At 40.5% G+C, this 72089-nt stretch overlaps 1 protein-coding gene across 2 annotated transcripts; it reads right to left on the reverse strand.

Moving 5' to 3' along the window:
• Nucleotides 1-15741: 15741 nt before the first annotated feature.
• On the reverse strand, nucleotides 15742-40048 carry EMP2 (epithelial membrane protein 2). Of its 2 annotated transcripts, none has more exons than XM_061358303.1 (5): nucleotides 39757-40048; nucleotides 23269-23369; nucleotides 20583-20676; nucleotides 19027-19173; nucleotides 15742-18452 (listed from the first exon to the last, which is right to left on the reverse strand). In XM_061358303.1, the coding sequence occupies exons 2-5, from the start codon at nucleotides 23344-23346 to the stop codon at nucleotides 18268-18270; spliced, it is 504 nt and encodes a 167-aa protein (XP_061214287.1). In that variant the 5' UTR covers nucleotides 23347-23369; nucleotides 39757-40048; the 3' UTR covers nucleotides 15742-18267. The 2 variants fall into 2 exon arrangements, with proteins under 2 accessions (XP_061214287.1, XP_061214285.1); XM_061358301.1 differs by lacking the exon at nucleotides 39757-40048 and adding an exon at nucleotides 39336-39647 and having other exon boundaries at nucleotides 23269-23380.
• Between the last annotated feature and the right edge of the window lie 32041 nt (nucleotides 40049-72089).

Raw genomic sequence — 72089 nt, forward strand, 5'->3', positions numbered from 1 at the left:
AATAGCAACAGAGAATAATTCAGACTGGAATGGCTACAGAAGGTCATCTAGTCCAACATCCTCATAACCTCTCAGCATGGAACACTGATGCCTTCTGATGCATTGACTCCACCTTGCCCTTTCTGTGAGACCTGATCTGTAAGTGGATTCCAGAAATGTGTAATTACAGAAATGTGACCCTTTCTGTAAGCGGACTGGTATTTCCCCAAAACACACTCCATGGTATCTAGAAAAGAGCTCAATCAACTTGTTTTGCAGTGTAGGTATGGTCTGGTTCAGAATCTGCTAGCTCTGAGGCCAAATGCCAACCCATTTTAGTTGTCTGAGGAGGCTGGGATTGCTACTTTTGTGCAACTTGCAGAAGCAGTGTGGGTATAGTGTTTAATGGAACATCAGAAAACTAGAGAAAATAGAGGAAATTCTTCAATCTTTTTTCAGTGTGCTGATACCTTTCACACTGTGTACACTGCATTCCAAGAGGATGCACTCCAAGTGGCACACATCCAGAAGAGAAAAATCAGATTATTTAGAAGTGTCTGGAAAATGTGATCTATAAGAAAATACCAACTAAATAGAAAAATGGAAGACTGTATGAAACATTAATCTCCAGTTATATAAGGAGGCTTCTTTGCAGATGGAGGGAATGACCTAATGGTCCTGAAGGATAGGACGAGAAGTAACAGGCTTAAATTGCCAGTTACTTGTGAAGACTGAAACGCGTGTTAGGGTGGTTGTGGAATTTCCACTGGTGTTGAGACTTTTGAGAAATGCTTGCCAGGTATAATGCAGGTATTGTTTATCATACTGTGGGGTGGGTAATGAGAAGGTGACTTAGTGAACATTAAGCAGCTCTGAATGCTTATTTTTGTCTTCTTAACTTCTCAGTCATTTTGTGTTGAATCTCATGAAAAATAGGATTGAATCTAGCTGGACCACAGAGATAGGGGCTTCAGAAGATGAGAATCGGGTGCCATCTTACCTCTGAAAGTGAGATCATAGATGAACCCTGTTAAGAGTATTTTTAACTCGCTGAAGTTTAGTGGAAACAGTGGAACCGGTAGAGCTGTAAGTTTCTATGAATCGTGTCTATCTTTACTATGAACAACAAAGGTTTTCCTGCACAACTAGAAAGTGTTTTATGCTGTCCTGAGATTGAGTGAGAAGTCTGGAAAACCAGCATTGGGCACTCGTTGCGTTTGGCTTAGGTCTAATGAAGGGTATGCGCTTACTTTGTTAGGGATGACAACTTGATAGCAGTGCTTTCCTGCTCTGAAACAGGAAGAGATATTTAAAATAGGATTTAGTAAACTGCCATAGTAAATGTTTTACAAGATACTGCACATTTTCTAAACTGTAAAAAGTAAAGACTTCAGATACTGTTACTCCATGTATTTGGTTGTAAAATCCAGTTCTTTGTTGTAGGGCTTTGAAGATGGAGTATTTGCATAAATGTTTTAGAGCAAAAAAATCCATGGCTCTAAGCAATCAAAAGCAAATAGAAAAGCTGAATACAGTAAATACTTCAATAGTGGAGAAGATTTTATATGGCTTGCAAACTAAAGATCATTCTCTTCAGACAGGTACCTTAGATATAATCTGCAAAAGTAAGGATAATATTAACAGAAAAATGTTTTCTGAATCAAATGTGCTTCCAATGCTAACTGAAGAATACCACTAGTGTTCTGACCAACAGAACAGTGGCTAACACAGAATGTTCTTTTGGTGTAAATGCTGATCAAAATACTACTCAACAAGAGTGTCAAAACCCTAAGCCTGAGATAATTTGCAACGAAATTTCAGATGCAATACAACTTTTAAATGTCAGACGTTTAAAATTTGTGTTTCCTAAAAGTTGTAATGACATAAACACACCACGAGCAGCACCAGCTGAAGCGTAGTTTTGCTCAAGTCTGAGGAAAACTTCACTGGCTTAGTTGCTCCTAGAAATACTATAAGATACAGAAAGGGGGAGGGGGGATGTTTTAACATGGGTGTTGGGTGGAAGTTAGAGGTCAGATATTTTGGAAAATGCTGAAATGATGGTGCTGGATACAATGTGCGAGTCTAAGAACAACTCAAGAAAAATACAGTTATAAACTCTTTCCAGAATTATTATCTCATGTTGGTTTTCCCCCCAATCCCCAGAGAAATATGAGATTAGAAAGTCTGCTTTTCCAAAAATATGCCCTTTAAGGAGAGACTTTCTCTACTGAAGAAATTATTATATTTTATTATTTGAAATTCTTTGCCCTTTATCTAACCTTTGCTGTGGGAATATTTGTAACATTTTGTTAATAATAATTTTACCTAACATTATGAAATATCTTGACCTATTCTGAATTCACAGGTCAGCATAAATTGTGTTCAAGCATCAGCAACTAACTTACCAAGTCAGGTTAGGGTTTCCTGGGCAGAAAGAGTTGTTGGATTTTGGACTTGAAGTTATAAGGACTGCATTGAATTGGTACATTTATTCTTCTCTGTGATAGGGCATTAACCCTAAGACAGCTTAACAGGTATTTCGTATCTTCGATTGTTAAAACCTTTAGGTAAAATACTTCAAATCTGAAACAAGAGACTACTGAATAAGGTGGTTACATCTTAGTTTGGAGGATTGAGGTAAAACCAAAGCATTTTTCTCAACTTTGCTTTTGTTTTATATTGCAACTGGATGTAAGCTTTGTTTCCAATTTTTGTTTCAATAATACTGTGTTTATGCATAAGGGAAAATGTAAAACACCTCTTTTCAAACATGCCAGTGATGACTTTGGTCTCGTTCAAAAAGCTTAATAGCTTTAAAAAAAAGGTTTGATAGTAACTTTAAATTTCGAATTAATACTAGTTCCTTGAAAACATTGTTGTGAATGATGGCATTAAAATGCGTATTATTAGGAAATTACAGGTGGAGAGTTATTTCATTCACCATTAGGATAAAAGCCAACTACTGGGGGAAGGAGGGAGGAAGGGCAGGTGTTGAAGACCAAATGCCTAAATACTCATCCATTCATTTCCCTACCCCTGGGGGGAGAAAAAATAACAGTTTTTGTTAAAACTGATTCCTGCAGTTGTTCTGGCTTATGCACATCTCTAGCTCCTAACTAGGGTAAATGCTTAAAAATTAACCATGATTTATGCTTAGCTATGAACCAAGTAGCTTAGCAGGGGAATTGTTGTTCGAGGATCGAGAAAATTACTAACTGAAATAATGGTGTTACTTGTAGAACGTGTGGAAGCATCCTTAATTCTGAAGTTGCTGGATGCTTACAGTTAGGAAGAAGAGTATTCATTTTTCTTGTTCAGGGTTAAAAGTAGAGAGACTCTCTCCTGTCTTGTCTAGACAAGAACGTTTTTCTGCACACTGCCTAAAATAAGCGACAATTAAAAGTAAGTATCAGTGTAAAAGGCAGTCATGCAAGCCTAGCTCTTAGAGGTAGAACAGGCAAGGTTTTCTTGGTCTTTTTGGAGTGGGGAAAAGGGAAGTGGTTTCAAACCACTGCTGGCCTACAGCATGAAAATATTCTTAATAATTGCTTTGTTTAAATTTCACATGGTATTGGTAGCCCAGTTACATTTTTAAATGAGTCAAAATACAGCCTTTCTTGGAGGCCAATGTCCTTACTAGCCTGTTCTTCCTCAGCATATTGGATTTTACATTGTCCAAGAGTGGGGAGTTGGTCCCAGCCCTACCAGTTATTTCAATAACTGCATCTACAGCTGGTGCTGCTGCTTGAGTGATTATCAGTGGAGGGAACCAGAAATACCCTTTTGTCCTTGGTTGTAGTGCAAAACACCTGTTGTACAGTCATGAAATACTTGTTATATTTGCATAGCATCACAATCAAGTAGTGAGTCAGAAATACTGTTCTTGGCAAGTACAATCTTTAGGTTGCAGGTGCAAGATTCTTCCTTCTTACTACCTCAACACATCCCCTAGAGAATAATTTCCTCTGTCATTTTTCATTTTAATAAAAAGAGGGCTAGGAGAAGAGGCATTTCATTTGCTGGTAGTAAGAGTGTATCTAAAATGATGATGGTTCTGACATGCCTCTCAGGCCATCTTGTCAGCTCACAAAGCAGAAAGAATCCCTAATATCAGGAAGGGGCTTTCAAAATGCAGGGTATGTAAAAAACGTCTTTGTAAAAGAGTGATGAGAGGCACTGGCCCACAATAGGATAGGGAAAGCCTTTAGGCATCGCAGTGGTATTTCAGCAGAAAAAGACATTGTCTTGTATTTGCTTATCTGAAGGTAGAGAGCATGTTATCACTGGAAAAAAAAAAAAAAAAAAAGGAGGAGGGTAAAGTGGGTCTCAATAAGTAACTCTAACAAAATTTAGTAATAAGAAAATTCATAGCAGCACCTTGATCCTGTTTCTGTCCCCCTCTTCCCTCTCTCCCTGCTTGATGCCTGAGTATTTGGTTTCTTGTTGGTTGGTTGGGTTTGTTTAGTTTTTTGTTGTTTTTTTTTTTTTCTTCACAAAATACTGCACCTCAACTCTCAAGATCAAACTGCTGCAGTATATTTAAAGAAGCACATCACTAATTTGAATGATACAATTCCTCCCTCCATTGCCCTCAGCTGTAATTAGTTATATTGTAATGTAGACAGAAGTTTGAAAGGTTAAGGGTGGCTTTTTGTTCCTCAGGGAGCACTGAAAGAAAGAGGGTAAGCTCAGTAACTGAAGAAAATACCCCATGCAAATGTATTAAGATTGCTGATGAAATCAAGCAAAAGCCTATTTGCACAGACTCAAAAAATGAAGAAAGTCTTTTGGGAAAGGTAACGTGCAATGATTTGAATGTTTGAATTGTTGAATTATATGTGTTTTGAGATATATGGGATCACCCTGTTTATGACTTAAGGTATATTTGTAGGGAGTACCAATGATTTAGATTAACAGTGTTGGTAACTGCATCTTTTTAGGGAGACTATAAATGGGTGTTTGGAGAGGAGAAAATACTGAAGTTAGTTTGAATTCTCTGCTTACCCAAAATTTTAAATATTTTGATTGCTACATAAGACAAAATTTACATATGAATGCACCCACTTCTTGCATAGTTTAGGTAAAGTAAAACTTACTTTGTGAGTTGGATCTGACTACCACTTTTTGAAAGTACATCAGACTGCTTCTTCCAGAAGATAGAGACAGGCGGAATTACTCTGAGAGATAATGATTTCCATTTGTGGGGAATATCTGAAAATTCCCCTTTAGTACCTTTCCATGTTAAGGGAATATTTCTTTATCAGCTGCTACTGTTTAAGACCTAGAATAAGGACCCTAGTGTCCAAGATGGATTGGAGAACTCTGAACTCTTTATGCAGCTTCAGTGAAGGGAGAAAGTCAAAGGACGAACACCTTAACACTGATCAGCTGTCTAGAAATTGCTGTAATACTCCCACTGCTTTCTGTGGGAAGCATGATTTTATCAGTTTCTGGGGATTTTCTGAAATGTATTGTCACCAGGAAAAGGATTATAACATGTGACTTGAACTCGTATAGTTCAACCATGTTATCACTGCTGTATGGCACTGAAGCACTGGATGCCAGAAGTCCTTGTGAAAAGGAGAATTTAAATTATACTTAGCTCTTCATTTGACAGAAATTTCTGCTAGTACAAAGCTCCCTCCTGTCTGCATTGGAATTGGAGAGGAAAGACTGACAAATAGAGAAGGATATGTGAAGGAGTGAAAAGGGTGAGAATGAACAGCTGAATTAGAAAGCAGTAGCTGGTTCTCAACTTATGGCTGTAGTGAATGACCAGAAAAATCTGGTCCTGTGAGCATCCTCAATATAAGTGCCTGTGATATCTATCTGTGTTGTAGCATATCAATATGTATTCATCTATATCTGTCTTGGAGACAGATTTATTTATCTTTCAAACTGGGACCAAGACAATGCTTTGTTCAAGGCATTAAGAGTATTTTAAAAGCCTCAAAATTTTAGCAATTATTAGGTATAATAGGAAATATTTTAATTAAGAGAATTAAAGAAGCTAAATACTTTGTTCTTTTGCTTTTTGTAAAGGAGAGATAGCTATTGAATTGTTGCAACACAGCAGAAGCAATTCAGTAAAGTCATTGAACGAAAGGAATCAGTTTAGCAATTTCTTTTTTATCAGAGGCAGAAAGCAAGTACTTCATGTAGAGAAGAATCAGGAATTTATATATTTTTTTAATGGAAACTTTTTTTCCCCCCAGGAAATCCACTACTTGATTATAAAAGTCTTTATTTTCTTGACATTAAGATACTCTCAGTCCTGTTTATATGGTTATTTTTTCATTGTAGTTGGTATCAAGGATACCTATCCTGATGTGTTTGATCAACAAATAATTTTAATATAAAGAATTAATATTATTTATAATGTATTGAAATGTAAATATTTGTTTTTATATAGTCCTTAAGAATATTTTATTTCTCAGAATATCAAGCTGCACTTTCTCATAAGTACTCTCTGCTTGGGAGCAGATATCTTGCCTCTCAACAATTTGTGATCATCAGTCCTGTAGAAAGTAAAATCCTAAATTCTGTACATAGAGAAATTATGCACATTTTAAAATCTGTTTAAAGCTGTTCCAGTGTAGTGGTGGTGATGAATATACCATCCTGATTTTACCTCTCAAGTTTAGAAGGTAAGTAAGTTTTCACACTTCCTTTATGTAAGGTGAGTTAAATCCAATGAAGCGTGACAAGGTACATCTTTACCTGCCAGAAACGCCCTATAAACAATAGAAAGCAATGACCGTACTTTCCTAAACTTTAGATTTTAAGTTCAGTACTGGTTTTGTGTAGTTGTTTCAATGTTTTTTGATTTCAGATTTGAAATACAGTTTTTCTTTATTATAAATTAATCTTGTGATTGGTGAGCAGATGAATATTTGAAATTATTTCTTTAATCAAAAACTAGAAAGTTTAAGCAGAAGAGTTGAAGAAGTCCAATGCAAAGAAACCTTTGAAGAAAGAGCCTTATCATTCCTAGTAAGTGTCTTTGCATCGCTGTATGAATATTTTGCATGTGTACCACATAAGACTATTACAGTACCTGGTATACTCCCTGAGAAGGACCCCAAAAGTATGATGCAGGTGTTAATACAGGTATTAATGCCCCACTGTAAACTAACAGATGACTGTGGATGTTACACTGAAACTGATGACTTTTGACAGCTACATTGCTGTTGCTTACCATCAGAACAGAAAAAAAAAAAAAATCCATGTGGAGCTCTTAAATTGGTTGATCTTTTGAGAATTTGTTTTCCATTTTGGACTACAACGTAGTTCTTTTCAGTCATCATAATTAAATAAACTCAGCACTGGGTGTAGACAGTACATGTGTTGACAACTTTTGCTTTGATGGTGTCCTATTGGAGAGCCATTGGAATTTTTGTAGTGAATGGTCAGCCCTCTTTATTACAAGTTAAAGGTTCTTACAGTATACTTGCCTCTTTGAGTTACCTTTTCTCAGCCATTCAGCTATAGGCCACCAGTTGTATAGGGGCCATGAACTGCTAGTTGAAAACCACTTTCTCAGGCAGTGAATTTGAAAATATGATGGAGTAAATGAAAATGTTAATAATAGCTATTAATATATGAACATTTTTCATGGGAGGTACTAGTACATTAGTACTGAAAATATAAGATTAAAAAGCATTTTTTTTTTGGTGGAACATTTGATTCTCATGACGAACAGGAATTTCTCATGTCCTTAGCATGATTGTATTTTATTGTGCTGAAGTTCTTGTAGCTAATATTAAGGCAGAAGTAGCTCTGTGAACTGTCAGCCTCCAGTTTCATGCTGACTGTATATTTCATGGAAGAATCTCTTTTTACAGAAATACGCTTGTTTGGAGTCTTCGGAGTCTAAATCTTTTTGTTCTTTCACATTTTAAAGTATAAAGGAATTGCATGTAACAAACATGGATCTTGTCTTTTTGTTAAAGGCTTTCACACGTTTTACAAAATTAGTTTCATATTTTCTTGGCCTTTTCCCAGAAACTTTAAACAAACCATGAAACAGGGTAAGGAGAAGGAAGATGCTTACAAGCCTCAAAATTTAAATAAGTGTTTGGGGTTTTTAAGAACAAGTTCAGCTTCAACGGAAAAATAAAAGTTGCTTTGGTGTCGCTGGGTTTTTCTTTTGTTGTTGTGTTTGAGTACACCTCAGTTACTTTAGCACTTCTTGCAGATATGACCAGATTTATCCTGTAAGTCTTATTACAACAAAGTGTTTCCTTCTTTGTCAGACACTGCTTCCAAGTGTATACTATCCAAATACAGTAGTAAACCAGCTTGGATCTTCTGCTTTCTGTCCTAATACACCAACAAATACATTTTTGTTATCACCTTACACCAATTTCCCTTCAATACACGTTTCAGAATATACAAGGTATGTATCTAGAGCTGAATAGCAAAATGTAGTTAATGTCCTTATATTGCTTTAAAGCATTTATGAGAAAATTTCTCTCAACTTCTTTATTAGCAGTTAAATTCTAATAGCTAGATTTCAACACAGGTGTTGTTAGGTGTCCAGCACTGTTGCTGATATCTCCAGTCTATCCATTACAGCTGAAGCTAGGTGATCAGTTCTTCAAGTGTTTCAGGGTCCAATAGTGTGCCAATTTCTTACTGAATGACAACTTACTTTGGCTTCTGTATAGACAAACCCAAAATACTTTGGTTTATAACAGAAATGTTATTTACTGTGCATAGATTATTTTTATTTACTTAAACAGGTATTATATGTACTGCCTTGGGGTTTTTTTATATTTTCCACTTATCCTGTAATACCGAGAGAGATTTGCTTAGACCCTCAGTTACTGTTGTTCTGATCCTACAATAGCTGCAAGATAATGTAAAACAAAGATGTTATTAATATGGAAAAAAATGAGAAAGTTATCACAGAACTTGTTTCCTGAGGAAATTTTGTAAGCAAACAGAAATCAGGTCTACTCAGATCTTTCTGTGTCTGGATTTTCCTACAATTTATCAAATACTTTTCATTCCAAAACTCTCTTTTTTTTTTTAATAGTGCACAAGCAGGGTGAGTACTGAAAAAAATACTTTGCAAGTTGCAGGAATCCTTGTTTAGCTGGAATCTGGCTTTCAAGCCTGGGAAGAAGCCACTTGTCAGCTCCATGATGTTTTGTTCCTTTATTTAATGTTGATGAATACATTCTGTGCAACCGCAGTAGTGTGGAATCTGATTTAGGATTGCAGTCCATCTGCAGTTCTTAATTTAACTGTCCCTTCTCATGGTAGTTTCAAGTTTTATTGCATGTTTGCAGAAAGTATGGCCTGTGCACAGGTCTCACTCATGACTGATAAGCATGTAAGAGGTTTAGTAGGATTCATGAATAGAAGGGATTGTGTGTGTTATTGCATGTAACCTGCCAATTCTTTGTCTGCTATTTGCAAAAAAAATGATGTATGAATGTGCAACTGAGGAGTATGGGGATGGGAAAACATGACAGTATGGCCAGTATGTCCAGAGGCTGGGTTAGATACCTTTTAGCACAGGACCACACATGGCTGGCATTTGCATGGCTGACACCAAGTTTGTATCTTTGGCCTTTGGGTTTTATTGTAAAGTAAAATTTATGTTGCTTAAAGCACGCACGAGGTTTCTTAGCCTGTTCTGGGAGGTGGCAGTCAGCAGCGGTGTTCGGTAAAATGTATTAATTTGTTTTTTACTTTCTGAATATCTAAATCTTTGCTTATAGCAAAACTGAAATCAGCAAAGAAAGTTTGTTGGCTGATAATTGAATAAGTTCCAATTTGACCCAGCTCAGTTAGTTTGATTATAAGTTTCTTAGCCATAAACAGTAGTCAACAGGCAATCCAGAGGAAAGAAGTTAAGACCTGGCATTTGTGTGGTTGCAACTATCACAGAATGTGGCCAGGATTCCCTTGTTTCTTTTTGGATAATATTCTACACTGAGGCTATTGTGTTAAATTGCTGTTCTTTTTGATCAAAACAGGTGCAGTAGATTTCATGCATCCTGGGGACTTAATATTTCCTCTCCTACATAATATCCTGATGGCAGGCACCAGGAAAGCCTTGACAAGCATATGGGCAGTGCCAGTGTCACAGATGTCCCCTTAGCTAATGTTATCTTTTTCTCTGAGCACAATTATGCTTCATTTGTTCCTAGTCTTTGTAATTTTAGACAGGTGTTTTACACATCAGGTCAACTGGAGTAGCTTACTTGTTAATACATATATGAAGTCTGTAGGAATTAATTTACCATGTACACTACAAAATTGACCTATCAGCAAGTAGGCATTTCAGTATGCCTAGTGATACCTATTGATATTTTTGAGCATTAAGTGACCCTGGATCTGAGATAATGTACCTCAGTAGATCTCAAAAGGTACCTCAATAATACCATATGCTATGCAGTCCAAGAGCATGAGATTTCCGGGGTTCGGGTAATGTGAGTAATTGATGGTTAAATTTTAGAGAGTACAGAAATGTAGGACAATTACTGTGTGCTCTTGTTTTTACCAAGCAAATAAAGTAACTGTTGTTTTACTAAAATGGAAGCCAAGAGGGTTTATTTCTATGAAAGATGTTTAGAATATGAATGTTCCTCCTGCATAGCACAGTCCATTCTTAACCAGTAAAATGTACTGGTAGTACAAGGTAGTACAAATGCACAAGGTAGTAAATTGAATGGATTTACTTTTTTAATCAGCGCCATAACTTAGTATGTGGTTTATTAAAGTTTGTTTACTGTGACATTATTTTGTTATTTTAATTAAGTCTTAATCGATGAATTAAGTTTTTAATGATTGATATATTTGTGTAGCTATTTTGAATGGTTTTGTTTTGAATTTCTTGTTTTATCAGTTCTGATGGACCCCTCCTATTCCCTGTGGAAACCTGAAATTCAGCAATTGCAGATAATTTAGGTATTTGAATGTTGAATCCATGCACACTGATGTAGTATGGAACATACAAAACAAAGCTGGAATATTGCCAGTTACTCCTGGCTTTTCTTTTTTACAATGTCACTAAAATTCAGTTGTGCTCTGAAATGCTTACAGATGTGCCAGATGTTCGTGTGTGTTTTAACTGAAGCATTAGCAAGCTTTCACTTTATCCAGATGTCTATCTGTAGGCTTCCATTGGTTTAGAAATGTTGAAATTAAGTCTAGTGTGTCAAAGGCTAGTATGAGGTGCACTAACAAAACTTTCATACATCCAACCCACTGTTTTATTATTACAACGGTCTTCTCAGGGAATAACATAGGAAGAGGAGGATTAACTTCATTTTTTTTAAATCCAATTACTGTAACTTAATAGATACCTTAAAACACTAAAAGCACTACATGCTTTTACCAAACATAGCTCTGCCATATAAATAAGTTAGTGACAAAGTGAGCAACCCTTCCTTAAAGGAAGTAAGTATCAGTGGTGAAGCACTGGAATGGGTTGCCCAGGAAAGTTGTGAATGCTCCGTCCCTGGTGGTATTCACAGCCAGGTTGGACAGAGCCTTGGGTGGCATGGTTTAGTGTGAGGTGTCCCTGCCCATGGCAGGGGGGTTGGACCTAGATGATCTTAAGGTCCTTTCCAACCCTAACAATTCTATGATTCTATGATTCTTCAATTCTTTTATCAAGAGTAATACATTTTGTCTTCTCTGCACACATGGGGTTTTTTCATTGTAATTGAACTGATTTACTAGGGAAGAACCTCCAGAGAAACGTCAGCTCACATCTTGAACAGCACCTCGGAATGCACACTTTCTCCCCCTGCTTCCTTACAAAGATGTCTGGTATTTAGAATCCCTCTAAAACTATACCAGGCAGGATGAGGTGACCTGCTGGATAGTTGCTTCTTAGAGGCAATACTGACAGCCTGTAATTTCTCGGACTATTGTCCCATGTGTTTTGGGAGAGGGGACTGGTAATATTCTGCTGCTCTGATAAGGATTAAAAGGTATTCTTGTCACAGTGTAAATTAAGCCTTTTAGATAAAACGTTTATATATTTTAAACTTCTGTGAAAATTGTGTTACAGCTATTCCAACAAATCAAATGTACACAGAAGCAGAAATGTCAGCAGCAGTTCAGGTAAAAAATAAACTCTGGATGTTTTTAATACTTTTTTTCAAACAAAACCATGGTTCAATATCCTGGGTTTTGAGTTTCTATTAGAGGGGCTTAGATTTCGAGCATAGGAACAGTATGTGGACTGTTATACATCTTGCTTTTATTGTCTTCTTAAAGGTGAACTCAGAGGGAAAAGAGTGATGTGAAAAGTGATGATGAGATGTCATGCTGCTTTTCCCCTTCAAAATGGAGATGTCTCCTCGATGGTTGTATTGCATGTAAAGCTACAGAAGCAATTAGGTTGCAGGGCACAGCAAATTGAGCAAATGAGAGGGGAAGAAATGTTGATCAATCTTGAACTATGTTAGTTTTGTAAGCACTTACTCAGCTTGATTTATTCTTCATTTTGGATAGAAGGTGAACATTTAAAGAATAAAAATAGGTCTGTTTCTCCCAGCATTGAAGCCTAGCCAAGCTTACTTGTGGATCCCTTGAACAAAACCAAGCTACCGGTTTCCCATTTGAAAGGACAGGTGTCTGTGTTCAAAATGCTTTTTGAGCTGTTTTGGTTCTGTGTAGTCCATCTCTGAAATGTTTGATTGTTTGGGAAAATAATAATAAATAATTGCAAAACTCCAAGTCCTGAGGAACACATGTCTTTCACCATGGGAATCTTCATGTCCTCAGAGAAATCTAGAGATCACGATGGGACTGAAGTGTTTTTCATAACCTCTTTCTTCCCAGTGTATGAAGTCAGTGCAGTTGTAGTTGTGACAGCAGCTCAGTCAGTGGGAAAAAGTAAACTATGGGGATTTTTTTCTTTTTTTTTTGATGGACTGCTACAAACCCGTTGTGTTTAATGTGCAGAATTTGGTGAGAAGTTAGACTTTTTCGAGACCTTTCCAAATGGATAGGAGTGTTTAAAGCTGGGCTTTGAGGGAGTAGGCTTCTCTTGCCACAGGGAGGCTCTGTTGTAACAGTATTGAGTGAAACATCATAGAAGTGATGACAGAGGTGTTGTCACTGGAAATAAACACTCAGAGCCCCTAACCCCAAAACCTGTTCCAGTCGTCCTTCCCCCTTTACCTTCTTTTTCCTTTTTTTCCTTCCTTTCTTTCCCTCCTCTTCCGAATTTGCCATGCCTGAAAGTATGTGAAAACACGATTTTCTAGCAAGACTTAAAACTTTCACCCTATGAGCTTTTAGGATCCAAACCAGTTTTAATTATTCAATATAGATAGTTTAAGTAGAAGTAAGATTTTTTTCTACTGAACGTATTTTACTATAAAGTAAATGAAAATATTTGAAGTAGTATTAAAAAAAAAACAACCCAAGCCTCTCAAGAAAAAATGGCACCTTTTTTACTTCTTGATGATAACATATTAAAAAGATTGAGTCTGTGAAGCAGTGCACTGCTACCACCTCCTTTGTAGCAATGTGTACATAGTTGGGTTTTGGCTAAACTGAAGTTTCTGAACTTTAGCATTTATGACAGCAACACAACTGGGTTTTTTTTTAGAAATAGTTTAACTTTTTTGTGGTTTTGTTTGTTTGTTTGTTTTGTGAAGAGAAATAGAACACAGGCTTTTTGCACCATGTGGTGCAGTTCAGTCATCATGAGTATTGGTTCCTGTCTGTTGAAATTTATTGTAGCAGTTGAGTTTCATGATGGCACCTGCAATTTTACTCAGCTGTGCAATGTACACCTGGTTTCAAACTAAGTACCTCCACAGGGTTGTGGCTTTTTGGTTAATTTATTGATGGGGAAAAAAACCCCACAACCACCACTCTGTTCCCTCTATAAATTCAGTGCAGTCATGACCAAAAGTAAATACCCCTCTAGACATAATGGGAAACTTTACAGCACTCCTACTGATAACATAAAAGTTGTCGTGCTAAGTGGTTATTACTATGGAGTAAAAAGTATTTTCTGTGTCAGTGACATGCCAAATACTAAGACGTAAACACCATGTAATCTGTGGCACTTCTGATGGTTTGGGAACTATACAGACAGTAACAATTCAGAAGTGAATGGATTTACATGAAGCTAAGCTAGTTATTAGTAAGAAGTAGTGTAGCTGGCTTATTTGTTGTTGTTGTTGTTCAAATAACAACCGGTTTTGTCTTGGTGCCAAGACTTTCAAGCAGTTCCCACATCCTTCTCCACTGCCAAGGATTCCTCTTTGTCCAGAGTTTACTGAAGAATTCCAAGACCCTCCTCGGAATCCTGAAACTAGAGGTGGCTTATTTGCCAAACCCAACGGCTACAGTGCTTACAGGAATTGAACTTTAGTGTGCTTCCTTCCCAGTTACCACTTGGATTTGTTCCATGAAAACCTTGGTAACAGTTCTGCATCACATGGGAGCAGGCAAAATAAGGGCTTTGCCACTGCCAGTGGCTTGCTGTTTATCACAGCTTATCACCCCCCACGAGCACTACTTTGTCATTCAATGCAAAGATGTATGTGGATGTTATAGACCATTGTGTCATATACAAGCTTACTTCAACTGCTTAAAAATCTCTTTAGGAGACACAGACTACCGTAACAAGTGGTCGCTATTCCACTATTAAGAACTATATTGTTACTTGCAGTAAGTTTCAAGTCAAAGCATTATTGCAGATAGTACTAATTTCCTTACGTTTCCTACTTATGGTCTGTTACAAACTTTATTCCATTAATTCTGTAAGATTGTTTTTAAAACTAATTTACTTCCACTTTTCACTTTCATCTTACTACATTAGAGGGGATTATTGCACATATGAAAGAAATAAAAAAGTAAGATTTCCAGCTTATTTTTTTTTCTGTGGCATTGATGAACCAAGGTTTTCGGGATCTTAGCTCTATTTAGTGTTTGTAAAGGTAGTGGCTCCTCTTACTCCTATATTTGTAGAAACTGTAAGAAGGATTCTCCTGTCTCCTTAGGTAAATGGCATCAGCTTCCACAATGCTGAAGATAAGCCAACAGTGCCACAGACCCTCCATTATTTTCAAGCCATTAAGAACCATAAAAAATTAACTGTTGATGTAGCTGGGCTAATAAAATAGTTCATGTTAAAGCAGTACAGTTCTAGCACCTACAGTGCTTTTTTTTTGTTTTTAAAGGTATCTCATGGAGAGGTAGTACAAAACTTCATTCAGAACTTCTCCTGGATCATACACATTTAAAATTTTTTTTTTTTAAAGTAATACATATATTGACATAAACATTTCAGATATGTTTTCCAAGATTGTTTCCTGTGCTTCCTTTCAGATCCTGGGTAAAAGAGGTCAGGGTAGTCACAGCTGCTAGTGAATCTTTTCATAGTTTGGATTTTTCCCTTTTGTTCACTGATTAGAAGGGGTGTGGGAAAGTTTCTGGGGATTTGGGGGGGGGTCTTGAATCAATCTGTACAAGCCCATCTGTGGTGTTACCATCTCAATGCCAACCTGATGCTTGGATATGGAAGTGACTGGCCTGTTTCTAGCATTACTTTCTCACAGGGTCCAGGTACTCAACCTGATGTTAAATACACAGCTGTCTCTGCAAATTATCAAGAACAACTCTCACAAGTAAACTCAGAGCACCTGTGGGTCTTGCATTACTTAGTAGGTATTCTTTTGACATGATGCACTTAAATGTGCAATCCACTAGTATTTTCTCTGCTTGCCCTGGAAGATCTTCGACAAAGGACAAAAATAATTAGCTTGTGGGTCTAGTACAGGCAGGAAGAATTTAATTTTACCTGTTCACACAAATACTCAACTGTTTCTCATCCAACATTGTGTAAATAGATCCCAAGCTTAAAGACAAAGTCAGACTGCTAAATGTATTGAGCTTGCCATTACAGTACAAGAATTTCTTTTATTTTCATGTACAGTTTCAGAATATATAGAGCATAGAAAATGGTAACCATTTTAAAGGTGTTATCAGGTAGAAAGAATATCCTAGAGGATGTTTGCCCTGCTAAAACTCTAGGTCACACTGGTTTGGCGTTTTTCTTGGTGTGCGTAACATTTCCCATTTTCTCTATGTGGCATCATGAGCATGCTGATGCTTGTATACCATGGTGTGCGTGCTTTTCACTTTAGTTAATGGTCAGTGCTCTCACCGTGGAATCAAGCTGTGTGTTCATGTATATATACATCCTTATTTTAAATATCTGCTCTATAGAAGACCTGAACATTATCGAGGCTAGAAACTGAAGCATCATCTCTTCAAGTCAGTGGTGTAACAGCTTAACTCAGAATTTTACAGGACTCTTCTAGATATAAGGTAGTTTGAATCCATAGTTGCTTAGGAATTTCCCTTACTGTTTCATGTCTGAATACAAGTAGCAAAACACCTGCTAATAGTCTGTCTACTTTCAACCTTAAACCTGCATGTGCTTGTTTTAAGACAAATTCTGCTTGCTAGCAGAATTCAGGTTTTGAATCTGAAATGTATTCAGCAAACTGTAGAAACACTTTTTTAAAAAGTAGGGTAGTAATTCTGGAAATTCAGAGTGTTCCCACTGTGAGAAAAAAAGCCCTGACAAAACACTAGCATCATGCTAGATTGGGGAGTCTTGCTCAGACAATGTGGGGGCTTTTACTATTATCTCCTAATCTGTTGTCCTCCATCTAATTTTTCAACAAACCTGTTGGGCTTTCTTTGCTCCCAAAAGACAACTAGTACAAGCCAAAGTATTTTAGGATGTTCACGGAATGGGGATGGAATTGTATGACTGTTACTCATGTTGATGACAGTTCCTACAGAGTTATGCAACTGAACTGTAATTTTCTGAGAAATCAAGGATCAGTTACCTGAAGGCATGGGTCAGACCATCAGCTGATGTATATATACTGCAGTAAGTATAGACTTCAGTAGAGCTATACTACTTTGTAGTAACCATTTTTTTCTACATTAAATGTAAGACCTCATTCAAAACCTACTTACTTTTTTACTGCCTGTATATTGGGCCAGCTCTAGTGAACATACTGAAGTAACTGGTTAGTGCTTTTACAAAGTCAAATCTATATTTAAGCGTCAAAGCTGTGACTAACCAGAAAAAGCCACTTCATTCACTCTCCACACTGATCTCCCAACTCCAAAATCACCAACAGCCAAAGCCAGCATTACACTGCTGAGCAGTTGAGCCTGCTATTACAGTATAGATTTATCTTGCAAAATGCCTGCAAAATAAAAATGCCCAAGTCTTGTAAAACTGGCCTGGAATTCATAGGCAAAGTAATCACATTCTGATTTATTTAGTAGGAGTGTTTGGTTCAAGTAAAATCCACAATGGAATCTAGAATGAACTTTTAAAGGCCAATTTCCTAATTGGCAGATTCAGGGAATGCTTTTATAAATGACACATTAGCCATGAAATTGCTATATAATCAAAGCCTGGTGTAATAGCCATGGTGAGTTTGGCTATAGAAACATGCATTTGGCTTTAACTGATTACCAATTTGCTTGGAAATTTGCAGAAGTAGGAAAGGTAATGTTTTTTATTTCCTTCCAGAGAGACTATGCACAATGTAAAAATAAAGAGGTACGGGACTTGAGTGGGGTGTTTCTTACTGCCCAGACTGTTCCGGTCCCAAGTTGTTCAGTGGATTTGCTGGTAAATTCTCCTGCCAAAGGCTCTGTGTGTTTCAATTAAATGTGAAAGAGAATCAAGAGAATAATTTGCTGGAGTACAAAAAAGGATTGTTTACTTTTGCAAAGCAAGTGGTTTTAATAAAAGCTTGATGACACTTGCTGCACATTGTAAAGAGCAGAACACGAGTCCTCTGCCAGGCACAGCGAGTGCAGCTTTGGCCTTCTGTAACTGTTTGCTTTCAGTGTGATCTGGGCCTCATTTTTTTCCTCCCCCTATATTTAACCTATTCCAAACGGAAATATCTGGTCCAGGAATACGGGTAGCATACTGCTTACAAATTAATTTACATGGGCTTTATTTGTAATCTTCTAGAGGCCAGGAATAAACTGTTAACATCTAGTTAAGGCAAAACTGTTTGTGATGATGAAATAGGTAAAAGAACCAGGGTGGCTCTGACCTGCTCAGCCCCTGACCTAGAGGTGCCAGGCACTCATTAAACCTGCCATTTTGTTTAATTCTGTTTCATATCAAGAACACAGTACATTTGTAGAGAAATGATACCTTTACTACAAAACCATGTAAATGATTATATACAAAATGGTTACTGGAATTTGGTTTTGTACTGCAGTGACAAATGACTAGCTGCTTGACATTTATTTACGCTTCCTTAATACTAGGTACATAACACCACTGGTCAGAGTAAAGGCAAATGCAATCCAAGCTAAGACAAAGGAATAGCCATACTGGCCTTTAGAAACTTCAATCCTATACTCATTGCTCTTGTGTAGCTCTTCATGCCTATCTGTATAAATGGAAGCTGCAATCATAACACACAGACCTGGGGGAAGAAGAAAATAATAAAGTTTAGCATCTTAAAATACTATAAATATGCATAATAACTATTTACTTGCTGTTACCCTTCTGTCAGCTGCTTCCATCAATGCCCTTTTTTGCAGACACTCATTTTCCATCTGCAGACTAAACCCAGAGTGTTTCAGGACACATTTTCAGTTTCTTTGGCATGGGTTAAATCTGAAGTGCTGTTCAGTGTTTATGTTCTTTGGAGTGCACACAAAATGATTCTAAACATCTGCGTAGTTTTAAAGGCTAGCAAAAAATAGAGTACCTGCCTGTAACAACTACAGAGTTGTTTAATTTGTCCATGAAAATCGGAATCTCAGATTCTTTCCCTTCAGTGTTTAAATGACTTTATTCTGAGCAGTCATGTCATCCATGTTTTAACTGCCTAAAAAGTACAGAATAAGGCAGTTCACTGTTTAAACAAGTACAAAGTATAAGCTATGGCCTCAAGAGTCCTCATGCAGCTCATTCTTTTTGGAACCTTTTTCCCCTTTCCTTTCCTACTCTTGTGTAAACATTATTAAAGTCACAAGTGTTGAAAAATTACTCACATGACAGGAGCTGGATAACAGAGGTTAACACAAATCTTTCTCCTTGCTTCAGACGGAAGAGTTGAAGAATGAAAACCAGAAATGCCACACAACAGAAAATAGTAGATAGGATCATAGTGGCCTGAACAGCTTGAACTGATTGATATTCTGCAAAGACAAAAGCAGTCATGGTTAAAAACACAGTTTCTCTCTTCACCTACTCCTGCAATTAGCAGAAAGCCAGAGCTATGCTCTGGAAGCAGTTCAGCAGCTACAGCAAACCAGTTGTGCATGCATTGTTCAGAGTGGTTCTTCTCTGCTTCCATGGTATTAAAACAGCCAGGGGGTTAAGGACTTCTAAAAGTTTTTCATAAAACTGCATAAAAATACTGAAGACACTGTTTCTCCCCACCACTTCCTTTACTACCATCAGCGTACTAAAGGCACAGCGAAACTGCCAGGGGTCCCAAATGACTTACAAACACAGACCTGGGCCTCTCACCAGCCTGGAGACAGATTTGTCCAGTGAGATGTTAACCAGACACGATATCCAGACTGCACAAAAGATTCCTTTGATTCAGGTTTTTGACCCTGTCTATTACTTCCCTATAACTAAGAGCTAAAGTAACCAAAAATACGTAACTACCCATAGCTTCGTTGTGTACCTTTGCTGGAACGATGCAGAGATCAGCTACACAGATGAGCTCCTCACAGCACCTCTCCTTTACCAAAGCTACACTAACAGTAGCTCTGGAACAGCAGATGCACCTCAGCTACTTACAACCTACCTAGTTTGGGTACCCAATAGCAACGAATGCATAGTAATATAGACATCAAATGCAAATGTGTTACATTTGTGTTAGCTCAAGAATGCCTGTGTGGAACAGACCACCTGCAGCACAGTATCATAGAATCATGGAATAGTTTGGGCTGGAAGGGACCTTCAAGGTCATCAAGTCCAACCACCCTGCCTTGGGCAGGGATACATATGCTGTAAGCCAAATTCATACTTGGAAGGTTATGGGTACATGGCTTTTCAAATCATCTACCTCTTCAATAGAGACAAAGATCAAAAGTGTAGAAATAATATAACATCTGAGAATTTTTCTGTTTGGTAAAGCAGGGTATTAGGCTGTGTTGTACATTAAGTTCTCTCTGTTACAACTGCACCCTGTGCTCTTGATTTTCTTTCACTTTTTCCCTCATTCCTGTACGCTGCCAGTATTTTTAAGTTCCACTGTGAAAGTTCAAATTCTGAGGCAAATTCTGTCACTTAAGTCACACTTTCAGATGGCTTCACTGATCCCTTTAGTTACAGAACCTTTTAGCACTCACTAGTATCTGCTCAATTCTCCTGCCCTGGGCTCTCAAGTGCACCTGACAGTTCCCTCAGTTTTCCTCTCACAGAAACAACTGGCTTTTCCAAAACGAAAAGCCAGTACTAAAGCTTTTAGAAAACCCAAGTAGTTAGAGCATACAGAATTTTGAACAAATAGATTATTGCTCCTACATACTTTGTAGTGATTTCACCAAATCTCCTGCTAAAGGACCTGAGACAGGCACAGTGAGACACTCACCTGTGAACTGATCGGTAATTGCCATACAGGTGCTAGTATTTGTGTCACACATACTCCAGACATCTGTAGAAAAATTATCTCCTACCCACCAGGCCTGCAAAATAAAAGTAAAGGGCTCTCACAGGGGAAAAACACCACAAAAATAAACAAACGAACAAAACCACCCACAACCAAAACCCACAAAGCTCAACAACCACCTACCCACCCCAAACTCCTTAGTTCTCCAAGTGTCTCCTGAGCAGACAAAATCATAGAATAGAATCACAGACTGGTTTGCACTGGAAGGAACCTTAAAGCTCATCCAGTTCCAACCTGCCACAGGCAGGGACACCTTCTACTAGACCAGGTTGCTCCAAGCCCTGTCCAACCTGGCTTTGAACACTGCCAGGGATGGGGCAGTCACAGCTTCTCTGGGCAACCTGTGCCAGCACCTCAGCACCCTCACAAGGAAGAACTTCTGCCTAAGAACTCACATTAAATCTCCCCTCTGTCAGGTTAAAGCCATTCCTCCTTGGCCAAAGTCCCTCTCCAGCTTTCCTGTCAGCCCCTTTAGGTACCGGAAGCAGCTCTAAGGTCTCCCTGGAGCCTTGTCCAGGCTGAACAACCCAGCTCCCTCAGTCTATATTCAACTGCAACAAATTTCTCTTCCGTTTTGATACTTAACTGCTCAAACTAAATTTGACATGTAATGGCATTTTGGAAGAAAGGGTGTATTATTAATCAAGTCATTTTCACTGAGACCTGAACAAATGGCAATCTTTAACATCCCAAAGCACAAGGGATTTTCCACTGTTCAAGAAGAAATTTTGGATAGTCAGTGGCTGCTCATTCCTTAAGGTACCTAGATATGATCTGCTTTCTTCCTCCAGACCCTATTTAGGATGCACAACTCTTTGAAGGCCCAGCACATTTTAATTCACAGGCAATAGCATGGAATGAAACAGAATCTATAGCACCTATGAAACAGAAGCCCTTTATTCATTTTCTGGTTCCTGACACTGGATTGAATTAATCTCAGCTCAGCATAGCTGTGCTGTTGGTATGAGAGTGCAGGATGTACACTGTGGTATTTGACTGGAAGTGGCTGGTGACAAATTAAGATCCTCCTGTGGTATTTGTACTTTGTTGTTTTAACAACACAAAATGGTGCTGCAGTGACTGAAGGGATTTGTACGGAAGCCTGGGAAATGCCAAGCACTCCACATGAGTGGCATTTCCCCAGGAAACCCATTCCTCTTCTGATAGCTACCCAGCCTTTGCTTTCAATACAGCTGAAAAAATACAACAATGACTCCTTGTGGCATCTGCTGCTTAAACAGACACTCCAGAAACCTCACAGCTTACTAAGCAGCTTTGAAAACAATACTGCAGTAAAAACTACAATGTATTATGATCATAGGCAGATGTGCAGAAATAACACTGTGTTTTAAGAAAGAACATTGCTTTGTCAGGATGCCATTCATTTGGATTTTGCAGTCCAAGCTCAATATATTGTTTTTCAGCTCTGAGCACTATATAATACTTTCAGAGTTATTCTCATGACTATGAAAAGCCTCTGGAAGATGACAAAATCTAAATAGGAGTTGCTTACACAGTTTAAGTTTGTAATTGTTTGAAAGTAGCAAATGGCACAGAGTGCATGTGGTTCTATTTCTATAATAATTTGATTTGGATATAGCAGATCTGAAATAAGAGTAAGCTCCTTTGTCCACTATCCCAACTTTGTACATGCTTAAAGGAGCAGGTTAAGACAACCTACTTTGTTTCTTAATTCATGACCCACTTTACTAGACAAATCAACCAGCTGGCTGAAAGATAACACGTGAGTTTGTACCACTCTGCCATAAAAAGTTGTGGGCAATTCATCATTTCTCTTGGAGCACAGTCTTGGAAAAAACTCTGGGATGTAAACCAGCATCACTGAGCCCAGTATTTTCAGCAGACAATATTTTTAATCCCATAAGCCTGTACATATATCAAACCTCTTAGAGAAAGCCAGACTCCAGTGCACAGTTACAAGTACCAGTCAGGCTGGCGGGCTGCTTTGGAAAGAGGAAAATTCTATTAAGAGCTGGATGTAAATACTGGAAAGTAAATTCTTTCTGGGTGCAAAAATAAAAAGAAAATTTGCAAAGAATGTAACATAAATGATTCTGAAACTTTGTGCTGAAAATGTTCAACTGAATGCAAACAGAAAAATTCATGGTGTCTCTTTCATGAATTAACTGAGCTTCTGAGGGAAAGCACAGCCTGGCTGAGATTATCACCATGCACTGACCATGAGCTATTTGACTGCATGTACTTGATCAAAAGGATGACAGACCTCCCCCATATCTAGCTGAAGCAAGAACCATAGCAGCTCCACCCTGCAAACATGGTAGTATTTCTAAAGATAGTCCCTGGCCAAGTATCTTAAAGGGAAGAAGATGAGCTGCACGACATGAGCTTAGAACATGACACCACACAAATGCACAGCAGGTATATGTATAGTCCTATCCCTGCACAGCAGAAACATGCATACTCCAGGCATTTCTTCTACAAAAAGATGCAAGGAGACCAGTGTGCCCAGCAAAGTTACATGCTTCCCATAGGCAAGTTGCAGACAACTAGAGAAAAATAACTTCATTTTTATGAAGCAAAGAAACACCAGTGTGTTTGGGAGGAAAAGAGAAGAAACGATACTTACATTGTCAATAGTTGAGATGAACAGCAGTGCTGCTGAGGTTATGTGAAACACAATAATGAACGCCAGAAGAATCAACATCCTTGATCTGTGGAGGCTTTAGTCTGAGATAAATCTGTTAAAATAAGAGCATATATGAACACCAGATTGACCAGTCACTATGCTGCTTCCCCGTGGCTGTGAGTAGTCAAGGCCAGTGTGACGGGATTTCAGAGTGAAGTGCTGCTCACCAGGAGCATCATATACAGTCTGAGCCCACAGCACACGTCCTGTCTCTAGAGAGAAAAGATTTCACTTAATCAGACTTTCCATCAGTGTAACAGTGTTCTGTTTGTTGTGCGTGATATGTAACTAGCATCCCTGGTGTTAAAGTGAACCACAACTTGAAATGAAGCCAAGAGGTGCATTTTACAACCTGCCAGGGGGATGGCTGCAGTGAGTAAACACATGGAGAAGCTTCTACATGCTTCTCCAGCAATAATAGAGCTCCTTCATGTTGACTTTCAGAGAAGTACTCTTCAAATTACAGCCTTGTTTGCATGTGGTGGTAGAATTTCCACTGGGTATAGTAAGGTCTCATTTCAACCATGCTTTCAAAGTAAGAAGAAACATGGATTTCCAAAGAATTCTTTTTGGAACAAAATTCAGTGCATCAAGAATTAATCTCCTAGATTTAGTAGCAGCTATGCCCTACCTTAGGGCTCATACAGGTTGTCCTTTGTTGATTTAGTTAAGTTTTATCCACTGATGAATGACTGAGGGCTACCATTTTCTCCAATATACCCCTCTGACTGTTAGGGCTGAAGAAATCCATTAGTCATGTAATCACCCAGTTAGCGATTTTATGTTCAGTCATTTGATACTCTCGCCAGTCTATTATTTTCATACCTTATCTAACTCATTTATTGCCATTTCACATCTCAAATGAAAAAATTAAATAAGAATTCTTATGTATAAAAGGAACAACAGCTTTATTTGGACTGGAATCCCCAAGAAATGTGTGGGCACATAACAAATACAATAGGGAAAACTCCTGTTACTCATACACAGAAATGTAAATTGCTTGGTGTATCTACTCTCTTTCCCTTGTTGTATGAAAATGCTCATTAATGTATGCTATGTTCTGTAAGGAATCAGCAAGTCTTGCAGATATTTTTTTCTGCATTTAATGTGCACTCTTCTGTAGCACTGTGCATGTTATCACTCATCCACACATTTCTCCACTTCCTTTGGACACATTCTCTTATCTCAAAGAATCCCATTCATACAGCAAATACCCAGAAGAAAAGGCAGTTATGATGTTTTTAGGACTTCCATGATTTTTCTCATGTCTAACCCTCTCTCCCCTCCTGCCATTTACCAGAATCATGAACCATGTGGAGAAATGAAATAAAAGGACTACGTTGACAGCACCTTCAAAGCAGCTCCACTGGCATTCTCACCAGGCCAAAATACAACCACTCTGCAAAATTTAAACAAAAAGATGATAGACAGCACATAAGCACATGCTGAATAGGGACTAGAAATCCAAGACTTATCCTTTATATGGCCTTTCACTGCAGCACAGCATCACAACAAACACAGAGCCAAACAGCATTAAAGTGCTTTTGGGCAAATGAGAATTGATCAGATAGATAACCTTCTATCCGTACCTGATTGGAATGACTGTATGGGACAGCTAAGTCAGATCTGAAAATAAGGAAAGGAGCTACTCAAGTTTTTATTCCTTACTATTTTCTCACTGTTAAACTTTGCTTTCTCCAACACAACTTCCTCCAATGAGCCAGTTGCATGGGATGACTCAAGATGCTCTCAATCTAGTTCTGCTTCTAGAAATGTCATTCATGACTCTTTATCAAGCTTTTCTTGAATGAAAGGAAGGAAGAAGGAAAAGAAGATATTTTGTGGTTTTGTATAACAGCACATCAAACTGTTTTCATTGTGAAATGTACCCATCTTCACCCAGCATTCTGTGGTCTTGCGGTTGGGGTTTTTCTGAGCTCCATTTGTTGCACTGATGGTATCTAAACAGACAATACTGCAACAAGCATCTGCCATGTAAGGAGAGAGAATCAAGCTTTATTCAGTGTTATTTTAAGAATAACAATACAATTTCATCTTATGACATGAAGCATCATAGAGAGACAGAAAAATGTAACCTAATGAAAACCAATCATGGAAATCAAGACTTGCCAACACAGAAATATTCACTTTGTCTTCAATCAAGTGGATGCTTTTGTTGTACTGCTTTCAGCCATAAACAGAAGTGTTTCTGACAGGACAGATAAATATGTATGAATGATGAGGAGAGGACATTTATGTTTTACCCAAATAAAGCCAAGATTGAATGAGCAACCTTTCTGTTTTGTCTTTTCAAGATCAAGGACAATAAGAATAGTTTGATGTTTCTGTTCTGAAGAATCTCCATAACAGCTGTTGTTAGGTACTTCCTCCTGACCCATTGTCATTGGCTCCCTTCATGAGCTGCTACAACTTCTGTGCACACAGTGCTACAACAGGTATGCACAGTTATGAGAAATAAGGACACTGGGGGAAAGGAAGGAGACAGATCAATTCCAAGTAATTAATACCAGGAAAAGACAACAAGAACTTGTCACCCAATCTGTCAGGCCTGAGCAGGGATCCCAGAGGTGCACAGAAAGATCTTTGGGCTATAATCACTACTAGCAGTTTCTTCTTCCCATGGAGACCAAGAGACAGACTCTGGCTTTTCACAGCCTGTGAATGGAGTAATGAGGGAAACTCAGCCAAACTCTGTGTAGTCTGTGCCCAGGACGCAAGAAACAGCACCCTACCTCCAAGATGCAGCCAGCAATGGTGCAGAAGCTACTGCCACAGTATCTGCTTCCCTCTTGAGGCAGAAATTCTGGACTTAATCTCTGAGGGGGGACTGTTAGCAACCAGTCCTCCTCCACCACAGACAATGCTGGAATTTAAAAGTTTGTTTTGGAGACTCAAGATCCTTCTACTCCTCCAGCAAGAAGCAATTCTTTCCCAGATCCTCTGAGGACAGTCTGCCTGGGTACCAATTCAGAAGCAGGCAGTTCCTTCCTTCTCTCCATGAACAAGGAAGGATACAGTTATATCTTCACATTGAGAATTTCTGAGAACACTCTTTGCATTAATGTTCAGAATTTTTACTTTCATAATTTATTACTAACCAAATGCTTTGGTAACATCATATTCTACATACTCACTGTGGTCTTCTATTTCTTATTCACAATGAGATGCTTCTCAAGACCTCTCTTCAGGTTCACGATTGTTCCTAGTTCTTTTCCAGCACCTAAACCCCAGCAGAAGCAGGGGTTGGCACACCAACAGCACAGCACCAGTCAGTGGCTTTGCCTCATGCTTTCGAAACAAGAGTACCTGTAAAAACAAAGAAGCCAGCACAGCTGTCTAACCTGGCTGAACGAATCCTGCTCAGGGGAGCAACCAGCAATTTGTGTTTGATTAAAATCCTATCATCTCTTACATTTAATTTGTGCAGCCACAAGAAAATGTTGCTTAAAAGGGGCTGTTCATAAGAAGAGGAGATGCATTTTAAAGTCATGTCAAGGAATCTAGCACTTTGTACTGCTGCACTGAATAAGAATCTGAAAACAACTATATGAAGAAGATGCAGAGACATGGTCAGACTCTTCAAGCAAAACTTTGGTATCAACATGCGATATGATCAGGGATGCTGCAGTACTTTTTCCACTGCTGTTTTGCAGCCCTTGGAAGCACAGCTAATACAGCTGCTATGAAAAGGCTTCTTGCTTTTACAGGACTCTTGCTCTTAAATGAACCATTGTTCAATTCTTCTCTTTTAGTCTTTTTATCTGGTAAGAGTATTTGTATGGCTCAAAACAAGCTTCCTGGGCAAAGTAGTTTTCTACTTTCTATCATTCACAGTAATATTCACCGATAGGCACCATGCTCTCAAGCCAAGGGATTTATGATTTTTAAGTTCACTGCCTTTAGGTTGTGGGATCTCCATTCTTGGACATCTTCATAACTTGACTGAAGCAAGGCCCGGAGCATTCTGAATGAACACTTGGGGCAGGAGCCCAGATGAGGGACCTCCTGAGATCCCTTCCATCTCTGCTCTCCTATCAATCTGTAATTGTTTCAGGAACCTCCCTGTAGTAATATCCAGCAAAACCCTGACAAAAGAGAACAAAAAATTTGACACAGCTCATCACATGTGACATCAAAATCAGATTTGGGGTTAAAGTAAGAATGACACTGGATGTCAACATGATGCTTCATTTGCAAGCCTCAGCATTTAATACCACTTCACAAAGTATGTTGTGAGGCAGAAATGTACAGGTACAGCTGAGTTAGAAGGGCAGACTGCCACTGAAACCAGGAAGAGTAAGTTGTGAGAATCCTACTGAACATATCCAGATTTGCTGTGATAATAAGATTTCCCACAAATGTCATTATACTGGAGAATACTTAAACGAAACACACTGAAAACAGAAGGGCCAATTATATTAACAACAAAGATTTTTCCAGTTAGTACAGAAGAATTGTTTCTGGGTAATACTCCAGTGCTACCTTATTTTACACAGAGAGCATAAATGCAGCAGTCACACTTATCTTTAATAGTTTCAGTAATGCAAACTACTGGAAGCAGTAATTTACACGTTGATTATGAGAGCCTGATGTGCTGTACAAGGGGTAGCTATGAGGGCCTTTGCTATGATCTTCTGGACTGCAAAGGCAACTGCCTCTTGGCAAGATAAATCAGTATGACAATGGCAGAACTGCACAGTACAAACAGTATCCAGTCCAGGGTCCCGATATTCCTGAACTGTAGTAAGCAAAACATAGCACAAATCTGGACTGACTCCATATGCCAAACTCCACACCCCTCTGCAAAAAAAGCCTGAACTTACTGTAAGAAAAAGTTTGTCCACCAGTATGAAGAGACATGCCAAATTGATTTTTTTCTATTTAGTACAGCAAGCAAGCAAAGAGGAAAACTCTGTCTTTCACAGTTTTTAGCAGAAGGTTCATCGCTACTTTCCAGTCCAGCTCCACAGCACAGGCTTTCATTTCTTCCCATGCAGTTATGTTCTGCTGCCAGGCTATTTCTCATGTTTGTTTTTTGCAACCAGAGAAACTTGTACGTAGTGCAGTGTGTTTATCCTGTGCTCATTTGCATTGAGAAGGCTAAAGCCTATCCTACATCATCTGCTGCCCTCACCTCCTATGATCAAGTCAGGTTTTTGTACCATCTTCAGCCGAGCCCATGTGTGAAAAACATCTCAGTGCAAACAATCACGGTTTATACTCCAGAAACAGGGTGCAAACACACAGACCAGCTCCTGCTCTGTGCAGACCAGGGCTGGAGCTGTGCAGGCTGCTCTCACCCACACCTTGTGTGCTGAAGACACACCCAACAGAAGGGACAGATGATCCTGCTGAACAAGTTACCATACCTGCAGCTCTGCACTGAGACTTCCTTGCAACTAGACCAGCAGGTCTTTGGGCCATCAGTAATAATTCCATTCAGCTGAGCTTTCTTGAAGTCACTGGTGTAAAACTGAATCAAAGTGCAGCCTTCTTAATCAATTCCTCTGCCCCTCAGTGCCGCAATTAAGGCTCTATACATGAAGTTAGAAGAAAAAGTTTGTATACTGGTGGCATGAGAAGTCTGTGATCTTGTGATGCATCGTAAGACATTTGGATATACATGATAACCACTTTGTTTTGCACAGCTTTCTTGTGCCACATCTCACAGTGTCTCATGACAGAGAACTCAGGAGTTGGCCCATATTTTGCCTGTACCAACATCTCTAAACTTGCAAAAAATTCCAAATTCCCTGGCTTATAAAGAACAGAGTGATACTGTTAACTTTTTCTTTTTTCCCTTTACCAGATATGAAGGGCTCTGTTTTTTATTTGTGATTCTCAGAGCTGGAACCAAAAGTGAACTAAGTTCAGCCACTGGAGTTTCTCCAAAGCTAACAAAAGCTTTGAGGATTCCAACAATCCCCTAATGCCTAAATATCAAACAACATAAAGGACAAGAAAATCAGAAAATGTAACACCAAGGAAATAATTATACCAGTTGAAACAATTTACTCCAATGTCATTAATCCTTCTGCATGAGTTAATCGAACAGTTGGGAACACCATCATCACAAGGTACATTTTACTGAGCGCTGTTCCTTAGAATGAGGCAGGTAATACCCAAACTCTTACACTTTCTTTCTACATTTGGCCCTGCCAGTGTTCTCCAAGGTGACTATTGCTCTGACCCTATCCACAGCCCGTGGTAGCTACACTGATCCATCATCCCAGATTTCCACTCAGTTTCAGCTAACCCATGTGTCATTTTTTGTGCTGCAGGGTTAACCTTGGCACGTACCTGAGCTGCAGGGCCAGCTTAACATGGGTGCCCAGTCCAGCAGCCCATCCTCACTGTCCTCTGTGTTTCTGCACACCCCTGTGTGATGCTGTGCATGTACCCCAGCTGTGACACCTATCTGGATCCTTTCCATGTCAGCTACAGAAGAATCCTATCACACAAGGAGAAGTCGGGAAAGGATATGCACATCCTTGTACCTTATTTTCTTATTTTTTCCCCGTGTCATCAATGCATATTGGAAATGGAAAGAGAATACAATTAAAGCAATCTAGTTCTATTTTACATGATGACTTGGCAACCTTACTTTAAGGAACCTGCCTTTAAGCATTTTATAGGACAGGAGTGACAAACTTGAAGCTAACATGTAGATTTATAACCAGCATGCGAAGGGTTTGCTGGCAGTAATCCCTGAAATTGACAGTTCCCTGGTGCATGAAGTGCTGCTACTGTTGGAATTCTCAGGTGCACACACTACACAGAAAATGAGTTTTCTTTTTTATTAAAGTCTTATTTCTAAGTGGAATTTGTTAGTTAATAACACGGATCTACCAACGGTTGTGGAAGTTTGTGTATTTGTGCTCACATATTCTCTGTTCTCAGGGGATCTATTGTATTGTAGAACTGGACCCTCAACAACCTATTCTCTGTATTCAGGTGTAGATTCAAATTTTGGCTTGGTTTCATGCTCAAGTATTCCAGAGCTAACAGTCAGTACAGAAACTGTGTGTCCTCTCAACCAGGGATCCCTTTAGCCAGCTAGCAAATCTCCAAGAAGGGCTGGTTGGCTCTGACTAGATTTCTCTAATATCTAATGGGAACCCGGGAGGGAAGTGCAACAGTGCATGCAGCAGACAGGCTCCCACCCCCTGAGCATAAAGAACAATGTATCCTCTTCAAGAAATAAAATTTCAAGCCCGTGCTTGATGCCGGACTTGGAATCAATAGGGCTAAGTGTTCTGTCAGTCCCTAGATGGCAGAGACACCATCAGCTCTTTCTGCTTACAAGCGATCAGTTAACTGAGAGCACACTCAAGCCGGCAGCCCTTTGTGCCACCTATTTTATGTGGAAGGAACAGAGCTTGTCACTTACACTTCCAGCTGCTTTTCAAAGTCCTTCACCACAAAGCAAGGAAACAAGAAGGAAATGAAACAATGTTCCCTGCACACAATCACTGTATGTAGCCAAAGAAGAAAATAATCAACACAGCAAAAATTAATTCACAGTATTTTCTGGAACTCTATTTGAATTACACTGTTTACACATTTGTAACTCAATGGCAGAAAATGAAAGTGGGGTCATTCTGTCAGATCTACATTTGCCGGTGCCCTTTCAGCAAGCTATGTAACTCAGCAGCACAATTAAACCACTTGGCTTATTGCATTTTGATAGTGAAAGACAGGGGCTTGGAGACAAACTGACAAGATTCTCTTGAACAAAGCTAGGTATGACCTAGTTTTTATCCAGATTCTTTAAGAGAATCGTGCCTTGCAACCAAAGCTGATGTCTGCTTTTTGTGTGCCTCAAGCTAAATGTATGCCTATAGGTTACAAAAGCCTTTTGCTGTGATGGTAGTTGGGTGTTTTTCCATCCTACAGGTCCTGTGTGGGACTGCCTGCACCACAATGGACTCTGATGGATGTTCTTGGCCTATCATCAATGCATGAAAAGATTCTAAAGCACTCTTCCATCTCCTTCTGAATCTATTTCATAAACTCTAACTCTTAGCTCCTCCTCAGAAACCCTACCCAGTTACCAAAAGTAGAACAGACCATGCTTACGGTTAGGCCTGGCAGATCCTCCCTGGACTGCTGTTCCTTCTCACCCTCTTCTCATTAGATATAAACTATTACACCAGAACTTAAGAGTTTGAGAAATTATAACCCTGCTATTCCCATACATTTCCAAACAAAACCAAGAAAAAAACTGCAGCAAAAATGCCTTGAGTACTGAGACCCAAGGAGGCGGATGGTTCTAATTTCTTAGGAATGCTTTTAATAAGGTTTTGACCTGAGGATGCCAGCATTGCTGCCACTTCTGTAACTCCTGACAGTCATTTATTTGCAAACAAGTTCAGACTGGGTTTAGACTTGCCCTACCACTCCTTTAACTGTGGCCCTTCTGTGTGCACTGCAGAGAAAAGTCACTCTGCCATGAAGCCTTTGTGGGCAGACTGAAGAGCAGAGAACAGGCAGGACCCATGGGAAAACACAAACACAATACCCTGTCGAAAATAAGCCTTGTGACGTCTTACCTGAAAATCAAACTTAAAAGACTCAAGAGAGATGTATTCAAATACTCCAGCAAAACCTGGGAGAGAAATCTAGCAGCCACTATATGCTGAGAAGGCAATTTAGCAGGTACAGAAGCCAGATACCTATGCTGACAGACCCCTGACTACAGGCACAATTGAATAATAAAGCCTTCTGTTTTCAAAACTGCTCTTTAGCCAAGTTTCTCTTTAGAGAAAGTTTGTCCTCCTCTAACAGCACAAACACCATCTTCCTCAGAAGTAAATCTTCTCTAGATCCTACTTTTTCCCTAAAGCACATTTTCTTGTAACTGCACTTTTACATTAGAACATCATAATCTCAGCTTTAACCTATTCTATGTCTGCTTCTAAACACCAACACAACTCACAGTGGTGTAAGGAGGGGCACCTTATCACTAAATAACACCTGAAATGGTTACACTTTATCTTAAATTCCCATCACAGTCATTGCTTGTGCCCTCCATTGCCTGCTCATCCACCTTCACTTTACACTGAATTCACATGTCTTTGGGGAAACTGTCAAAACCTGGTCTTTAATGAAAGCTACCCCATGGAAGCAATCTGTTCAAGAGGCCAGTTCTCAAAGGACATACATTGGCTGAGAAAATCCAGCAGTCATTTGAAAGAAGGAACTGCTTGTATTTCTTACAAAACATAAATGCTTTCAGAGGCATCTGCAAAACATGCTACAAATTGTTTGTAACTTCAAGTACATATGGGTAGAGCTTAACTATATACTTAGACATGAAAAAAAAAAGCACACATGAGGTGTTCAGTGCATCCTCTTCTCAACAAGTCTGCTTTAAGTTGTGCACCAGATACTTCAGTATGAACAAAGTTGTGGTATATATTAAAACCTTCTTAACAATGAACCTGGTCTAAAAGCACTAAAAGCTTGTTTTTCTAAGCTAAATAGGACAAGAACTTCTTGTTCTGACTTGTTGATTTTTGAAGATCAAGACAGACTGAGGATATATTTGCTTGCAGGTCAAGGCAAACACATGGAAGGAAAATGAGCTGTTTAATGTAAAGATGAAAATAAATGGCAATAAATCAGGTGTGAGCACATTTAGGATGGAAATAACAACTCACAGAGCTTGCCAGGTTCTGGAGCAACCTTACAATCACCATAGCATGGGGAAAAAAGACCTGCTTCCACAAAGAGATTATGTGATCCTATGCTGGCAGGGCAGCTGGTGACCTGAGTGGTCCCTCCAGCTCTGCACTCCTGGGAAGGATATCCCACAGTCTCTCTGAGGTCTCCATGACTTTGCAACATGTTTTTGCATGATGCCCCAAGCCCTTCGCACTCTGCTGAATCCTCTCCTGTCTCTGAAAGACTTCAGGTAATGCTGGGAGCAATACTGACTGTTCATCTGTACAGTGGAGTAATGCAAATGGTGACGATGGGACTAATGAACCAGCTTCAAGGGAGGATTCGTTGCTCAAGTGGGCAACAGAGCTACAAAGACTGAGCAAGAGCTGTCCCACTTTTATGAGGTTGACTGAGGGGCCACCGTTGCCTCCAAGCGCTCAAGAGCAGCAGTCAGGAACCACTGAGCTCTTAGCAGCCTGCGGGCACAGCCCTCCTGCTATTCAGGCAATCAGCCAGCTGCACCGTGGAGCTGGGACAGGGACATGGGCTGTACCAATGAGCTATTCAAGCTATGAGAAGCCTTCTGGGAACCTGCTTCAGAAGCAAATAACTGAACTGGGGTGTGGCCTGGACTCACCCCTGCTCAGTCACTGTGTGGCCATATTTTGGTGTCAACGCTGTCCCCACTGAACACCTCAGCAGAGCAGGGAAGGACAGACCAAGTGTAATATCAGCATACCAGACCTTTCCAGCAGGTTGACAAGATTAAATGTGTCCTCAGTCTGATCCAATGAAAAGCAAAAATAACCAACCCAGAACAAAAAGCACACCTGCAGCATTAACTCTAGGCATTAATTTAGTTCTGAGAGCAAATCTCAGGCCCTGAGCTCTACTGACTACAGACAGCTGCTTATCCAGAGATTATTCCAGATACAACAGGACAGCTTGAGTGATTTATGTTGTTCCACCTAATTAACCAACAAACAAAGGCAGAAAAGGTTTGTGTCTCCAGACTGAAAGCAACACGTTTAATTCAGCAGAAATGAAAGCTGATATTGTTTTAACTCTGGCAGATGCTCTGTGGAAATTGCCAGCAATTAAATGTGTTACATTCACTGTTGTGAGATTTTCAAACTGCTTGTTTTGCTTTGGCTTTGAGTAGCTCTGAATTGAGAAAATTTTGTCTTTAGTTATTTAAGAGTTTACACATCATCTATCAGGAGTGTGAAAATACATCTCTATCGACAGTACAATAGTTGGCTTTAAAATAAAAAGAGCAAAACTCTTTTACAACTGCTATTTTGTTTCACAGCGATACTGTAGCATGTGATCAGATTTAATACTCAGCCTACCTTCAGAATGTCATTTGAATCTGCAACTGGTGCAATCAAAGTAAAACTTAAAGGTGACCACGTGAACGTTACCAGCTCAGGTGGAAGGATTTCTAACCCTTGTTTCATTGCACACTTGAGCACAACAGTTGCACTGCTCTTGTACACTCTCGCTGCTATACAGATACAGAACCCAGACACCTCCTGCTACTCCCTGCACCAACTCCACCTCCGCTCCACCTTGACCAGTCTGGCTGCCCGTACAGTCACACTATAGCTTGGGTCAACCAGCTAAGCCACAGTGCCAGGCAAAGGGCCTGTGATAACTGGGCAGGCTCAGCCAGCTCGCTTCAACTCTACGTTAGACTCCTTTGGACATCTCTAGATGTTGGTTTGTTTCTGTGACTGACTTATGTGGCTGGTTTGTTGCTTCTGTGTATTGAGAATGTCAGCCTGACAATACACAAGTCTGCAGACTGACTGCAGAGACCACCATCAGCACATGCACCTCAGCATAGGTATCGCGGGACTCTGGAAGGTCACGTTCTGCCTGGAAGAAGGCCATCATTTTGATGTATTTCAGGACACTTAACACCTGCATTAAACACCTGAGAGAGTGTTCACCCCACCTTGGCTGTCTGTGGCCTGTGCAATTTCAAACACAGCGTAGTACTTAAGGATCAGTGAGGTAAGCCATAAAGCCATCAGTGAGGCATACCATCCAGAGGGACCTCGACATGCTTGTGAGGTGGGCTGATGCCAACCTCATGAAGTTTAACCATGCCAAGTGCAAGGTCCTACATCTGAGTCAGAGCAATCCCAGGCACAGCTACAGGTTGGGCAAAGAAGAGATTCAGAGCAACCTTGCAGAGAAGGACTTGGGGGTATTGGTTGATGAGAAGGTGAACGTGAGCCGGCTTCAGGGTGTGCTCACAGCCCAGAAAGCTAACTGTATCCTGGGCTGCATCAAAAACAGAGTGACCAGCAGGTCAAAGGAGGTGATCCTGCCCCTCTACTCTCCTCTCGTGAGACCTTACTTGGAGTATTGTTTACAGTTCTGGTGTTCTAAACATAAAAGGACATGGATCTGTTGGAACAAGTCCAGACGAGGGCCACGAGGATGATCAGGGGACTGGAGCACCTCCTGTATGAAGACAGGCTACAAAAGTTGGGGCTGTTCAGCCTGGAGAAGGCTGTGTGGAGACCTCATAGCAGCCTTCCAGTATCTGAAGGGGGGCTACAGGGATGCTGGGGATGGACTATTCATTAGGGACTGCAGTGACAGGACAAGGGGAATGGGTTAAAACTTAAACAGGGGAAGTTTAGACTATATATAAGGAAGAAATTCTTTACTGTTAGGGTGGTGAAGCACTGAAATCGGTTGCTCAAGGAAGTTGTGAATGCTCCATCCCTGGCAGTGTTCAAGGCCAGGTTGAATGAAGCCTTGGGTGGAATGGTTTAGTGTGTGGTGTCCCTGCCCATGGCAGGAGGGTTGGAACTAGATGTTCTTAAGGTCCTTTCCAACCCTAACTATTCTATGATAAATATATATCCTATAGCCATCTCTAAGGGGTGCTTGAGTCAGTCCACTTTCTGCCCCACCTACAGACTTCTGTGAACATCTCTATGCAGCCAGAGGGTTGTATTTTAAGGTCACACCCAAATTGTGAGGCTTCACCTGGCATGCACATACCATCATCAAACCTGCCCATGAAACTTCATAGGTAAAATAAAAAGGCATAATTAAATTTTCCCCATTCAGTGAAGAAATAATAATTCCTTTGATGGATGAATTCAGGCCATGAGGCTTTTCTTGAATCCCACCCAGCAAGATCTGTTTTCTAGAAGTGAAGATGCTTATCTTCATAATGAAGTCATGTGCATCACCTGACATACTGAGATCTTCCTTACAAAGATCTTCTTTCTAAAACAATAAAGCTTTCCAAAAACCAGCAAAGAGTGAGATCCCACCACAGAGACCACTGGTTTGCTTTGATCATCCGAAAAACAAACAAATCCTAACAAACACTGAACAGCTCCGTGAATGGAATTCCTTAGTGCTGTGCTTATGCTTCCCCTGCTTCCCCTCTGAGACCAAGTTGATTTCAATAAAAGCTGTGCATTCCTTTCTACTTTCAAATTTGGCTGTGCTGGAGGATCTCATGCTTTTTTATATAAAGTGTTTGTTACACTTTGGAGTAAATACCTTCCTGTTTAATATAGTGCCTCATTCTGCTGGGTCTTCTTCCAACAGGAAAATGGCAGCAAGACCTGGAAATTATGTCTTCTGCCAGCTAGCAATACAAACGATCTGGTCTCCATAGTCCTACTTATTTCTGTAATTAAACACATTATTGTACTGATTTATGTGGTGCTGTCATGTCTTACATGATGCTCAAGACACAAATGGAATGTGAAGAGTAAGTGGAATACCAAAATATACAAAAATCACTGAGGTGAAAAGGAAAGGGTCTCCTTGTGCTGCCATCCAACTCATTTTCAAATGGACACAGAAACAGCATTACGAAAGGAGAGAGATCACAAATAATAGTAAAGTGGAGAAAGGTCTTGCTTCTCTAACTATCCATACCAGTACAACATTCTTCTAACTATTCTATGAATGTCAAAATCAAGATGGAAAACAACCTTGAGACAACAAAATAAAAGCTATCACAATGGAAACAAGAAAAAGGTACCAGACAACTGTGAAGCAAGAGATACTAACAAACCAAGGGGTGAAGAGTGCAGTAACTGAAGCTGGTACAAGATGAAGGAAAAAAATGTTTATTTCTTTTAATCAGTTTTGGCCAGAAACAGTAACTACAGCATCCAAGAGTTGAGACACAACCTGTGTCTAAGAGAATGACATTGTAGCAGCCTTCAGTCTTGACTGCTCAGTCTGTTGAACAACCTTCTTTACTAGCAAGTTTTTAAATCTGTGCAAGCAAATGGAATACACTGGTTTTCCTTGCTGGCAGATCCACAGCATAATCAACTCTAGCTGGGCGCTTATGATAGAAGTGTTTCCAGAGACCACAAATAAAGAACACACCACCAGTAGTGTCTTGTCTACTGACAGTATGTTTTTATTTCAAATTATATTAACAGACTGTTTTCCTTCCCAAATGAGCACACTAACAAGAAACTTATGACCCCTAAAGAGTTGTGGTATTACTGCATTTCACCTGGAGTTAATGTTGACAGCTACCAGCAGAGAAATTCCTGCTTTCCTTGCTGGGCAGACAAACGATCTGGTAACGTCCATGTCAGCCATGCAGCTGACATGATAAAACCCGTACACGTCTTTATTCAGCATGGAAGATGACTCTTCCCCCAGGTACCCCAATGGTCTATTCTCCAACTTCATTCTATCAGCTCACAAGGGGATGCAGAGTATAGCAGGATTTCTTTCCTCCAATGTCTTTGAAGCAAAGGTCAAGTCCTCACATCTTCTATTGCACAAAGTCACATCAGCTTCTGATGAACACGTTTCTCATGTACCTTTATTTCCACTCCCACTTTGATTTCACCCACTGTGGTAAGTAGCTAAACCCCAGCTGCATTCCTTAGCATGGTATCTAATTTGTCACACACAAAAACCATAGCTGGGCTCCACAGTAAACTGCAATTCACTTTCCTTCCCTCACTGCACCTCAGCCCAGCACTACCCCACCATTTCTGTGGGTTCCTGTCTGCCCATATCTGCAGCAGCTGCTATCTCAGTTCCAGCAGCCCAGCCCCACAGTTCTTCTCCTGAACCACCTGAACTGCCTGGATGGCAAAGCCTTGAAAAGCAGCACAGAGAGCAGGTCTGGATGGAAAAGCCATTACAGACTATTTCATCTGACAGGAAAAAAACCCATCTGCTCAGGCAGGCAAGAGGGCTTGTTTTACATAGTTAACATACCAGCATTGTACATACAGAGTCTGAAAGTAAGTGAAAAGAAAGTGCTACTTTTTTCTTTCCCTACGGAGATCAGCCAGCCTGGTTGGCTGTTTACTTCCAAAGTTCCTAAAGAAAACTACTTAAATCTAGCGTGTGTTTTACAGCTATTCAGTGGAATTCTTCACAGCTCTGTATCAAGTCAGAAGATTCTTCTAACATGCTCAACTGCAATAACTACTGATCATTTACATACTACTCCCAGATGTTGGGGAAAAAAACACAACATGTTTCTGCACCACGTGAACAAAGTATTTCTGCCAAAAAACTAATGGAGAGGCCAAACTGCAGGCTTCTTGGAGGCAGCATTTGGAGTTAGAGCAACCCATGGGCACGTCTGCCAAGGCAAAGGCAGCGTTGCACTGCTGCTCCTAGAGATGTCCAAGCAAGGAGGTACCCTCTAAAATACAACACTCACTATTGCAGAATTACTGAAGGCAGCCCGCCTCGTACCTGGCATGTAACCTCTCGAGTGGGAATTGTACATTACACACAGAAAAGCCTCAGTAGTGAAGTAGCACCTGGCTTATTAGAACTGCAGTTTGACTCAAATGGAAAAACGTTTAAGGCTGGCAAAAACTTCATAAAGCGAGATCTGCACGGAATTATGTCCACGTTATTTTTCTTCCACTAGAGGGGGGTGAGCGGCCAAAAACACGCAACCGCAGTGGTGACGTTAGAGCCCACACAGCACCATCCCGCGCACACGGCGAACTTCCCGCCGCCTCCCGCACCCCCGCGGGCCACCTGCTCTCGGTGCAGCCCGGTTGTCCCGCCTTGTCCCTCTGCCCGGTGCCAAGCGGGCTGGCCACGGCGGGCGCAGCGCTCCCGGTCGCCGTCCGAGCGCCCGCCGGCCCCAAGGGACGGCTCGTCCGGGCGCCCGCCGCCCCGTGCCGAGGTGAAGTTGGTTTCGCAGCAAACAAACTCCTCGGGTTTCATTTTTACCCCCTTTTTTTTTTTTTTTTTTTGGGTTCCTCCTCCCCCGGCAAGCACCGGCCACCCCAACCCCGGCCCGCTCAGCACCCTGCTCGGCCGCGGCTACTCACGGGACCCGCGGGCAGCGCTCCGCGCGGGCTGCGATCGTCTGGCTGCAGCGGCTCCCGTGCGGCCTGCTGCAGAAGTGATGTCAGACGAGCTGGGTGTGGAGAGAGTAATTCCCAAAAGTGCTCCTCGCCGCCCGCGGAGGCAGAAGTGCGAGTGTGTGTGAAGCGAGGGAGGGACACGGCGAGCAAGGGAGCAGCTTTTCCCCGCCCGTTTCCACTCCGTGGCGGGCGGGCACCCCGGCGCGCCGCCGCCCGACCCTTCCCGGGGGCGCTGGGCCCTCCGCTCCCTGCGGCCAGGGCTGGTCCCGTCAGGGCTGCCCCGACGAGAAGGGTTGGGCAGCACGGGCTGCCACTAGGCCGGCACTTGTCCCGCTCCCCTGGCTGCTCCCGCCCTTAGTCTCGGTGGCTTTAGCTGAGGCGGGACAGGGCCGGAAGCCGGAATGTGTGAGGCGGCGGGGGCTCGTCCCGCCTCAGCACGCCGGTCCTGCAGAGCCGCGGACGGCGAGGAACGGTGCTGCCCTGCTAGCTGCCTGTCAGCCTCCTGTCAGCGAGGGACGGGGCAGTCGGAACGGTGGCCGCCGGACGGCACGGCGAGGGACCTCCTGGAAGAGGACAGGGACAAGGCCTAGGGCGGAGCTCCCTCTGGAACTGTCTGTGGGGAAGGGAACCCAAGTTCCCAAAGCGGCCGGGGCCGAGTCTCGGGGAGGCCAGGCGAGAGGGTAACGGAGGAAAGGCGCCGTTTCACGCTGGCAGGGCCGACCCCGTAAGGGTTGCATAACCCTCCAGCCGCGGGCGTCAGCGCGGCTCTCCGCGGCGCCCCCTTCTGCCCTTTAGCGCAGGGGGCGCGGCGGGAACGGCTCCTGGCCCCAGCCGCGCCGCTGAGGGGCGAGTCCGAGCCCGCCTCGAGCGGCTGCGAGCGGTGCTCGAGCCTCCGTGGCGGGAAGCAAAGCGCCGTCGGAGCTCCCCTCACAGAAGTCCCGCCTTCTCCCTCAGAGAGACAAACTGCGTGTGTGTGGAGAGCTGAGGTATAAAGTCATGTCCCGGCAGCCCAGGTGAGCCCCGGCGGTAACTGCTCGCGCCTCACGAACCTCCCCTCTCCTGAAGCGTTTCGCTAACCGCCATTGCCGCTAGCAAGCGTCAGTAATAAACTGTGTCCATTTTCAGCTTAGTTTTCACAAATTACGTGACAAAGTAGACAAAATAATGACCATCGCCAACTGTGTGATGTGATTCACTCCTACAATTAAGAAGAACGAAGACTAATTCAGCGTTTTGGCTTCCTTGTAAGTTATAGCGTTGGTACAGCGTCTTGGCTTGTTCAGAGGGCCAAAAGGTCTCACCTGCCATTCAGGATTAGCTGTTAGCACTGTGCAAAGTTGGCGATGAAAGGTGGCAGTTCCCGTGTGGCTGTCAGACCGTCTGGTTTATGTTTGTTTTCTTTTGGGTTTCTCCTTTTACAGTTCTTCACAAGTTGCTCTTAACATTTAGTCTGGATGTTACCTAAAACTCAACAAGACCATGGATCTCTGGATTGAGACCATACGTGCAAATTTATGGGCAGTGTTTTCCAATCCTAGAGATTACCTGTTCTGTAAGAACTGCGGTGAATTCCAGTAACACCATCCCTATTCCTAAAGTCTTCACACAAATAGCAACTATTATGTTGAACAAAACACTATGTTGGTTACTAGTGAAAAGCTAGTAGCATGACCTTACTTCATTGCACCTTTACCCCTTCTGAAGTGCAGCAGTGGTGGCCATATGCATCTGTTAGGAATCTCATCTGTTGCTGAAAAGCAAAAATACAGAATCACTGTGAAAGAACTACTTTGGCAGCCAAGTGGCACCAACTCCACCAAACACTACAAGCAGTTCAATCAGAGTAAATGACATTTGGTGCCATGGTAATCCCCTTTACAGTAACATTTTCACTCTGATATTAGCTTTAGCTCTTACAGCTATCAAATGCCAAAAAAAATCTTGTGTTCACAGATCACTTCAGAATCATACACAAAAATATCCAGTGCCATAAACAGTCCCCACAGTTCACTGAAATTTTTGTTTTCTATATCATAGAATAATTAGGGTTGGAAAAGACCTTAAGATCATCTAGTTCCAAGACTCAAATGTTTCTGGATAGGAGGGACTGGCACAGACCTCATAGCTGCTTACTTTGTACATCTCCTATTTTCTGGTAATTGCCTTGTGGTTAGACTGGAATAGGAATTCAAAGCAGCTCTCAGGGGAGATGCTCATAACTTTGCAGCTGAAGGAGCAAAATGAGAAACTTCAGAGTATCAGGGGAGGAGGCAGCCACGCCTGTTGATTTCCAGGGATTTCAGAAAAGAAACTGGACCCTTGTCCTGAGCCAACCACTATAAGCATAAGCAGCCTGATTTCCATTGGGCTGAAGCATTAGAGCTGAAGTCACTCAAAACATTCCCCTCATACAGTGCTGATGCCAGTAGAATTATGGTATGAAACAGAACACTTGATTTTTAAACAAAAGAAGTTTTGCTTACAACTTAAGTGACAACAAAGAGAAAATTGACTATTATACTTCATCATGTACTGCATCAAAGGCACTGCTTGCTAGTAAGTGTAAAATACTGTCACATATGAAAGCATTTACTGGTAAAAATAACCTTTTTTCTCCCTCAATTTCTCTTACTTGTGTTTTTAATTGTTGTATAGTTGTCATTCATTTATCTTAGCTAGAAGCTAAGAATAAATATTTTGAAAGCAAGATCAACACATTGTCAGATGACTTCAGGCTTTTCCTGGAAACAAATGATGCAGGTTCTGCTTTTCAGCTTTGTGTTGGATTGATGTGCTTTGAGTGATTTTGGGGTTTTTTAATGCAATGCTAAGGCTCTGAAACTGGTGCTGACCTTTTTCTTGCCTTCTCCTTCCCTCATTTGCACGAGGGATGACAGTATGAAGGAAAAGGTGGCATATCCAGGTACCTCCTTCTGCCATCATCAGCTTCTCTTGAGAGAGAAGCTATTTGAAAGCAAAGTCACTGACAATAGAATTCATAGCGGGCAAACACAAGACAACCATTCCATGCTAATTCTTCCTGAATTTCTTGCTGTATCATAGACTCTATCTCTGAAACCAGACAAAATTCATAAACAAATAGATGTATCTCTCTCACTTTCCACTACCAGCTGTTACACAGTGGATGCAATTTGACTGTGTATTTGAGATAAGCCTTTTTTTGGTAGTTGCAATTCCCTTTTATACATGAGAAGCTTTCAGACCCTCTAAAGATCTTAGTGGCCCTCTGATTGACCCTCTCCAATTTTTCAGTGTTTTTCTTGAACTTGGGGGATCAAAACTGGACACAGTTTTCCTAAGGTAGCCTAAAAAGTGCAAAGTAGAGTGGAATAACTGTATCGTTTAGTCTGCTGGCAACTGGTACTAACGCAGGCCATCATGTGATAAACCTTTGCTGCAAGGGCATGCTATTGGCACATGATCAGCTTGCCCATCACAACCCCCATGTCCTTTTCGGCAGTGCTGCTCCCTGGTCAGTTCATGCCCAGCCTGTATTGTTTCTTGGGATTATTCTGTCCACATCGCAGAATTTTGCACTCTTTTAACTTTTTTGAACTTTATGCAGTTGCTGCAAGTCCATTTCTGCATTCTGCCAAGGTTCTTCTGGTTAGCATCCCTGCCACCTCACTGTCATCTATGCCTCCCAGACTGCTGTAGTCTGTGAGCTTCTTGAGTGTATACTTCATGCTATAATCCAGGTTACTAATAAAGACATTAAACATCATTTGTTTTAGTATTGTCCCCTGAAACATGCCACAGGTCACCAGCTGCCAGCTGGACACTGCAGCACAAGTCATGAACCTTTGAGCCTGGCAATTCAGCCAATCTTCCAAGCACTGTATTGTCCACTTCTCCACCACTGTGGTGATAATATCATTAACAATATCGTTAAACTATTTGGACAAAGCATTTGAGGGCTCTAGTGATGGAGGAGCATTTATCTTCCAATAGTTGTTTCTTTCATTCCTGATTAGTTTTATTTTACTTCCTATTTACTTCTGGTATTGGAATATAGGCTGATTAATGATGACCCACTATTAGACCTGGCATTATACCTGCAAACAGTAGCATGTGGGTTTGTCTAATGGGTTTGTGTTAAAGAGTTTATATGCGATGACCTAACAAACTCCATCTCTTTTCAGGTTGATTTTATATTACAAAGTTTTTTGTAAGACAATTACAGTCTTGTATCTGAATTAGAGAATAAAATTCTGAATATAATGGCTCTATTTAGTAAACTTAAACTTGCCCTTTTTCAGAACCAGCAGATGGTTTATATATTCCTCAAGATAAGAGGTGAGTTAAAGTCCAATTAGACAGTGAATTCTCACATCTTCTCCAATGAAAACAATTAGACCTGTTTGAAACTTATGATATTTTCCTTTGGATATTTGTCCTGGCAATTGTCATGAATAGACAACTAAGAGAATAACCCTTTGATTGCATTTTGTCCATTATATGTTTTAAAGGTACTTATCTAAAATGTAGATTGTATGTTGTTAGATTTCTCTTAGTTTCTGTCTTCCAGCGGGATGGATGTTGAACTATCCCAGTCACTGCTTCCTCTGTCTGAAAAAAACTCAGTCTTTGAGAGTGAACATACTCCTGTCTGAGCTATGTTTTTTCCATATTAGTTTTTTCACATGAAGAGGCAGTAGTTGTCAGATACTGAGGGAGGAGTACAATGGGTTTCAAAGCATTCTTAAAAGAGCACTGATGAAGAAACATCATTCCTTTCTTCCAACAGTACCTATCAGGTCGAGTAGCACGGAGAAAATTAGCAAAGCGGCTTTAGGTAACTGAAAGATCAACTTTTAAATGTGTCTTTAAAAAAAAAACCAACCAGTAGTAGTTTTTAATACTTTGTCCAACAGTTCCTGTGAATGTCAGCCACAATCCATAGAGGTTCCCATGCTGCTGCATTTATCCTTCCATTGTTTGTCCCCTTTTCTTAACATAAGGTCTGACAAGCAAACAAGCTTTGCAGAGATACTAAGGTGAGACTGGTATTTTGTTTATTTAGAGTCAAAAATCTGTACAGGACATTCTATAAAATAGGATGTGGAGAGTTAAAAGGTAATGTGAAACATAGCACTAAATGCGCAGCATTAGAAATTTTGGAAATCTGGAACTGAGTTTTCTAAACTGCTTGCTTGTGAAGCATCCATGCCTTATGTAAGACACATAGTGTTGGGGATAGAGAGACAGGAATACCATTCGCTTTACCGTAAAATATATGATGTCTTTTGGACCAAAATCACACTTTGCTGATGCTCAAAATCCAGATGAATCTGAGTTCTTCCCTCCTGTGGACCTTAGGAAGTATGCTGTAGAATGATTCCACCATTGGCCAGCTCTGTGAGGGGAGGAATGGAGAAAGCAATGAGAAAAATAAGGAGTGAAATGGACTTTTCCTCTTTTTTTTTTCTTTTAGAGTCCATACAAAGGGAGCTGCCATGCCCAATGTAGAACATAATTCCGTTAGTTTCATTTTCATTTAATTTCATTTTCATCATCATTTCATTTTCATTTCATCTTAAAAACCACTGAGGCACATTAAGAGTCTCACTGCCTTGTCCCCCTTCTCCTTCCCCTCTGCAGGATCAGAGGGTTCTTTGCTTTCGTCCCTAAGAGGCCTGGTATACTCATAAAAAGTGTCTCAGATCTTTAGAAGCCTTAATGCATTCTTTGTAAACAGTTTTACTCTCATGCCCCTTCCCACCCGAGCCCTGGGAACACTTCCTCCTCCCTTCAAAGGAACATGATGAGATTAAGTAAGAGCAGCAGCTTCCCAACAATCCTTAACTCCTTGAAAACCGAAGTCCTTATTTTTACTTGCTGAGCCTAGGATAAGGAGGTTGAAAGTAGTTCTGACAAACTCAGGAAATCTTGACGGATCTGAAGATATTTCCTTTTTCTTACTTCCTACTTCCACCTCAGCAAATGTTCTTCTCCACAGCTTCTTATCCTGCTGTCATCCTCCAAGCCAAAAGATAGGGCATAAACAGCACATATTAGGGAGCTATGGCCCATGGCTTATACTACAAACATATATAAGATATATTAACTCAATTTCTTGTTTACCATGCTGATCTGCAGGACCTGCAAAGCTGTGGAGATGACATCCAGTGCAAAGGAAGAGCTTACCCTTCCTTTCTTTCCCACTCTTTTGTGTCGTCTTGAAAAATGCTCTGTCTGTATTCATGTTGTAATTAAAAAAAACCCAATAAAAATGTCTGGCAAAAACTAGCCAAGAAAAACTGTAGTGCTGCCCCTGGAAATGTTATTACTGGATCAGAAAAAAATGTTTGCCAGTGCAGTGATCTCATTATAAGAACTTCTTTATAGCAGTTATTTCAGAAAATGCTCATGGATGATGGTAGCAAAAGCATTGAGTCCGGGAGCCTATAAGTCAGGAGGGTATTTTGATGGTGTTGACTAGTGGGTCATGTCTCTGTAGCCTATTTGTAGTTTATTTAGTCAAAAGTTGTGCAGACAGTTCAAAATCAGCTCTGTAACTGGATCTAGCTATAAAATTCTTTAATGTTAGGCTTTGACAACACTAGCTTTGTTTGGAAAAAGAAAGAAATTGCCAAGGACTAAGGGCAAGCTGCAACAAAAAAATAAATTATGGAGCCTCTGAAGTACAGAACAGTATGTGAAGGACTTAATACATTACAAATAAACCTGTGCGTTGCTTACCATCCTGCTAAAACAACTGCAATAGCAACCCAGCCCTCCAAAACATATAGCTTTACAAATCAAATTCCTACGAAAACAACTTCTAACCAGTCACTCTACTAGAGAGATGAATACAGGAGACTAAATCTTGTTACCAAAGAAGTGTAGTAAGGACTTGGCCACAGAAAACATGCTGTTGTTTGAAATCTGCAGGAGTGTGTGGTTAAAATGGCAGGAGTAGGATTTCATTGTACAAACAAAATCCAAAACAAGGTCAAAGTGCCCTATGAGAAGACGCTGTTTTCAAAAGTAACCACTTGTACTGCTTAGAGGAAGAATGTATTTTGTCACTTTGGTTACTGACCTTGTCACCCAAAAAAGCACAGTTCTTTAATCATTCACAGCTCATCGAGTGTTAATTAGAAAATATCTGTTTGTTCCCCTGAGAACTGCTCACTCTCAGCACATTCCAAATAACATGAAATATTTAAAATGTAAGAAATTAGTAAATCACACTTTCATCTTACCTGTAAAGTCAAATAATCTCCTTACCATTTCTGTTTCTTCCTAGTGTCAAAGTGCACCAGGAGACTTAGTCATTTGCAGCAGAAAGCGAGTGACAAGCAGCTCCACCAGCGAGGACTATCTTTCTGTATGAATCTGTTGTGCAAAATGCACATGTAAATCAACGACTCTAGACTCAGCCCCATCTCTAAGATGATACTGCTGCCCTCCCCATGGAGCAAACCACAGCATTCCTGCAGACTTCTCATTTCAGCAGCAAGCCTGCTGTGCAGATACACTTATCTCCATATAAATTAGTGCACACATATACTCTTCCAAGTACGTGCACATAAAAATTCAAATCTGGTAACTGGATCATGTGAAAAAAATTTTTGGATTAGTATATTTTCTGAGGACTAACACACACTACAAAGGCTCTTAGTCTGCACACTGTTTGGAAATTCACCATCTTTGTTCATCATTATGATACGTCTCCATGCACATAAGAGCCAGCTTCTTCTAAGGCTGTCTATTAGAAGAACCCAATACTGTTATTCCTAGTGAATTCTTACATAAGTTTAAGTATTTTAATGATTGCTTAACTAAGTCTGACAGGAAAAGCAGTATAGAAAAGGGAGAAAACTCAGCTTCTGCAAATGTTTACACTTGCTAAAGTCAGTGGAATACACATTTAGCTCTTCATGGGAGCATTGAGGTGCTGCATGAGACACAGACACAGCAATAAACCACATTCAGCTTGCAAATAGACATCTTTCAATCTCATTGACTTAAGTGGATGTTGCCACAGGCAGGATTTGGACCCGAGTACTCTTAAAATGGAAAGTGGTTTCATAGTGATTGCAGGTATTAATACTAAATGTGCACTGCATTAATATGCAAAGAGAGTTTGGCTCAGGCTGAGAGAATTGGTCTTGTTCAGCTTGGAGAAGAGAAGGCTCCGGGAAGACCTTAGAGCAGCTGCCAGTTTTTAAAGGGGCTACAAGAAATTTCCAGAGGGGCTTTAGACAAGGGCCTCTAGTGACAGGACAAGGGTGAATGGCTTTAACCTGTCAGAGGGATGATCGAGATGAGATTTTAGGAAGAATCATAGAATACTTAGGGTTGGAAAAGACCTTAAGAGCATCTAGCTCCAACCCCCCTGCCATGGGCAGGGGCATCTTCCACTAGACCAGGTTTCTCCAAGCCCTGTCCAACCTGGCCTTGAACACTGTCAGAAATGGGGCAGCCACAACTTCTTTGGGCAGCCTGTGCCAGCACCTCACCACCCTCACAGGGAAGAACTTCTGTGATTCTATGAATAAAAGCTGTTAGTAGATTACAGGCAATTTTAGTGAAACCCATAAATTTGACATTTTAGCGATTCTGCATATTTTACATTTTAACTCCTACTATGTTAACAGTGCATGAGGTATCAGTAGTGTGTTGTAATTCTTGCAACATTATTAGCCATCTCAAGGCATTTAGTGTTTTCTCAAAGATAGTCAGAGAAATATGAAAAGCCTTTTACCCTCATATTTAAAAATAAGGAAGAAAATGTATTTGTCATCTAAAAGAAGCCCCCCTCTTTATCCAAATAAAAAACATAATAATTCCAGAAAATCATTGAAGCTGTATTGTAATAGCTGGGACCTTCATATGTATGCTGATTTTAAGTAAATTCTGGGATGGAAATAAAAGTTACAGCATTGCAGCAGACTAGAATCACGTTGATATGAAGGGAATGAACAAGAGATACTGATTGGTTCAAACAAAAAGACTGTTAAGGATTCTAAGACTGCTTAAAGCTGAGAAGAAAAATACCAACAACAGCATTAGGTCTGCCTGTGCAGGGCTTGCAGACCTGGGTGCATACAGCCCTCCTCCCTCTTCCCTCTGACCCACTTCCTCTTTCCACAGGAAAAAAATACATACGTGTAAACAAAAGGAAACCTAAGTGTGCTCCCCCAGGCTGGCCAGTTGTCCAGGGCTGAAATTTGCCCTTCATTATAGGTAATTAATTAGTTGGGTAATCTGAACAGCATCACTAGGAGTAAACTGGACTGGTAGGGCTTAGACCAAGGAGCAGGACTTTGTTGAAGGTAGGAGTAGCATTATAAATTGTAAGTAGAAATTATTAAAGTTGTATTTTTGTTTTTAATTTAGAAGAGAGGGTATCCTTAGGATGTTCAGGAAGTGAGAGGAGGCAGAGTATGGGGTCTGTGCAGATAAGTTTCATATAACTGCAGGGGCATCAGGTACATGCCTACAAAACATGCGGAGATCAACAGTTAATGGCATAATCTCATGTTTTGAGTAGAAGCAAGAAGATTTGAATGAGATTGATTTGCATGACTTCTGCAGTAGCGGTGTTCAGGACTTGGCTTTTCAGCCTGAGCTGCACATACTTGTGTTAAGAAAGAGGGAGATGTATTTGTCTAACAAAGAGGAGAGCAACCTTAGCTAAGCTGAGTTTCTCCACTATGGGAGGTGAACTCTCTGGAACCCAGCTCACTTCTGGGAAAATTGTTTCTTTCTCCCTCTCACCTTGTTCCAGGACTTGAACACGTGTAACTGTTTCCTTGCCAGGCAAATGTCATCCACCACACAGTTGGATCTGCTTCTTTGCTGCTTGCATTTATCCTGCGATCAGTCTAGACTTGTCTAGCGTTGCTTTGCATTCCTGGCAGATTTAGGGAAACGTGTCTTCTGGCTGCATGTGGGCTGCTCAGCTTGAATGAGCTGTGGCTGGGGTGCCCAGGCTGGCCTGGGTTTGAAAAAGCACAGCAGCTTCATCTCTCTTCCTTTTAAGAATTCCACCTAAACAGCCTTGTGTTCTTTTCTCCATGGTTAAAGAACTGTTTTGTAGTTGTGTAGTCATAAAGATTCAGTGGCAGATAAAATCCAGAATATTTCAGAAGGAAAGGAGTGACAGGAGTTCACATGAGGTTTTGCAATTTCTTTCCACATGAATTATGTGAAACGCTTAGTGTGTTTAGCCTATAGAGTGACCAAAGGGGCCAAGTGCATATCTTGAACCTAGCCTGAAGGTAAAAAGCTTGGTAAAAGGGCATCTGCGGCAGTCATTAGAAGCCTCAAAATCAGATTATGATGATGATGATGATGACAATGGTGTTTCTGAGACTGGGCAGGCAACCAACCTTGCCTCTTCAGGAGCTCAGTGAACACTGCAGAGGGCTTTGGAAATTATTTCTCTTCTGTGGTAAATTACTGTGTTGGCTAGAACACAAGTTCCATGACTACAGAGCCTTTGCTTGCTTTGCTCTTCTCGTAATGCTTAGCTGGTGACTTCTGACCTGTGAAATGGACTTTACACTTCCCTGCCCTCCAGACTTGTCAAAAATTGGCCTGGGAATGAAGATTTCCATGAACCTTTCAAGACTGTAGTAATTATTATTTCCATAGATGATATGTTTTTTACTGTGGTACCTTTGCATTACTTTCGTAATCTGAGATTCTCTTCCATCAGAAGAATGATAGGGTCAGAAAAAGGTTGGTAGGAAGACTGAGAGAAGTTTTCCTATTGGAGTATTTAAATCCTCCAAGGACAGAAATCTCACCATGTCTGACAGCCTGTCTCAGTGCTGCCCTACTTTCTTGGTAAGAAAGGTTTTCTTACTGTCCAGTCTGCACCCTCAAAGCTGCAATTTGTGGTCATTGCCCTTGCTATATTCTTTAGCATTATGTAGGAGAGTTTGGCTCTTATGTCTTCACAAATCCCTTTCACATAGGTGCAGGCAGTTGGTAGAATTCCTGTTAGTCTCTTTTTCACCAGCCCAGACAAATTCTCTCTTTGTAGGGCATGTGCAAATTTTCCTGCACAATACAGGATGAAAATAGCAGGAAAAGAATGAGCAGGAGAGATGGAGGAGAGCCTGGTGCCACAGAGCTGCCCTGGTGAGTAGCACTGCACCACCTGCAAGGGAGAGGTTGCAGGACACTTTGCTATGCACAGTTCACCAGTGGGTACCAGGTATTGAGCCAGCTGAGAAGTTTCTTAGCAATGACTTTTTTTGAATAATCTAATTATTAGATTAGTTCCGTGTTTCATCAGGTTTTAGACACGGGAAAGTGACTCATATCAGGAAGCTGAGAATTCTAAAAATGACAGCTATTGGTGAAATGTGAATAGTATGTGTCTAACCATTCCCTACTATTTCTAGTTGAATGTGTTCACATGTGCACAGATTACTCTGGGAATAAAGATCTGTGAACCTTCAGGGCCCATGTTCTGGATGTGAAGAGAAGACTATCCAATATAAAATCTATCAGGCAGGACACATGATAATTCATATTTTTGTACAGCCAACAGTTTACCTTAGGAATGAAGGAGCTATGGCCTTCAAGTAGCACAACAGCAACGAGATTATCTTGCTCCCAGTTATGTATAAGTTCATCTTTAAAAGCTCTGTGTTTCTTTATATGAGTAATAGTACGTATTTGGATATTGCTCCCTGGGGCACAGGGCCATATGCCAGCATGAGCACACTAGAAGAAAGTTCCATGTGAGCTGTTGGGCTGTTTTTTATCTGAAGCTATGACTGCATCAGATAATATTTCCTTTTTAGTGAAGTTTGCAGGTTTTAATTGCTCTTATTTTTTCCCTATGCTGGTATGGTTGGCAGTACCTGTAAGTCAGTAAATGAAAGTGTCTACCTTAATCTAAGAGGACAAATGCAGGAAGCAAAATTATTTGTTTAAGGGGAAGGGAAGAATACAGGTAAGATAGTATACTGTGACTGACCTGATACCTAGGGGTATATAAATGATATATGATAGATTATACTATATAAACTAGTATAAGCTGTATAATAATATAAAATAAACTAATAAAAACTGCATATTTTTCCAGTATATTCTAGTGATAAATTTACAGAAATAGAATTACTTTTAATGATGATTTGGCATGGAACTTTCTTCTAGTGTCTTTTAGTGTGCTCATGCTAGCATATGGCCTTGTGCCACAGGGAACAATATCCAAATGCATACTATTACTCCTTGACTCTTGTAACATTCCATGTGAAAAATTGCAGTGGGATAAGTAGAGCTCATAAGCTGTTTTTTGTTGGAAAACACTGGCAAATCTTTTCCTCTATGCTCTAATAAGCTTTCATTTACAGAGAGCATAGTCTTAAACACCATTCAGGAGTTTTGCTTCCTATACCTCCATCATTTTTGCTGAGAACTACCCATCTGCCATTTTATTTAAAGAGCAAACAGTGGAGCGGTCTGCAGTGTAGTATGTGTGTGGTTTAAATTTGCAGGACAGGTGATGAACTTCTTTAGGAACTCATATTCAACCTTTGGCTGATAACAGTAATTTCTCGTTGAGGAGATAGATTGCTTAACAAACACATTTCAGTATATCGATGAAGTCTCTAAATGCATACACAAGATCTCAAAAGCAGGGCTTCTAAGAATAGGACTTTTAGATCAGAACTAAAGTAAGAATGCCTTATGTAAAGTAAAATGTACAAATTATGTTACATTTTTAATTGCTTGCAGTACACTTCCGTGGTAACCTTTGTCCACCAACACCTCTGTTCAAGAAGCTCTTTAATTATTTATCTGGTTCATCTACTATATTCGTAGATTTTTCCCCTCTTCATGCTGGAGGGGTGCAAGGAAAGAAGTGCACCAAGATCACATCACAGACCATAATTTCTGTGTACATAGCAAGACCGCATAAAGCTTGGTCTGCTGTTGTGCCTGCCAAGTGCTGTCAGACATACTGCATTGTTGAGCAGAACTTGGAAGAGATTAGACAACAACAGGGAATAAATAATAAAGTGGGACATGGAATAGTTTCTCCTTTTTTGCTGCAGTAATTTCCACTTTCTGCCCTTGTGAACACAGAGAATGTTTTAGACATTTCACAATATCCATCTCCTTTTATTCCACTCAAGGAGATAAGGCTGGTCTGCATACACAGAAATGAAAGTTACTGCTGGAAAATTAGACTGTATTGATATTCAGTCTGGTCATTAATAGTGCAACAAATGTAAAAAAAAATATTTAGGTACTGTATAGTAAAATGTCTGATTTTAGCAATGCTATTAATGTCATGCTACAGTCACTACTGACACTTCATTTAACCTTCAAAAGGCCTTTAAAAGTCAGAAGTTCTTCCCATTCCAAAGCTGAAGAGGTTGTATCACTTCCAAAGGTCTGGCTATTTTATAATACTTATTTTGGAACTGTGAATATTGCTATTAATAGAATCATCTCACTCATTTCTGAGTTCAGTGAAGCAATGAACATCAGTGATGTCTGTGACAGTGAATCAGCTATGCACTACTGAAAGATATTACTTTCTCCAGCTCTGAATGTGTTGCCTCTTCTAAAGTGAGTATTCAACTCTTGTAATGCAATAAATGTTTCTGAAGTACATTAACTGTGTACTTCACTAGTTATTTACTTTTATTCTGTACCATCTTACTAATGTTTCAGTGAGCTAAAGACACTCATTCTTTTCAAGTGTCTTCATTCAAGATACTTCTTGTACCCTGATTTTAGTTACCTATTGTGAGAGACTGATCTGAAATCAGACTCCACTGTCCATTGTCTCAAAGATTGATCTGAGAAGCTGAGATGGAATTCCACCTATCTTTTGTCTCAGAGATGGGTGGGAGAAGTTAAGACTCCAGTACACATTAGAAGGGTATGAGGATCTGAACTGGAACTCCACCTGAGGGATGAGTGGGAAAGAACTGAGATAAGACTCTTCAGTCCATTACCTCGATGACTGATGTGATAAAAGGTAACCACCAAGAGGCACATTGCCAGGGAGCCATTGCCATGAGGATGACTCCAGAAGGACACCTCTGTGAGGACACTCTCCACCGGTGACTACTGCGGACCCTGAGGGACACCCTCCGTGAGACATTGCCATGAGGGCAACTCCACGAGACACACTCCACGGGGTACCTTCAAGGGGACTCCAGAAGAACGCCTCCATAAGGGCACCCACCTCCGATGGACTCTTGGGGGACACTCTGCTTCAAAACTGACTGCAAACCCTGAACTCCCACCAACCAACAATGATGGCAACGGATCCCTGGAACACCGCTGGATCCACAGTGGTGACTATCTCTCTGCACCCTGAATCCTTGCTTCATTTTCTACCTTTTTTCCAGTCTGTCCTATCACTATCCCATTTATTACAACAATTTCCCTTTTTTATAATAACTGTCCTTTTGTAATTTTTAACAAACAAACTGACTGATTACAGTACTTGATCTCATTTGCATCTTAATTTCACTCTTGAGATCATGAATTGAAACAGGGTCTGGCACTGGGGTTTTCCCCAATTGGACCCTGACACCTATTTCTACCTTTCTTCTTTCTAAGAGCTTTTTCTTAGGTATCAAACTCTGGAGTCAAATGACTGTGCATAGTCTGTCAGTTTCAAAAAGCCCAATAACCATAATGAAGGATGACCTGGGTGGTTTTCTATTAGATGTGAAGTTTCTGTGAAATCTGCTTGCTTGTGAAATTCAAGAGTAGACACTTCCTTTTCTCTGATTAGGAATACGATCATCCCAAATGTGATAGATACTTTCCAAACAAGTGATGAAAGAAGATGTTTCATCCATGAAGCCAGTCATCTTCAGTTTAGTGATAGCATGGCCATTTGTTGTGTATTAATTCTGTTCTACTCATCAGGTGACTCAGCTAAGTTAAGTTGGATTTTGGCATCTCTCGTCTTTTATCAACGTCGGTCATGCAGAATGCCATGAGAAAACAGAATGTTTTACCTGTTTGGGAAGTACCCCAACTTCCCCCTGGAAGAGCCCACTTTACAACAGACTTATGATACTTAAAATAAAATCTTACTATTCCTAGACCAGTTGCAGACATACATAGAGTCACACTTGTACAGGAATGAGAGGGTGGAGAAAGCTGCACCTTGGACAAATGCTGGAGAACTTTGTTGTTTGGCTTGAGGCAGTAGAGAACAATGTCTAAATGTGCCTGGAGTGCATGTCTTCATTTAGGAAGTATCAGATATGCAGAAGGCTGGTGACAGGCAGTTCCCAAAAATTTGTACTTGGGGAAATTCCCCTTAAAGGAGAATAGAATCTTTCCTGTCTACCTGTAACTTCTATAAGGCTGTGGTCCCTGAAATTCTGCTTTTCCCAGGGTTGGGTTATTGGTTAATTGTCTGGCTGAACAAAGGTTGAGAATATTATTTGCTTCTTATCCTTCTTTGTAGTTGCAAGGTAGCTCATTCTGTATTTTTCTCAAACCCTCTGGGTTTTGCATCCTCCCAAACAGGACAAGTTAGTTTTCTCCCTTCATGTCCCACAGCCTCGCAGGACTGCTGTAGTCTCAGTGCAGTGCTTCTTTGCAAAGGTGTTGGAAGGTAAAGGTCTTGTCCTTAGCAGCCTTTTATGTATGCGGAAGCTATTGTAGTTAGCAGATCAAAACAGACTTCAGTTGTGAAAATATGAACCTAACAAGGCTTTGTAGGTGTAGATAGTTGTGGGTTTGGTGGGTTGTAGCGACATTCTGTCATCAGCATTGAAACTGCTTGAGATCAAAAGCTAGATGGGATTTCTTAATTGTTTCTGAAAGAACATGTGAAGTCTGTTGGGTTGAGTCACTTATCCAGCATGTTCTCATCTGTGTTTCCCCATCAGTCTCATCCACTGATGTTATTTGTCTTGGGTTTCTTCATTCAGTTCAGGATGATGTTGCAGAAGCTCCTGGGGAACTTTTCACCAGATTAAGAAAATGTCATATTGGCTCTTGGTTTCCATAGTTCTGTTTGCAGGTGCATTTTCTCCGTTCTGTTTTAAGGAGCTTCGCCTGGTTTGAATGAAGTATGAGTTGAATGGAGGATGCAGTTTTGTGTGTCAGTTCCTCCCAGTGGGCTCCTGATCAGAGTTGCTTACATCTGTTCTTGGTTATATGTGTCTGATGCTGTGGTACCTGTTCTGCCTGTGAGGTTGCTGTTGCAGAGAGGGACCTCCAGTCATCATCCCAAAGGGCATCAGTTCCTCTCCTTGTTCACCTGTATGTCCTGTTTCCTTAGCCACATGACCAGCTTCTACTCAAGCTCTGTTGATGTGGTTTAGGAGGAAGCTAATGCTGCCCATTCAGTAAGGAAGCTCTGCTGATTTTTGTTTTTTAATGATCAATTTGGAATGAAATGCAAGTTTGTTATTCTGCCTTCACTATGGCAGGCTTGACTCAACCCAGTGAAAGCAGATTCCTATTTAAGACCCAAAAGGACACAAATGTGAAAGAATCTAGAACAGCATGAAGTCTCTTCTTCATATGTCCTCTTTCCCCACATGTTCTAGCTCTCTTTTGAGACTGATTTTTTCCCTTATGTGAGAAGAGCAGTATTTATTCTAGTCCACGTGTTAGGATGACGGTACTGAAGTTCAAAACATCTGGAGAATTTGGCAGCTTTGAGCCTTTTATGTTACTGAAGTCTTCTGAATGAACAATATCAAGCAGTTTATTCTCCTTTCATTGGATGCTTATTTCATAGCCTCTTAAATTATAATTGAAAAAAATGTTTCTGCATCTTTTATCATTATCCCTTCATTAATTGTGCCCAGACTTGCTGTGACCATAGTGACTTACTGCCCCGATTTATCAGTGCATTCCCATAATATAAAGTTATACTCATTAAATTGCAAGAATATATATTCAGTTTCCCTTTTGTTTAACCCGGTGCATCTGTCAAGCTCCCCTTCCTCTCATGTTTGCTGACTGCTTGTCCAAGTTGTTACAGCCCGGGAGCAAAGCGCTGATCACAGCTGCTGAGACAGCCCAGATGAGTGAACACTGGAAACTGGCTCTGAGGACAGCTCAAGTATCTTCCTGTCTTGCTTGCTCAACCAGGTGCTGAGCTGGCCCTGGCAGCAGCCTTGGGATAAACAAGGGGTGAAAAGGAACCTGCAGCCCTGAGGCAGATGGGAAAGGAGACAGGGAGTCCACTGAGTTACATGGCACTACTCATTTTCTCCAGTGAGGCTTCACTGTAAACAGGGATCTTCTACTTACTAGGAGTGCTATCAGCATTTTAAAAATCATCTCAATCTTTGGAGTTAGTTGCCCTTACTGCTTGCTTCAGGCACTAACTTAATCAAAACATGCACAGCAAGAGCTCTTATCTCTTTGTTTTGCAAACCACAAGACACTGTACAGTGCCAATTTAACTTCTGCAGCCCAAAGCATGCTCTTGTATGTTAGCAAGGTGCACTTGCAAATAGTTACTTACACCTGAGAACAAGCATGGCTTCAGTTACCCCAGTAAGACAAAAGCACTATACTTGCTGGGATAGGGGGGGAAGCTTTAACAAAAACATTTTTTTCCCCAAGAGTTCAGCTATGAGTGAGGGCTCTCGTGAAGTTCTGCACCCAGATTCATGTGCGTTTTAGATTACATAAACTGCTCATCACATTCTGTACAAGATGATTCACTTTTTCCAGCCACTTCAATGTTGCACATGGGGAATCTGTTGTATATTGTCAGCCAGTACTGCACTATGTTTTAGCCCCTTGTGTATATAAACCACACTGAGTCTTTCAACCATTCCTATAATATCCTTACTTCTACGCTGTTCCCCTCAGGAGAGAAAAGGCAAAGTTTTTTGATACTTTTATTTTGTAATCCCAATACGGGATCTAATGATTATATTAAAAGTTACTGTAATAGCTACCATGAGGGCACAGAAGATCATTCTGTTAACTTGGATAGTTTGACTTCAGAGTGCTTAGCCTTAGATCCTAAAATTGTGTTCGCTTTTGAGATTGTAGACACTGTTTTTCTAGTTTTGTGCTTTTTGTTTTGTTTTTTTAGTCACAACAAGATTGTATTAGAGCTTTTCAATCCCCTAAAAATGTTGATAGTCACATTTGTAGAAGATGAAAGCTTCTTCCTGTGCTGTAAGACCTTCTCATCTGCCTTATCTTTTCAGTGTTTGGCAAATGGGATTAAAGCGTTCACTCGCATCAAAACAAAAGTTTAAAGTAATCAGCCAACAATAAACCTGTTGGCAGCTGTTAAAAAATATCATGGTAGTTTATAGATTGCTGTGCCTGGTTGGTAGTGCTTGCTAGATTCCTTAGGAGGGTGGAATTGGAACCAGACCCAGCTGGTATCTGGTGAGGATTGAGGGGGCCATGTGGATGTGCATCTTCTAACTTTTCCTGACATTTAACCCAGAACTATGAAAAGTTCTCATCCATTTTATTCAAACCTCATACGGTTTTATTCAAACCGCATACGGTTTTATTTGCTCTGTGCTTTCGGTGATAGCAGCATCAACTTTCAGATAAAGCCTGTTCAAATTTTCTGTGACTAGCAGTTGTAACCTCCTTCCTTTGCTTCATGTTTGTGACGGAGCACTCCAAACTCCTTGTAGCTCTGCCCAAACAGGGAAGTCACAAATATATGCTCTAAATTAAGGCATAGCATAATGAAACAACTCTTAAAATGTTGAATCATTCGTGTTGAAAACACTGGGGACTGATTGAACTTGTTAAAGAGCCAGGGCTGGAGAGCAGTTCCCTCACCATCTCCCTCAATGCACCCAAAACCAGCCTGACAGGTGGGGAACAGGCTTTCTGGTGTGGTTTGATAGTGCCTGCAGCTCTGCCAGGTGTGAGGTGTGGCTCCATGGGAGCTCAACTGCCTTGTGCTGAGCTGTTTGGTTTTGCTGGGAAACCTGCCTTTACCAACCCAGGGTAGGGAGCTTTAAGTTTAGACATCATGCTCAAAGACCACCACAGGTGGTGAAAGGAGCCCTGTCTGCTGCAGTGGAAGTATATCAGTTAATACTGGATAACTAAACCTAGAATGAAAAAAAACCCTTTGGAATACTGCTTTTTTTATTTCCTCCTAATAGAAAAGTATAAAGACTATAGGCTTCATTAGAATCTGAAGGAATGACATGCTCCACCCTTCCAAAAGCAGAATTGTTATTTTGTGAACTTCCTATATTCTTACTGTTTTCTGCATATTCAGAGTAACTCGTGCTGCACTGCTGTTCAAAAATAGTGAAATAATAAAATAATCCCACAGTGAGAGTCTGCCTCGAAGGCCTCACTTCCCAGGCCCCTGACCGGTACTACAGCCTGCTGAAAAGCAATTCCATCAAAAAGTTTAATGTATTAAACTCTGTACTGAAGTATTGCAGGAGCACTGCTGTTGAATGGGATATTGGAATGTGTCAGATACTGGAATACAGACACTCACTTCGTAAATTCAGTTGCTGTGTAAACTGAATTTATTTAGGTTTCCATGTTTTGTTGTGTTAATGGGGTTGAGGACAGCAAACCATTTCTCTTTTTGTCATCTCTGGGTTATGTGTGTCCGATCTCCCACCCAGTCTCTTTGTTCTTATCTCATGGAAGTATAGGTAACCATTAGAATCAAAGTTTTTCTTTAAGAAAGAAAAGCAATTTTGTCATGTTGTTTGGAAACATGAAGAAACCACCCTTGTAGGTTCATCCAGTAGGTAAAGACATAGAAGCATTTACTTATAAACAAATGACTTTATGCAATGTTAACTGCAGGAGCCTGTTTCTTTTGAAATCTTGCAGAATGCAGCATTGCCTCTCAGATCTTGAACTTGCAGGAGAATACTAGTATGAGCTCATCTGGAGGATTTTCCTAACGGCTTTACCTAAAATGACTGCTTTACATAAAATACATAAGGGGAAAATACTGCCTTGTCAAAATTCAAATCATTTTGTGGGAACAAATAGTTTTCTTGGGTTTTTGACAGGGAAAGCTGCTTCTCAGTTGAACAAGAGATCTTCCACTGTGTGTTCCCCTCTCCATTGAATTTGGCTGTCCTTAAGTCTCTGCTCACAGTGCTCCTGGCAGCCTTGCCTGGTAACTTGTAGTATGTTTTTATTCTCTCCTATAGCACTTGTTTCACTTCTTACCTGTTAAATATCCTTGAGGACAGAACCGAGACTGCATGTAGTCTGTTTAGGCAACTCCCCTGGTTAAATTCCTCTGCTGCTGTTGCTAGCATATGTCAGGTATCTACTGGGGGAGTGTTTGCCAGTCATCCAATGGTTGAATAGGGACAGGATGAGAATCAGGTTCCTGTTCTGAACTGATCAATCCAATTCCCATTTTAATCTTCCTCTGAGCATCCTGTCTCTAAGGCTGTTTACACTGCTGGGCACACAGTTTTCTCTCCTGTCCTCCACTAGAAAAAAAATAAACAAAAGCTTAGTGGCACCAGTTGCATCTACACAGAGAGCAAGGTGTTCAGATCATGTGGTATTTTGGACACAAAGCTTCCTCCCTCTGAAATGAGCATGATTAGCCCCGAGTCTCCCAATTCTTAATGAATTTGGTAGGATGCTATCAGAGTTTAATTCTGTGCTTTTGGACTCTGTCACAGGATCGGAGACCTGAACATGCAAACTTTCTTACAGAGTTTAGTTTTCAGGTTCACAGAGATAATAGCTGTTATTATTTTTCTCTGAATTGAAATCATGTGGTAGAGTATGTTCAATAATTTAGGACCGCCTAATGCTTCCAAGAAAGATGCAATCTGCTGGAAGAGTTTGACTTGCTGTCAGGAGGACCTGCCAACAAGCTGCTTTGTACATTTCAGCAATTCCAATTTTCAGTTTTTCCAGAAGATGCTGATTTTTTTTTCTCTCCCCTTTCTTGAATAAACACCAGACACACACTTGAAATGAAACCAAAGCTAAGGAATATTAAAAGCTGACTGGAGCAGGAATGTCTGCCTTTGGTTTGTTGTTTCCTGTTATGATCATGAAACATGAATCAGACTTGGTTTAAAGATAACAGAAGTCCCACAAATTGCTGTTTGGTGTAGTTATGTCTGCTAACACTTCCTTTGAAGAAAGGCCGCTATAAAATCTGTCTTTTAGGACTGTTTAGTACAGTGAAAACATTTTGGTTGCCAAGATTATAGCTTTTTTTCTACTTTTTTTCTCTATTTTGAATCAATGAAATGAATGAAAAAGTTCTACTAGAATTTGGTGGCTGTGTTTTCTTTTTCTGAGGAAAAGATGGTGAAGAGATTAGTCTGAAAGAAAAGAGTTGTATTCTCCCATATTGAGACTGACTTTTTTATTATATTAAAAAAGCCAGCTGTAAATAAAAAGATTGATTTTTATGATCATCTGATATTAAAAGCTGAATTGCTTAGCAAGGTTCTTCTACTGAACTGTAAAATGTTTGTAATCAGAGAAGGCTTGGGAGGAGATTCTAAAGAAATGTTGATATTTATCAGAAAAGAGCACGAATGCTACAAAATGGTTTGGTTTGAGTTTTTCCATCTCCCTAAGTCATAGGAATCCTTTTTTTAAAGTCACCTTTTTTTTTTTTTTTTTTTTTTTTGGTAAATCCTGGAGTTGTGTCATGCCCCGAAGATAGCAGTGTAACTGTCCAAAGCCATGTAAGTAGAATTAAACCCAACATTCAGTTCTCTCTAGGCATGTGGGAAGACACTTGTTTCAATAATTGTTCTGTTTCTGTATTTTCTTTGACAATGGGTTTAAAAACCCTGAACTTCAGAATGAAAGATTAATGAAAGATAAATCCTACTTTCAGGAACTTTGTACTTTTGCAGAGTAAACTCATGCTTTATCTAAAAATCACTCTGCCCTGTTTGCTTTGGGACAGATCCTTGCAGTTCTGCCCCTCTGTAATCACTGTGACTAGGAGGAGTTTAATTCACATTCTTGAATTATTGTGTTTGAGCACTTTCTGGCTACAAATGAAAAGTTTTATAGTGGTAACACACCAACTTTATCAAGCCTTTATGCATACAGTGAAACATCAAGGCTTTATGTTTTTTTTTTTAAGTGTAAGGGGAGAACACAAGTCAGCTCCTTTTCATTGTACCCACTTCCTAAGCAGATCCATGTTTAAAAATGGTTCTTGCCACAGCCTGCTGTCTCCTGAAGCACATCCACAAACATTAGGCTATTAGATGGGTTGCAGGACAGCCAAAATTTATGCTTAAATTCCAAGTGGCTTTCTTAGAGGGGACATCTCATAGCTGGGCTGAAACTTGTGTGTGTGGCAAACTGCTGATGTCTTTCTTTTCACACAGTGATCTCCAAATACTTGATTTAATGAGGCTTGAGCATAGCTCATGGCACTTTCTCAGTTAGAATATGGTATCATGGGGTGTGTTCTGAGCAGTGTGAGCTTTTTCACCCTGTTTTTCCTGATATTTAATAACACTTTAAAGAGTGAGCATCCTCAGCTATTCAGGTATGGAAGCAGAGGAGTAAGTGTTGCTCTTGTCAGATGCAGCACAAAAATAAAATTATTTGGAGCAGGATTTCTGATTCTCCTGTTTACCTGTATGGGTTTTGTGGTTCTAGCCATTTGTCTAAATTTTCTGTGATGTCATATGTGTCTTGGTAGTTACTTCGCAATAACAAAGACTTCGTAATTTCCAGAACCTCAGCTTTAGCTTAAGTATGTTGTAGATTTGTCACTGCTTCTTTCTAGTATTGTAAAACAGAATATGTGAATGTGGTTCTTTCAGTCCAGGTGAAGACACTGCTCTGTTGTCTAAAAGACATGATGAAAACAACTTTCCCCCCTTCACCGCTTCTTTCTATTGAGGAAACTGCTTCATGTATTTAAACAATCTCTAGTTTCAAGACTTGACGTGTTTGCAAAGAAAGCCCTGCCAGTTCCAGCTATGATAATTTTAGTATCACTGTCTTTTACCTAAGAAGAATTGGGGGGGTTGAAATAATAAAGGATAGTGTTTGAGTTCCAAGTCTTTTTGCTGGGCAGGTGGTTCAGGTAGACTCTTCTACCCTTTGGATTTTCTAAGAACAAAAGGTTGTTAGAATTGCTGCTCATATTTAAGTACTGTAAAGACAAAAATGGAAAGTTTTATTCAGTTTATTCAGTTCAGTGGGTAGCCCACTGCACCACACCCACTGCAGAGTTGCAATGACAAGAGGCTTTCAGTTGATTGCAGTTGCTACTATAAAGAAATCACATTTAGAAGACAAACAAAATTAGACACTTAAGTATCCTGCAGTTCAATGCACAGGGCTATGGATTAATGTGAACAACATTTGGATGCCTGTATTTTTTATGCCATTTGACAAGAGGTAATGGGTTTAAACTGAAACAAGGGAAGATCAGGTTAGATACAAGGAGGAAGTTCTTTGCTGTGAGGGTGGTGAGGCACTGGAACAGGTTGCCCAAAGAAGTGGTAAATGCTCCATTCCTGGCAGTGTTCAAGGCCAGGTTGGACAGGGCTTTGAGCAACCTGGTCTAGTATGAGGCATCCATGCCCGTGACAGGGGTTGGAACTAGATGATCTCAAGGACTTTTCCAATCCAAACCATTCTATGATTCTATGCCTGCAACTATCCATTTTACCAACTATTCTGGCCTATTTGTTGGAAATTATTAAGTGTCCTGCCAAGTGGTAACAGTAGGCAAGAGAGTAATGCATATCTAAATACAAACTGTAGAGCACCATTAATACAGCAATAACAATGGAATAATGTTAAAAGTAGACATCTACATTCATTATTTACACAGTATCATATGAAGACAACTTTTTTATTGTCCATCTCTTCAATCCAGTTGGCTTCTGAAGTACTATCATCCTTCTGTAGTCTTTGGCTCTTTCAGGTCAAATTCTCCATCTTGCCAAAGTCAGTGACTGGGCTCCATCTGTGCTACAAAGGCAACTGTTGGTTTTCATTGTGCATGTGACTGAAGGACTGGCTTAAAGAGTAGGTATGCAATTCCAGAAGGAGGAACAGCATTAGCATCAAGACTTCTGCTGACTGCTTTGTAGATAATAACTGCATAGCAAAACATTGCCTGTAATTACAGGAGAACAAAGAGTGCTTCCCTGCTGCTTGCCAAATATCTCTCAAAACTCTTCCCTCAAATTTAATACAGATATTTGTGCAAAGATTAAGCTCAATTTAAGCCCACAGTGAAGAAACTTAAGCCATGTGTAGCAGTGCCACCTAGTGTAGTCTGTAAATCCGTGGTTTTCAGGGTTAATAGAATGTTATCCCTGTCGTTATGTTGCGTCTGTAATGGTTTGGGAAAATAAACATTACCACTTTGTAGAAATCTCTTGAAATCTGGGCCAGAATATCATCTTACATCAAACAAGCTTTTACCTGATGGCTTGTTTCACTCTTTGCAGAATCAGTGGTAAAATAATTTGAAGTAATCCATGCATTGGATTTCCTTTTTGACATGTTTACTTTTAAAATGAAATGGTAAGGTAGGATGGAGCAGTGATTGGACACTACTCTTGCTTAAGAAATACCACTTTGATATTGTGGATATTTATTGAGGCTCAATAATGTATTTATAAAAATATTCATGGAATAAAGTAGCATATATTATGACCAAAATTTATAGAAATTTTGCCGGCCAATCTACATAAAGTTCTATTTCAGAAGTGGAGGAATAGAAATAGATTAGATTACAGACTTCAAACAGTAAATGGTTTATCCTGTGTGAGAATTCTGAAAAGAAATGGGTTTAAACTTGCTGTGGTTCTTTGCAGATTGCTGTAATTTATAACTCTCAGCCTCCCAGCTGTTATTACTGTTAAGTGTTGGCTCCTTGTTAGTGAAGAATAGCCCCCACAAGTATGAACCTTGTTATTATGACAAATAAAGCCATGGAGTGGATTTTTATTTTCACTATAATACCTGTAAAGATTGACTAATGAAATTTACAGAAGTTTATCTGGACTTTCACCAGTTTTAAGGAAACAGACTTAGTTGTGTGTATCTCTAATCAAGAGGAAGTTTATCACTGCAGCTGGAGCTGTTGGGAATTTCATGTTTTTTCTACATTCCCAAAGGAAATGCTGTCAGCCAAAGTTAGAAATGGCAGGAGGACAGAAACCAAAAGGCAGAACTGCTGGATTTATACTTAATAGGATTTGTGCTGCTTCACCTTCTGACTTAGCTGCTGAATTATCTTGTGCTGTCTAGTTCAACAGACACAATCCTAGGGCCACCTATGGAACATGAAAAATACTGTCTTGAGTTCAGGTGCCCTCTCTGTGCTCGTTCCAGACATGACAAGGGGAGAACTCTGCTAGCAGGATATTTGAAGGAAAGATTTATATGAAAGGATACTAGTTGCAGCACATTAATCCTCAGAATCTTGGGATGTTGTGCTGTACAAACAGCGAATTGCTCAAAGATATCTCCAGATAATACTGCCTTTGACTCCTTTCTTCGGAGGGAAAATGAGATTGTGACCACTCCAGTGCCAAGGCCCAACACCACTGATACAGGTGTGGTGAAAACTGAGTGGGTATAACCAACACACTCTTGTACAGGGAGATCTCGCATGTTTCTTAAGAAAATCAGAGCATGGACTTCCTTAACAGATGATGAGATGAATATGTTCACATAATTCTCTATCCGCAAGGGTTTTCTACTATTATGAGCAAAAAAAAAAAGGAATTAACCAAGTAAGTTGGAAACAGCCATCTGATAGCTAACTTAGCATTTCTTAAAATCTGTTGTGTACCAGAACAAGTGAGTCTGGTTCCTTACAGTTGAGGTACAGTGAACTCGCCATCAACAGCATAGGACATAGTGCTCTCTGCTTCACAACAACAGGTTCACAAGGTAATTCAGCAGTTGCTTCAGCTCAGAGGATGTCTAGTCAAAGCGTGTGTTACTACCTGAGCAGGAGCTGCTGGCATTATTCCATTGCTGGTGAAGACCCTGTTGTGTGCTGGAGACTGCAGAACTGGCTTGAAAGGTTGCCTCAAGAATGCACAAGACTGCACTGTGTCTTTGTTGTTTGGTTTTGTTTTACTGAATGGCTCCTTAAATATTTGGATGCCATTTCACATTTCTTAAATATTGTAGTCACTGAGCTTGACAGATAGTACTAAATGCTACTTATGTAAACTAGATTTCTGTGGGAATCCCCCAGCGTTCCCTGTTCCCACAGCCTAAGACAGTGTTTGAAAGATGCATGTTGCTCCCCATTATTCACTTTCCATTCTTTCAGAAACTCCTCCTGTTATAACTTGGCCATGCGTGTGTCTTGGTATGAGTTTTGTTACTTTGAACTAATTTGGAGCTTGGTTTCTACAGCACTTGTAATCAAGAGGGTCCTATCTCCAGAATTTGGAGCTGCATCCCCCTAAAAAGGGTGATTGTTTTGACTGTTCTCAGTTATGCGAATGGACAGTGTTTTTGACTGAGCCGAGTTTGGTATTTCACTCACTTATATATAAGGGGTTTTTTTATTAGTAGTTCTAATAGAGTCCATATTGGAAGCCCTGCAGTGGAAGGGCATCCAGGTAGCTTAAGTTTGTGTAGCCTAATTTACTTTTTTAAAGCATGTAATACATATCAAGATGTTAATGGCCCTGCAGCAGGTGATTCTGAGTAAATGTTATCAGTGGCAGGAGTATCTCGGAGTGCTTCTAGCACTGATAAACAACTGATGGCTTTGAAGACAAAGGTCTTCAGGTAGAATCTGAAGTGTACAGGAAGAAGGGAGACATTTGCATTTGATAAATGTGAATTACCTTACTCTGATTTTATGTAATGATCTAGTGGGGGGGTGAAGGCTTAGACAGAAAAGCAGGTAATCTAGTTCTTTCCATTCTTCTCTGTTTATGCTTCTGTAATGCATGCGTTTTACCACCAACTACTGTAGGAACATTTCAGGGGACTCCTTGTTAAAATGTTGGCATGGCATCAGAGGCATGTCCCTCCTCCTCTCCCCTGGGTTGTGCAATAAAGGTTTTGAAAGTACAGCAGAGGAGGAGTTCCCAGTGGCAATGTCTTCACAACACTCTAGCAGCCAACCTACTTTGTTTTGGTGCCATGGTCTGTATTAGGTTCTTCTGCAGACCCCTTCAGGGCAGTTTTCTGCCACAGTCAGCAAAGCTTTGGAGGGTGATTGCTTGAAACCCCATATTGAGGCTTTGCTTTTATTTTCATGGGGCAACCACATCAAATGGTAAATGTACTTACATGATTCTTTTAGATCCAGGGTAGATTTGTGGGTGCCAGACTGACATATACAGTAAGAACTATGTGTTTTGGCTTGAGAAGAATCAAAACAAAATAAAACTGCAAGAAAAAGTTAGGCACCTTTCCAAGGGAGTCGAAAATCGTAACTAGTGCCTGTTGTATCTCACTGGCCTTGCACCACCAACAGCAGGACACAGCACAAGTCACTGTGCTGAGGGATGCAATGAAGTCACATTGCTGAGGGCTGCAATGATTTCACCTTGTGGAGTAAAACTAAAATGTTTATTTTAATATTTTGCAATATTAAAAGCCCTCATGGGAACATAGCAGGGATCTTGTGATTTGAAAAGTCAAACAGGTTGTCAGGTATTCCTAAAAGCTGGAAAAGAAATTTTTCATTTGCTTCTTTCCAGGTGAATGTTAACCATTTAACTCGTGCTGGTGGGTTGGCCTTTGTGGTTTTTAATCTTTTGTTCTGCTGTTTTAAATGAAAGCAAAACACTGATGTAACCTTATCAACAGTTGTAAGGCTTGATTATTTTTAAGATTTTGAAGTAAAAGTTCAGACAGTGTGTAGATATGAAGGTGGAGTGGAGCTGTGGTAGAGAAGAACTGGAGCAGAGCTGAATCTTTGAGGCACTGACAGGCTTTAAATGGGGAGCCATATGGAGCTGGAACTTTGCCACATGCAGCATGAGTGGCAGCGTTTTAAAACAGGTTGTCCTTACCAAAGGAGTGAACAGATAAATTTTAACTACAAATGGAATAAAGCTGTAGGAAAATAAATTGCCTATGTCTACTTAACACCTGTACTTGAGTATTTCAGAAGCAAATCAGAAATCTGGTCACTTGCAAGAAACCCTAATTTTTTGCCTTTTGAAGATCTCGTTCATTAGCTCAGATACTTAGATTAAGGAATTAAAGATTTTGACAGATTCATCTTTATTTTAGTGAGCAAATCAGTAGATCACACTGAGTAGGAAAACAACAGAATAGCATACTCTCAAATTAATTCCCATTTGAAATTCTTGCTATTTCCTGTATGAAACTGGGAAGGGGGATTTTCTGCAAGAAAATTGCTTCCCATTGGAAAAGTCATTCTACAAAGAGCTGCTTCCTCTGTCTTAAAGATGCTGTGAGCTCTGCTGCATTTTGATGTTAGAGTAAGTGACAATGTTGTTCAGTTCCTGCCGTATGTATCTTATTCTATTGTAGTAAAAAATATCCCAAAGCTTCTTTAGACTGTTAATGAAAAGCATAGACATAATATCTATTGTACTTTATAAAGAAGTTAAGGTTTCATACTAAATAAGGGTGAAAAATGCCTTAAGCTGAAGGACAGATTTTGTTCTCACACTTTTGTGAGCAGCATAAATGCGATTAGAAAACTAGACTAACATGTGCAGCAAAAGAAAAATGTTCTATGACTATCTACAGAAGAGATGGGCATAAACAAAAGGAGGCAGTGCCAGTACCTGGAATGCATCTCTTTCCTCTGGCCACATTTGTTTTGTTGTTCTCATCTGACTGATGCTTTGATAAGAGATGGTTATAATAAGACCTCATGCTGACTTCAGAGGGAGCTGCCACAATCCGTGTCCTTGGCTGATCTCCTGTTTCCCCAGCTGGGCTGTGACCTGCACAGTTTGACTGTAATTTTTGCAGAGCAAGCCCGGCTATGGCATTGAGACTGGGGCTGTGAATAGACTTCGCTGTGTGACAGCTTAAGCATCAGTATTGCCTAGACATCAAAACAAGAAAAGGTGGAATAAAGTGAAACTGGATTATTCTTTCTTCCCTCTAGGCTGGCATTACTTGCTTTCTGTGATACCAGAGTCAGCTTTATACTTGGCATGGGCAAGGCTGTGCTTCGATTTATTTTTCTTTTTTGGCATTATCGTATACTTAGTCACAGCACCTTAAGGTGCTGCTATGCATCCTAGTTAGATATAATTTACACTAAGATTTTTAGCTAAACTTAACATCCCTAGAGGCTTTAGAGTTTGAAGGCTTTTTTACTTACTTAATTAAAAAGTTGCGCTGCCAGTCAGGCAGTGTTTTCCCAGACTGTCTGCTGCTGGTGCAAAGCAGCACACTCAGTTTGCACATAGCATAGGATAATGCCTTACTGAAGGAATTGCACAAATCAGTGGGAGACACTGAGGAGCACCTTGATTATTAGTCATCTGTGTACTGGGAAATATTTGAAATCTTGGCTGCAAGCCCAAGGAACTAATTTAAAAAAACTATAATAATTAAAAAATTAAACTCCCCCTCCTTCCCCCCCCCCCCCAACCTACCACTCCCCCACAGAGAAACCCAGTAGTTCCATTGCTAAGAGTAGACAGGGTGAGAGTGTTTTGATGATTCTATCACAAATGTGGAACAGAATTAATTGCATTTCAAGCCCAGTTGTGTTAGTCTGAGTACAGAAGTCAACACACTTCAGATTCCTGGAAAATATTCAAGGATTTGTATTCTGTGCAAAGGGTTTAAAATGTGATCTGTTGCTGGTTAAAAGCAGCTTGTCCCAGTTGCCTCTGCAGCCAGCAGTCCGGAGCAGTTGAAGCCAAGCCAGTATTGCTGTGAGGGGGAAAATAGGGAGAAATTGAAGTAACAGAAATGCATGTGCAGGGTTATGTCACATGAGACCAGTGAGAAACATTGGTGAATAAGAGTTTAATGCAGAGCGTAGATCATGAAGAAATGTTAATGCATAGTCCCTCTGTGCAGGACGTGTTACCTTACAGATACACGGAGTCCAGTCCTGGAACAGTACTGCAGGGCTGGAAAGTAACTCCCACAATGTGTTCTGATACTTGAACCATAAGCACAGCCTTCTGTCAGCAGATATCTTTCTGGAAAAGAGCAGCTTTGTCAAAATGTGCATAAAATGTAGAATAAAAGAAGAAAAGGAATGGAAAATACTGGGAAAAGTACATATCAATAACACACAGGCATTTGTCCTGTTTTATATGACAGTGTATTAGTGTACTAGAAGTGGGTAAATGTAGTTTAGTTTTATGAGACAGTCCATGCTCAGTCTGAAGTTGTGCATTTCTCCTTAGGTCTTCATAGAATCATAGAATAGTTAGGGTTGGAAAGGACCTTAAGATCATCAAGTTCCAACCCCGCCACCCCCTGCCATGGACAGGGACACCTCACACTAAACCACATCACCTAAGGCTTCGTCCAACCTGGCCTTGAACACTGCCAGGGATGGAGCATTCACAACCTCCCTGGGCAACCCATTCCAATGCCTCACCACCCTTACAGGAAAGAATTTCTTCCTTATATCCAATCTAAACTTCCCCTGTTTAAGTTTTAACGTGTTACCCCTTGTCCTGTCACTACAGTCCCTAACGAAGAGCCCCTCCCCAGCATCCCTATAGCGCCTCTTCAGATACTGGAAGGCTGCTATGAGGTCTCCACACAGCCTTCTCCAGACTGAACAGCCCCAACTTTCTCAGCCCATCTTCATACGGGAGGTGCTTCAGTCCCTTGATCATCCTTTTGGCTCTCCTCTGGACTTGTTCCAGCAGTTCCATGTCCTTTTTATGTTGAGGACACCAGAACTGCACACAGTACTCCAAGTGAGGTCTCATGAGAGCAGGGTAGAGGGGCAGGATCACCTCCTTTGACCTGCTGGTCACTCTGTTTTTGATGCAGCCCAGGATACGGTTGTCTTTCTGGGCTGCAAGCGCACGCTGCTGGCTCATGTTCATTTCCTCATTGACCAGCACCCCCAAGTCCTTCTCCACAGGGCTGCTCTGAATCTCTTCTCTGCCCAACCTGTAGCTGTGCCTGGGCTTGCTCCAACCTAGGTGTAGAACCTTGCACTTGGCATGGTTAAACTTCATGAGGTTGGCATCAGCCCACCTCACAAGCGTGTCAAGGTCCCTCTGGATGGCATTCCTTCCCTCCAGCGTACCAACCGAACCACCCAGCTTGGCGTCATCGGCAGACCTGCTGAGGGCGCACTCAATCCCACTGTCCATGTCAGCGACAAAGATGTTAAACAAGACTTGCCCCAACACTTGGTCACTTATTTGTCTCTCCTTTTAAAAGAGATAGAGGGCATTTCTGTGGAAAGTAAATTGTAATTTTCATGGAAAACCCCCCAAACATTTAGACTCAAAACTTTCTGCTGCAGTGCCAGGGAAACAAGGGAACAATTTCATTAGCATTTATGGGAAACATGAGCAAGTGCAGTGCAAGAACTGTACCCAAGCTCTTGGGTTTTTTATCTTGCACCATAAAAAACACTGGCAAGAGATATTGTGGGGGGTGATGAGGTGGGGAGGAGTCCTCTATGTATAACATTTCAGAAATCTTCATATGAGTGAAATTATCTGCATTTAAAATGCAAGCAAACCTATCTAGAAATGTATGCTATAAATGAGATCTTCCTAAATCACAGATAGATCACATGTGTTTGTTAATGATGAAAATTAATCCAGTAAACTGACTAATTTAGTAGAGTGCTTTCCCAACGTGGTGAGTGCCCTCATTTGCCTTTTTGAGTAACTTGTGGAGGAGCAACAGGAAGATATTCTGAATATTAGATGACTTAACAATGGACTAGAAAAGAAAAATAACTTCAGGGGGGTTTATTCTTTGTGCATGGCATTACTTCTGGACAGTATGCCTAGGTAAGTTTGTGAATTTTCACAACTCTTCCGTTCTAAGCTTTATAGTTAGTAAAGTTCTTCTAACATGATTCTGTTCAAGCTCTGCAGCTTAAAATACAAGTAATTCATGGCTTTTAAGAACACATTTGTAATGCAATAATAACGTGCTTCTGCCTTCATATGTACTTAAGGAAGTAATGGCAAAGTAACTCTGAGGTTTTGAACTTGGATTCTCATTTCTGTTTATTGTTGTCAGTTGACCAGCAAGGTAATAGTTGAAGTTCCTTATGCTGATATATTGAGAAACTCTCGTTTTTGAAACTAGGGCCTGAGTAGTTCTTGAATTTCATTATCACTTCCCAAGAGAAAGCAGTGGCAGAGAGTTGTCCAGAAAATTACTGGTAACTTATTGTTCAACCTGAATGCATTCAAGTTCCAACAGTGCTGGTACTTATGGGTCTCAATCCATGTTTCTGTCTTATGGCAGTGCTGTGCCCTGTGCTGGGTACTCTGAGAGCGCTCAGTGTCGGCTAGTTGATATCACTAACAGATTTTAATAAGTAAACATGAAACCCAGTGCTCAGTGTTCAAATGATCTAGGAGATGGAGGAAAGTAAAAGGTAAATTAGCAGTAACTAATATCTGTTGCACAGCAGCCTTGGAAAATCGAACTAGATTTTGGATGAACAGGTTGATTCCCTCCCCCCACCCTGGGGAAGCAGGGGGGCTTACTTTGCTCTGCTTACATCTCAGAAGAACTAGATCTATAGCTAATCAAAAGAAGCAGATGGCTGGTCTTACAGCATGAAGTCTTTTTTTGCAGTTTATTAAGGGCTATGCTAGAAATGAGATTTGCACATGCTGGGAAAGAGAAGGTGTC

Source organism: Neopsephotus bourkii, unplaced genomic scaffold (assembly GCF_033783945.1).
Source record: "Neopsephotus bourkii isolate Nb327-2 ecotype Australia unplaced genomic scaffold, CSIRO-AGI_Nbou_v1 NB_940, whole genome shotgun sequence".
NCBI classification, from domain to species: Eukaryota; Metazoa; Chordata; class Aves; order Psittaciformes; family Psittacidae; genus Neopsephotus; species Neopsephotus bourkii.

What these genes read in the sequence shown, in the direction of transcription:
- EMP2 (XM_061358303.1), bottom strand. Translation starts at nt 23,346, where the DNA reads ATGTTGATTCTTCTGGCGTTCATTATTGTGTTTCACATAACCTCAGCA. An exon ending in TCATCTCAACTATTGACAAT is followed by an intron (nt 20,677 to 23,268) that starts GTAAGTATCGTT and finishes TTTATTTTGCAG; the next exon opens with GCCTGGTGGGTAGGAGATAA. An exon ending in TGTTATCCAGCTCCTGTCAT is followed by an intron (nt 18,453 to 19,026) that starts GTGAGTAATTTT and finishes TTCTTCCCCCAG; the next exon opens with GTCTGTGTGTTATGATTGCA.